This window comes from Triticum dicoccoides, chromosome 2A (assembly GCF_002162155.2).
Source record: "Triticum dicoccoides isolate Atlit2015 ecotype Zavitan chromosome 2A, WEW_v2.0, whole genome shotgun sequence".
Classification (NCBI taxonomy): Eukaryota; Viridiplantae; Streptophyta; class Magnoliopsida; order Poales; family Poaceae; genus Triticum; species Triticum dicoccoides.
The window spans coordinates 288,955,322-289,027,410 of record NC_041382.1 but is presented as its reverse complement, the minus strand read 5'-3'; the positions used below and the strand labels follow the sequence as shown (position 1 = coordinate 289,027,410).

The following is a 72,089-nucleotide window of genomic DNA, read 5'->3' as shown; positions in this document are numbered from 1 at the left end:
TGATGAGCCGCCGCCTCCGTCGCCCAGCTCGCCGGCCGCCGCGCCCGTCGTACCGTGCCTCGCCGCCCCTGCTGCGGGAGCCCGCCGCCGAGGAGCGCCGTGCCCGCGCCGCGCCGGCCCCGCTCCTCCCCGTCTCCGGCAAGCCCCGGCCGGTCCTCCCTCCTGCTCTGGCGAGAAGCTCCGGGGAGAGCCAGGCCACCTCGGTTCGCGCGCCGCCCCGATCCAGATCTGAAAATTTCAGGGTTGACCTAATTTTCTCTAAGTCCCTAAATTTTCAGTCCACATGCTCCTGTTCGAGGCCCCGTAACTTTGCATCCGTAGCTCCGATTCATGCATATAGCATATCAAAATGTTCATCTCAGAGAGTACATCATTTCATTCCATTGCATCATTTTCATTTGAGCTCATCTTGATGCCCGAAATACTGTTAAAGAAGGCTACTTGAGTTAATTGTCAGATCTGCTACTCCGTTTAGCACTTTTGTCATTTTTGCCATGATTAATGTGTGCATGATATGCCCGTGAGTTCTTCATGTGTTTTGTTAAGGGTTTTGTCATCTATGCAGAGGTGCAACCCATGTATTTTTAGGATGTGTGTGGTGACTTGTGCAAGCTTGCGAAGACGTGCACTTGCTAATTCTGTTTTCAGGGACTTAGTGATTTCACTAAGTCCTGGGATTGTTTATCTCATGATGCCATATGTTCTTGTTGTTTCCTAGTGATCCGTGCCTCTTTTGAGGATGATCAGTAAGGGAGTTTTGTTAATATTGTAGTGCTCTATCCATCCATGTCATTGTTTGCAATTATGGAGCACCCTATCTTGAGTCAATCGAGCTCTACTTTTGCTTTGTTGCGAATCTGGGCAGATCGTCAACTTGTTTGCGATTTTTGCCGATGTTATTGTAGTTGATCCGTGCATGCTATGCCATTGTTCTTGCCATGTCTAGCTTGTATTTTTTGCCTTCTTAAGGGATGTATGCTTGTCTTGCCATGACTTGCACCGTGGTGAGTGCATCGAGCTCGTAAACATGCCTTCGTGAGTTATGTTTCAGCATGTCCCAGTTTTCACCAAGTCTGAAAACTGATTATGTTTTTGCTATGTTCGTGTGCTTGTTAGTATATTTTGTGATCCCTTTTGGCTCAAGGTCACTAAGGGACTTTTGTTAAGCTTGTTGAGTAGCTCCATGCCATGTCTTTCCTTGTCATGTTCAGGTCCTGTAGCATGTTGTTTTGTTGCTCCGAAGAGGGCTATATGATCTGAAATTCCACACAAGTGTTAATTTCACTAAGTCTGAGATCGGTTTTACCATTTGCGTTTTTGCCATGCTTGTTTGAACCTCCTCATGGATGAACTGGCCATAGCTCAGTGCTAGACTTTTGTTAAGCATCTTGTGTGCATCCCTGCCATGTATTTTATTGTCATGTTTGGGTGTTGTAGCATGTTCATCTCATTGCATTTAGATGCCTACTTGCTGTAAATCGCAGACCGGTGTTATTTTTGAATCGCTTGCCATTTCCAAACCGTAACTCCGATTCCGGCGTTCTTTGTATCGTTTTCAAGCGATTTCATCTCATCTTTCCAGTTGCACCCTTAGAATTCCAAGTTGAGGCCAGGTTTGCATTTCCTGTCATATTTTGCATTTTGCATCCCGCATCGCATCCCGCATAGCATATCATCGTTGCATCGTCTTGTTTGATCCTTGCACGTGGTTGATTGTATCCTTGTTGCTTGTTTGTCTTGTTTGGGTAGAGCCGGGAGACGAGTTCGCTAACGAGGAGCCCGTTGAGTTTGCTTTTGATGATCCAGTCAACTCTGACAACTGTGCAGGCAAGATGATTATACCCTCGAAATCACTACTATTTTTGCTATGTAGTTTGCTCGCTCTTTTGCTATGCCAATGCTACGATGCCTACCACTTGCTTGAAAGCCTCCCAAATTGCCATGTCAAACCTCTAACCCACCATTGTCCTAGCAAATCGTTGATTGGCTATGTTACCGCTTTGCTCAGCCCCTCTTATAGCGTTGCTAGTTGCAGGTGAAGATTGGAGGCCGTTCCTTGTTGGAACATCTTTTATTTACTTGTTGGGATATCACTATATTGCCATGTTATCTTAATGCATCTATATACTTGGTAAAGGGTGGAAGGCTCGGCCTCTCGCCTAGTGTTTTGTTCCACTCTTGCTGCCCTAGTTTCCGACGTATCGGTGTTATGTTCCCAGATTTTGCGTTCCTTACGCGGTTGGGTTATAATGGGAACCCCTTGGTATTTCGCCTTGATTAAAGCTTTTCCAGCAATGCCCAACTTTGGTTTTACCATTTGCCACCTAGCCTTTTCTTTCCCTTGGGTTCTGCAGACTCAAGGGTCATCATTATTTTAACCCCCCCGGGCCAGTGCTCCTCTGAGTGTTGGTCCAAACCGTCAGCCGCCGGTGGCTACTAGGGGCAACTCTGGGCTGGCCTACCGGAAGTTTGGACAATCTGAGTGTGCCCTGAGAAAGAGATATGTGCAGCTCCTATCGGGATTTGTCGGCACATTCGGGAGGTGTTGCTGGTCTTGTTTTAACCTGTCGAAGTGTCTTGAATTACCGAGATACCGAGTCTGATCGGAACGTCTTGGGAGTAGGTTTATTCCTTCGTTAACCGTGAGAGCTTGTCATGGGCTAAGTTGGGACTCCCCTGCTGGGATTGAACTTTCGAAAGCCGTGCCCGCGGTTATGGGCAGATGGGAATTTGTTAATGTCCGGTTGTAGATAACTTGAACCTTAATTAATTAAAATGAATCAACAGAGTGTGTGACCGTGATGGCCTCTTCTCGGCGGAGTCCGGGAAGTGGACACGGTGTTGGAGTAATGTTTGCGCAGGTTGTTCTCTAGCTTCTCGCTCGTGCTTTGCCTCCTCTTCTCGCTCTCTTTTGCGAATAAGTTAGCCACCACACTTGTTAGTCGCGTGCTGCAGCTCCACTCATATTTTACCTTGCCATACCTATAAGCTTAAATAGTCTTGATCGCGAGGGTGCGAGATTGCTGAGTCCCTGTGGCTCACAGATTACTATTACACCAGATGCAGGGCCTGATGATTCTGCTCCAAGAGACGCGTACGAGCTCAAGTGGGAGTTCGATGAAGACTCTCAACGATACTACGTTTCCTTTCCCGATGATCAGTAGTGGTGCCCAGTTGGGGGTGATTGGGACCGTATCGCATGTTGGGTTCTCTTTTATTTTGGCGCCGTAGTCGGGCCATGAGTGTTTGGACGATGTAATGTTATTTATGCACTTGATTGACGTGGCGAGTGTAAGCCAACTATGGTATCTCCCTTTTTATTATCATATTACATGGGATGTTGTGAAGATTGCCTAACTTGCGACATATGCCTTCAATGCGATTATGCCTCTAAGTCGTGCCTCGACATGTGGGAGATATAGTCGCATCGAGGGTGTTACAAGGGGGGCACCCCATAGACACACAAATTGATCATTGATATTTAGCCGTGTGTGGTTCCCCCCTCCACCATAATCCACCTCAGTAATATCGTAGTGATGCTTAGGCGAAGCCTGTTCCGGTAGCAACATCATCACCGTCATCACGACATCGTGCTGACGAAGCTCTCCCTCGAAGCTCTACTGGATCGTGAGTTGCGGGACGTCACCGAGCCGAGCCTGTGCAGATCGCGGAGGTGTCGTATCTTCAGTACTAGATCGATCGATCGTGAAGACGTATAACTACATCAACTGCGTTGTCATAACGCTTCCACTTACTATCTACGAGGGTACGTAGACGATACTCTCCCCTCTTGTTTCTATGTATCACCATGATCGTGCGTGTGCATAGGATTTTTTTTAAATTACTGCATTCCCCAACATAAACTCATTATTCGCATGGTTGCAAGCTATTCATGATGGTGTATTAACGAGAGGGCCCAGAGATATCTCTCTGTCATATCGAGAGACAAATTCTAGTCTTGATCCATGCAACCCAACAAACACTTTCCGAGATACCTATAGAGCACCTTTATGATCACTTAGTTACGAAGTGACGTTTAATAACACACAAAGTAATCTTCTGGTATTCGGGAGTGGCACGATCTCATGGTTATGTAACAGATACTTGACATGAAGAAGTTGTAGCAAATAAACAAAGTGATACGATCTGCTGCTAAGCTTACGGTTGGGTCTATCAATCACATCATTCTCCTAATGATGTGATCCCATTATTAAATAACAATTCATGTCGATGGTTAGGAAAGCTTAACCATCTTTAACCAATGAGCTAGTCTAGTAGAGGCTTACTAGGGACACGGTATTTATTTGTGTATCCACACATGTATCTGAGTTTCTGGTCAATACTATTAAGCATGGATAATAAACATTTATCATGAACAAGTAAATATGATAATAACTTCTTTATTATTGCCGGGCATATTTTGAACAGTTAGAATATTAGGCAAGTTCATGATTAATTCCAGTAAATAATTCATGACTGGAATAGAGACTAGCAAGCAACAATCTAGCAAATTAGATGAACATCAAAACAAGCACACCAGCATCGCACACAAAGTAGCAACTACAAAGAAAGACATGAACATATCATGAAGGACATACTGTTCGTTAGTTGCTGCAGGAGCGAAAGTGTTGCTGACGATGTTGGCGCGATATGTTGTTAACGGCGATGAGTAGCACCACCCAACTTGGACGAAAAATGACCCATGATGACGAAGTTGAGAAGTCGCGCAGAGTGTTTTCCAAAAAACCTAATTCGTCCTTTTCCGGTGCAGGATCGCAAGTATGAACGATTCCGGAGACCTGCTCTCCCGCACGTTGATGAACGCCGGCGTTTGGCATAGAGTAGACTACGGTGATGGCGCAAGTTGCAAGATGAGGCAAACCCCTAGGTGTATTCGGTGTGTCTTTGGTCGAGGACGGTAAGTTGTATATATAGGAGAACCAGAGACGATATCGTGTCCCGATGACGATCTCAAACAAATTTGATTGTTAAGTCAAACTTATCGGACAAGAAAACAGTAAACTTGTTCATCAAGACACCAAAAAATAAAACGACAAAAGGAAGTAGCGCCCCTGCGAGGCAACAAACCAGATTTCGGCGGACCATTCACGCGCATGTCATACGTTTGCGCTGCCTTGGGCCCGGCCTAAACTTAGAGCCATATTTTATTCATGGGCTACTATTTGAGATTTCAAGAAAAATTATGAGCCTAGTCCATTTATTTCTAACCCGTAGTACTACTGTTCACTGTCATACCCGTTTCTACTGGTGAAATCGTTCCGTGGATAAAAAGTTCCTGCTGACATCGTCTACGGCTGTAAGTGTCACGTGTCAGCTTGCACAGCTCCCATATCGATATGTTTCGGCGATATTTCTGGCGATTGAATGTTGCCATGTTGTTTACACTATTGCACATAAATTGCCATGTTGTTTACACTATTGCACACAAATTGCCATGTTGTTACACTAAAGTTGCCATGGTATGTATCAACTACTTTTTGTTTTACGTTTAAAGTAATTTTGACATGTTATAAAAAGGAAATTAAAAAACTAAATTTGCCATGGAGAATTACTAAAATTTGCCATTATCCATGAAATAATTTTGACATGCTTCATAACTAAAAAGAAATCCATCATCAATTACTTTAAAAATGCATAGTCAATGACTCAAATTTGCCATGAACCAGAAACTAAAATTGCCATGGTGAATTGCTTAAATTTTTCATACTACAATTTGCCATGGTTCATACAAAAAATAATTTCCATGGTCAAAATACAAAAAATATCATGATCTATAAACTAAAAATTGTCATGATGAATTACTAAAAATTGCCATGATTCATGAATTAAACTTGTTGTGATTAATTACTAAAAATTGCCATGGTCAATTAATAAAATTTGCCGTGAAAAGCAGTTGAAATACAATGGTAGCTTCAAATCTAGAAGATTTTTTTTAGATGAAACATATTATGACAAATTTAGTGTAAACACTATGACAACTTCAGTGTAACATCATGGCAACTTTTGGCTCCAAAAGAATGTCGTCGAAACATATCAATGTCGAATGTCGAATCTAGTTTTGAAGATCTCGTCGAGACAAATTTAATGATGAAAACGGATTTTTAGTTGGATTTTTATTTAAGAGATAAAATAATTTTATGTCTGAAAAACCAAAAGAAAGTCTGATGATATCATCTGTTTGATGTGGCAAAATGGATGGTAATAAGACGTTTGGATCATGTTACTTCGTGTCATACGTGTGGCACTTATCATTTGGGTGTTTTTTTATTTTGCAAAAAAGGCCAATGTTTTTTTGGAGATGGTGTTTTCTGCATTTCTGTGTTGCTTTATGATGGTTGATCGTCAGGCAGCAACCCCCGCACATCTCCTCCCTCCTCCACCAGCTCCCCATCCTCAACGAGCTCGCACCACCCGCTGCTACCCAGCATGGCCGCCGCCGCCGCCGCCGTCCGCTTCCACACGGCCGCCGCGCGACGCGCCGCCCCTCGCCGACCGGCGCGCTTCGCCGTGCGCGCGGATGCCGCGCAGGCGGCGACGGCGCTGACGCAGGATGACCTCAAGAGGCTTGCGGCGGTGCGTGCGGTGGAGCAGGTGCAGAGTGGTATGGTTCTGGGGCTCGGGACAGGCTCCACGGCCGCCTTTGCCGTCGCCGAGATCGGTGCGCTTCTTGCCAACGGGAAGCTCTCCGGCATCGTCGGTGTGCCCACTTCCAAGCGCACCTTTGAGCAGGCCATGTCCCTGGGAATCCCTCTTTCCACGCTCGACGACCACCCCGTGATCGACCTCGCCATTGACGGCGCTGACGAGGTCCTCCCTCTTTTCTCATTGCTTCTTTACCACTATGCATAAAAGTGTAATTTCCATTGTTTGTAGGCATATTTGGAAGATGGGAAAAAAACACCTCTTGCTAGAATTTCTGTCATACTCCACTTGGAGCATGAAAGATGTTTTTAGTTGATGGACGATATTTGGAAGATGATAAAACACCTTTTGCTAAAATTTCCATCTTTCTTGCTTTCCGAGCATGAAAGATGGCTCTGTCTTACTACTGTACTTCATGGACAATAGTTCAGACTTCCTGTCTGTATCATTTTAGTTCTGACATTTAACATGTTACTACGAAGGAGCAACCATTTATCTTGTATGTATGCCGTTATCATGCAGGACTGTCAGCACTCTGAAAGTGTATGCCTTCCTGTCACTGCTTCGGTCGAATGCCATGATGTTGCGGAGCTAAAATGAATGGTCAATCACAACAACTGCATGTTCACTTATTTGTCCTTTGATTTTTTTATTAGGAGGGGTTGCCGTAGCGAGGTTCAGATTCTCCTCTTCATTGTTTTCTAAGAACCATCGGTGATTAACCTTGTTCCTTTTTTTTACTACTATAAACAGGTTGATCCAGATCTTAACCTTGTGAAAGGGCGGGGTGGAGCCCTTCTCCGGGAGAAGATGGTCGAAGCTGCATCAGGAAAGTTTGTTGTTGTCGTTGATGAGACGAAACTAGTTACTGGCCTAGGAGGGAGCGGTCTTGCCATGCCTGTGGAAGTTGTGCAGTTCTGCTGGAAGTACAATCAAGTAAGACTGCAGGGTCTGTTCAATGAAGAAGGTTGCGAGGCAAAGCTGAGATTGAATGAGGATGACAAGCCCTATGTTACTGACAACTCGAACTACATCGTAGATTTATACTTCAAGACGCCAATCAAGGATGCGTTGGGCGCGGGCAAGGAGATTGCAACTTTGGAAGGAGTTGTTGAGCATGGGTTGTTCTTGAACATGGCAAGCTCAGTGATCATTGCTGGATCAGACGGTGTCAGTGTCAAAACAAAGTGAGTTTTTTGGGTCGGCTATTGTTGACGTGTTGAATTTACGGTTTTTCACTGAATAATCTATCTGTGTAAAAGGAGGAAATAATGTTCTTCTCAAAATATATTTTTTCCATGTTTCGATGGCTCGGTTTATTTTGGGCTTGAAAGAGTCACATTGCAGAAAAAACACCACTTCAATTGATTGAAGCCCTGGTGATCGTGACAAGTCAATGACATTAATCTTTTTGGGCGACAATCATCTTCTAGAACAACACTTTGAATAAATTTGGGAGCCTGCATGTATATCAGACAATTCAGAATACAGCTCACCACAAGCTTATTCATTACCTAACATGCTACATACTCAAGGAAGCAAAAAAAAAAATATTGTACGGCTTAGACTTACCTGTTAAAAGTTTTTTTTTCTGCGAACCAACCTGTGGTTGAGATGGTTAGGTGGACAGTGATATCCCCAACCCACCAGGGTTCAAATCCTGGTGCTCGCATTATTCCTGGATTTATTTCAAGATTTTCGGTGATGCACTTTCAGTGGGAGGAGACGTTCCCGTCGACGACGAGGCGCCTACGGTGAGTTCGTAAATCTCAAGATGATATGCCGGCTCAGTCTCTCGAAGGTGCTCATAGGGATAGGGTGTGCGTGTGTGTGTTCATAGGGATGAGTGTATGCGCGTGTATATGAGCGCTTGTGTCTGTACTGGTGCTAAAAAAAAGCTCTTTTTCTTTCAAAAATGCCTAATAGAGCTCGAGCTACCTGGCGCTCTTTATCTGGGGCGTTAGCCTTCAGCTGGATCCGTGTCAGCAGCGTATTTGTCTCACGTATTCCACGTGGCATCATTTTATCCCGCTCCGTATTCCATTGTTATCAACATGGCTATCCCAGCTCGCATGCATATGAACACGTCCAGCACCCATCCCACTTCCTGTTCGCGTGCGCCCAGTCAATGCACATGCCTTGTCAAATGGTAAACGTTTCGGGCCGAAGCGCTCCACCGGTTCGCTCCCGCTGGCTTCCTTTTTTCACGCGCGAAACAGGCTGGCAACCCATGCTTGGTGGACCCAAACGTTTTCTTTTTTTATTTTTTTTCTTTTTCTCTCCTTCTTCCTTCCGCTTTCTGTCTGATCTCATCCCATCTCCCGCAGTACGAGCTTGCCGACGTCAGCGGCGCGACCCCCTGCTGCTTTCATGAGCGCCACCTATCTGTCATTGCAAGCATCTCCTCTTCCAAACAAAACCCAAAAGTTTTTGCTCCTCCATCAATGCTGCAATCGGCGACCTAAAAGCTACAATCAACGACGACAAAAGCTTCAACCAAAAGACGCTGGCGCGCCACCGGAGAGCAGCGGCCGCGTCCTGCGACGGAGCAAGCCACAACTGGAGCTGCGACAGGGGCTCACAGGAAGTTGCAACCGGCGACCAAGTTTGCTGGAACCGGCGGGGAGTTTTGCTGGAACCACCCCCAAAAATGCTACCACCAGAGTTCGTCCTGCTGGAACATCGATATTTTTGCTACAAGCGTAGCCTGTTTTTGCTACCACCAGTGACTTTTTTGCTACATGCATGCACTGCGGTGTTGGCCGATGGCGGCGATGCATTTCTTTTGCTGCAACCGAAATGCTACCATCGCTTTTTGTTTTTGCTGGAACCGACGCCCACATTTGCTACCATCAGCTTTTGGTTTTTGTGCTGAAAAACATATCGTTTGCTGCAAATCCATCTCCTGGTCACTACTTCCGTCAGTCGTTGTGGTAGCAAAAAAGCTCGCCGGTAGAAACTTTTTGTCTTGTCGGATGCAACAAATGAGGCGGACGCCAGCGTCGCCACAGAAAACACTTCAGCCGATGCACCAAAACTACATGCTGGTTCCAGCTTTTTATTTGTCGGTTGTAGCTAAACAAGAAACTGGTGTTGCAATCGGCGGCGACGGTCGTCGATGATTTCACTCGTAAGTGGGAAATGCTTCAACCAGCATAGGAAAAGCTTCATCCTGCGGTGGAAAAAGCTTCAACAGGCATGAGGGAAAAGTTTCAAACAATGGAAAAAAACTTCAAGCATGAAAAAGCTTCAACTTGGTGGTGCAAAAGCTTCAAGCGACGGCGGAAAAAGCTTCAAGCGGCATGGGGGGAAAGATTCAACCTGCGAAAAAGCTACAACCATAGTGTGTGGGAGATGCAACCGTGAACTATTTTTGCTGGAACCAGTGACCACGGCAAGCAAGAGGTGACCATGGCGAGCACGACGGTCACCGCGGTGAGCGGGAAACCATGGGGGTGGTGAGCTGGGACTTTGGTCAGGAGGTGCTGAAACCCGTGTCTGTGTTCTAGAACTGTTACTACGGCGAGCTGCGAGGTTGGATCGGTGTTTTTATGCTGGAACCGTGGCTGCCTGGCGAGGATGGCAAGCAGCGGCTAGCTTGGGAAAGAAGTGAAAGGAAGCGGCAGCAAGCAAGTGGCGGCGCGCCGGCGCGGGGTCGTTGGGGTGGATACTGCGGGCGCTGACGGGGCGGGGAAAGAAGTGGAAGGCGAGAGACGGGGGAAGGAGAGGATGCGGAAGCCAGATCAGATGGCTGTGCTTCGCTGCATCGGGTGGCTACGGTGCGACCGGCCCAACTATTGGGCCGGCGTGCCGGCGCCTAATACTGCCCTTGTCAAATCCTACAATCAGCCACTCCGAACCTAGCATTCAGTGACTGGCAGTTGATAGCAATCGAGTACTCCCTGAAAATGCACGTATTTGATCCGTTTTCTTTGAAAATATTTCATAAAACAATCCTTTTTCTCGATGCCCTGATTTTTCACCTCCGAAGCTTGTTGTCTTATTTTTGCTCCGACCGTCTTAATATAAACTAAAAAAATGTAACATGAAATCTATTTCATCATGAAAAACATCCCATTGTAACACTCCACCTCTGCCACTCCGACACACCTTCGTGGATGATATAGAAAATGGGGTGAATTGAAGGCCCAGTTTTTATTAGTTAATATTCACAATTGTGGTTTGTCCTTTTTGCTATTCTAGATATGTGCTTTGAATTCGGGTCTAAACTTATAAAACCGCACTGCATATGTATTGTACTTATATGGTTTGCCTCAAAAAAAAAACCTACAAGTCTCAAAAAAGAACTTACATGGTAAAACCAACATGTATTTTTTCTGATATATCTTAATGCTCGGGCGCACTGGATACTTTACATTTATTGGGTACCCCCAACCATTTGCAAAACGGGCGTACATAGTTTAAAATATCTTATGTATGCACATTGAAAAATTCCTAAAACATTTTTTTGTAGTAACAAGAATCTATGTACCACAAATTTTCAAATGCAAATTTGAAGCATAATATGAGAAACACAAAATGTCAAATTCATTGTCGTTACATGGAATGGGCCCGATTGAAGTCCCAGATTGCATTAGTTACTATTTCAGATCATGATTTGTGTTTTGTATTATTTTAAGAGAAGTATTTTGAATTTCAGTCTACAATTTCATACCTTGGGCTGATGCTAGTAATGAAAATTTCCATCTCTCATTTATTGTCTCACCGGCCTACACCTTTGGCCACATGGGCCAAAAGCAAATTCTCCCACGAGGCACATCAGCCCATGGCACCAGTCCCCTGCATGGTACCTCTATATTTCCACATGGAACTGACACTGTATTAGACTGGAAATCCACGTCATACACATCCCAATGGGCAAATGCTTGGTTGGGATTCCGAGCTCCAGGTAGCTCATCCTCCAAAACACCCCTCTCATTTTCTTCTTCTTATTTTCGAGAGGAAGACTTGGCTGCATATCCATCTGATCTTTCAAGACAACAGGGGCAACACGAAAACAGTCTTCCAAGGTAGAAATACAAAAACAAGAACAACCGAATTGAAACTTTATCAAGATACCAGCAAAATCTTCAGATAACTTATAGTATTAAAGCATATCCAAAACTATTCTTTTCTCAAAATGTCAATAGAGTTTTGGAGTTGTATTCACAAGACCATTTCAGGTCAGAAATTTGAATTAGTCATCCACAGGAGGGTGGGGTGGGTGGGGGTAGTGAAACTGTACGGCCTGAACCTAATAAAGATGGAAAATTAGTGTGGGCTTATGTTTTCCTTTGGAGGCCTCTCCTTATAACCCCGTTTGTTTTCCTTAGGAGACGCCTTCCCGGGCCCAAAAGGCTTTAGCAAGACCCCCAGCTCCTGAAATCTCTCATGTTGGAGTAACTAGGAACTAAACTCAAGCAAGCCCTTGAGAGCCTTAGCTCTCTGCCTGTATGGCGTTGTGTCGAACCTCTTATGCCTCCAATCACATGACTTTCAAGTGAATTATTGTCGGCACTGAGCAATTTCGGATCATGAGTGTTCGTGTGGCTTTCGCTGTCGCTCCGGAGCACCTAGAAAGTGCATTTGTCCTTGGTGATCGATTGGTCGGTGATAGATGGTGGCAAGAGATTCATGATGGGAAGCAATAGATCTTTAGAGGATGCCAGTGGGTATTCAGCAATTATGTCGATTGGAGGTGCCTTAGCTGAAATATCTGGAGACTTCAATCTGGCACGAATGTCGGCGACTCGCCTCTTCTCATGAGCATTGAACATGCATGGGGAAAGTGATGCTTGCCGCATAGCTTGTCTTGTCTGGTCCACTGAAGCCCTTGATGTGGGAGGTTGCTGGTATCAAAACAAGAAAAGGTTAATGCATAATATTTGATCAAAGCACACACAATGTGTCACACATCCACTACATATAATGCTTCACACATGAACTTCCTACGAAAGGAAGTCTTCAAACTTTGGATGAGATGTTGGATTTTCAGCAAGGGGCGATAAAATGGCACTTCCTTTTGTGGGACTAAAGCTTGGTGAAATATTTGTGATGAAGAATTGATTAGAGCAACTCTAGTAGACCCTTTGAATCGTCGACCCGTATCGCGTGTTTACAGTTTGCGGAAAATGCATTTTGCGGGCTTGCCCGGGATGCGACCGAACAGAACCCGCATAGCGGAACTGTAAAACAGAATATTCGGTTCCGCTACGCGGGTTCTATTCGGCCGCAGCCCGCGTGAGCCCGCAAAACGCGTGGTTTCCAGAATTAACACATATCTCACATATGACAGTAATATGAATTCAAATAATATAAAATGTGAATATTACGTATCCAAATTACAATGATTATTCAAGTCATCAAATAAAACTAACAATTTAATACAACAATTGTTCCGAATACAACAATGATACCGATCACACATGAATTAAATGAAATGAATGTAAAATTGGCTGATGCCTTTGCCAACTGTGCTCAATGCCTTTGGCCATGCCTCTATCAATGGTGCCCAATGAGATCCTCCTGGAGCTGATGATGGGTGTCTACATCTTAAATCTGTCGGTATGTCTAAAGGAATGCTCGTATGCGGTCAGGGTTGATCTCTAGCTGGCTTCACACGACTACCAACATTGTCGTAGAAGAACTCTAAATTCAAGTCCCTCTCATCTTCGATGATCATGTTGTGAAGAATCACACAACATGTCATGATGTTGCTCAGGGTTTTCTTGTCCCAAAAATGAGCAGGACCACGAACAATGGCAAATCTAGTTTGCAAAACCCCGAAGGCTCTTTCTATATCTTTTCGGATAGCCTCTTGCTCCTTTGCAAATTCAATACTAGTTTTGGGCTTTTTGATGCTCTTCACTAATATACAACAAGAGGGGTAAATACCATTTGCAAGATAGTACCTGTCGGGGATATACCCCACGGTATGACCCGACCAGATCTATGACCCGGCCGGACTTGGCGACTCACTGGTGACCCGTCCGGATCTCTCCACTCACTGATGACCCGGCTGGGCCTGGTGACTCATTGGTAACCCGGCAGGCGGGTCAGAGGAGCGACAAGACCCGTTGGCCCAACGGGCGGTTCAAGGAAGGCCGACCCATATTATGGTAGGCCGGCTTAAGATGAAAGGCATAAGGAATATTCCCTTACAAAGGGAGCAAGACTAGAACTCCACTTGTAATAGAATAATCCTAATCCTACTAGGACTAGTCATGTAACCCGCCCCTTCAACATAAATAAGGAGGGGCGGGGCACCCCAAGAGGGAGAAATTCCACAAGTTAGACAAATTAGGGTTAGAAAAACAAGTCTATAGCTCTTGAGTTAGAGCACCCGTGTAATCGTGATCATCATCATCAATATCAATGAAGCAGGATGTAGGCTTTTACCACCACCGTGAGGGGCCGAACCTGGGTAAAACCTCGCGTCTCTCGTCCCACTCAACCCCTCTCAAGCTACCAACTAGATGCGTTGGCCTCACGACTAAGTCCTTTCAACGAGGACATCTGCCGTGACAATTCCACGACAGTTGGCGCCCACCATGTGGCCTGCGCACGGTGGTGTTGAGTTTTTGGAGGGATTTCATGTGACGCCCCCAATTTGACCGTACACTAATCATAAATGCAAACGTGTACGATCAAGATTAGAGACTCACGGGAATATATCACAACACAACTCTACAAATAAAATAAGTCATACGAGCATCATATTACAAGCCAGGGGCCTCAAGGGCTCGAATACAAGAGCTCGATCATAGACGAGTCAGCGGAAGAAATAATATCTGAGTAGAGACATAAGTTAAACAAGTTTGCCTTAAGAAGGCTAGCACAAACTGGGATCCAGATCGAAAGAGGTGCAGGCCTCCTGCCTGGGATGCTCCTAAACTACTCCTGGTCGTCGTCGGCGGCCTGCACGTAGTAGTAGGCACCTCCCGAGTAGTAGCAGTCATCATCGACAATGGCATCTGGCTCCTAGACTCCATCGTTTGGTCGCAGCAATCGGGTATATAAAGAGGGAAAAAGAGGGAGCAAAGCAACTGTGAGTACTCATCCAAAGTACTCGCAAGCAAGGAGGTACACTACATATGTATGCATTGGTATCAAATGAAACATGGGTAGCATATGTGGACCGAACTGCAGAAAGCCGGAATAAGAGGGGGATAGCTAGTCCTATCAAAGTCTATGCTTCTGGTAACCTCCATCTTGCAGCAGAAGAAGAGAGTAGATGGTAAGTTCACCAAGTAACATCGCATAGCATAATCCTACCTGGTGATCCTCCCCTCGCCGCCCTGTGAGAGAGTGATCACCGGTTGTATCTGGCACTTGGAAGGGTGTGTTTTATTAAGTATCCGGTTCTAGTTGTCATATGGTCAAGGTACAACTCCGGGTCATCCTTTTACCGAGGGACACAACTATTTGAATAGATCAACTTCCCTGCAGGGGTGCACCACATTTCCCAACATGCTTAACCCCCTTTGTCCACACACACTTTTCTAGGTCATGCCCGGCCTCGGAAGATCAGCACGTCGTAGCCCTATCTAGGCACAACAGAGGGGTCAACATGCCGTTCTAAATCCTATGGCGCAGGGGTCTGGGCCCATCGCCCATTGCACACCTGCACGTTGCATACGCGGCCAGCGAGCAGACCTAGCCTCCCTTATACAAGAGTAGGCGTTCCAGTCCAACCCGGCGTGCGCCGCTCAGTCACTGACGTCATGAAGGCTTCGCTTGATACCATGACGTCGAGTGCCCATAACTGTTCCCGCGTAGTTGGTTAGTGCGTATAGGCCAGTGGTCAGACTCAGATCAAATACCAAGATCTTGTTAAGCGTGTTGTGTTGAAATAACCGCGGACATCGACCAGGGCTAGGCCCACCTCTCTCCTAGGTGCTCTCAACCTACCATGTCGCTCCGCCACAAGGATCCACTCAGAGGTCGTCGGGACAAACGTCCTTTTGGACCCAATCCGTGAATCACTCGCGGGTACTCTACGAGCCGACCCGACTTTAGTCACCACAAGTATCATATATAATATATAATTATATACCCGAGATCACCTCCGGAGTGATCACGGCCCGATAGTATAGCATGGCAGACAGACAAGAATGAAGGGCCACTGATTGTAAACTAGCATCCTATACTAAGTATTTAGGATTGTAGGTAAGGTTCAATAACTGTAGCAACAATCACATGCTATGCATCAGGATAGGGTTAACGGAAATCAGTAACATACTACACTACTCTAATGCAAGAAGTAGAGATAAGAATAGGCGATATTTGGTGATCAAGGGGGGGGAGCTTGCCTGGTTGATCTGGCAAGAAAGAGGGGTCGTCAACAGCGTAGTCGATCGGGGCACCAGCAGTGGTGTCAGTCTCATAGTCTACCGGAGAGAAGAAGGGGAAGAAACAATGAATACAATGCAAACAGATGCATAACGATGCATGACATGACAATGAGCGGTGCTAGGTGTTCCCTAACGCTGTAGGAGGTGATATCGGCGAAGGGGGGAAACATCGGGGAAAGTACTCCCGGTGTTTTACATTTTCAGACAGATGATTCAGAGGGGAAATGTTACATGTTTGCTATGCTAGGGATGCATGGCGGACGAACGGGCTGCGTATCCGGATACGTCTCATTGTTCTGAGCAACTTTCATGAACAAAGTTTTTCCATCTGAGCTATGGTTTATTTTATATTGATTTTAAAAGATTTAAATTATTTTTAGCATTTATTTAATTATTTTAATTCAACATTATCCAGAATGGTGTTTGCTGACGTCATCATGACGTCAACAGTCAACAGGGTTCATACGTCAAACTGACGTGTGGGTCCCGTTCGTCATTACTAGACTAACTAATCACGATTAATTAGCTTAATTAGTTGTTTAGTTTAATTAATCAAAATTAATTGAGTTGATTATTATTATTATTATTATTTAATTCCTTTTTTAAACGTTCTCAGGGGCTTGGCCCACCAGCCATTGTCACAGGGGGCGGGGTCCAGCTGTCATGGGTCCATGTGGCCTTAGCGGGCAAAGGGGAAGCGGGCGCTCGGCGCGGTTGCGGGCGCCCTGACGGGCACGTGCCCGAGAGGACGGACCCGGGCGGCGTCACGACTGCCGGGTGCAGCGGGTGGCCGGCGGAGGCCGCGGGCCACGCACGGCCAGCGAAGCCAGAGCTGGGCGGAGCTGGGGCGCGATGGTGAGCGAGGCCACGCGGGGCGAGCTGGGCGTGCGGTGAGGCTAGAGGTGGTGGCGCAGGGGCGTGCGCGAGGGGCTGCGGGATGAGGACGGTGGGCGAGGCCTGGCGAGGTCAAGCGGGATAGCAGGGGGGCGCGAGCGCTCACGCCCGACAAAGGCCGTCGGGAGCAGCGGGCGATGCGGGCATGGTCGGGCGGAGGCCGGCGGGGGGCGCAGTAGGGCGTGGGAAGGTGCGGGAGCCGTGGTGAGCGCGAGCGCGGGAAAGCGTGCGCGTGCGTGCGAGGTGGGACACAGGATGGTGGTCGGGCGCGGCGATGCGGAGCAGCAGCAAACCGATGCGGGAGCGAGGCGAGCAACGTTGCCGTGTGGTGTGGCGTGGCCAAGGAAGACGGGCGCGCGGCGCGGTCGTTGCGGGGGGCGAGGCAGGGAGCGGGAGCAGCATGAGCGGCGAGTGTGCGAGTGTGGACGCGGCGGCGGATCCGCCAGGGAAGAACAGGGGAATGGAAGGGGGGCTCACATAGCCCTGTAGTTGAGCGAGGTGTGCTCGGGGAGGAGGACGACGAGGCGACGATGACGGTGGGCGGCTCCGGCGAAGCAGTGGAGGGACGAGGCGGCGACGGTGCGGCGTCGGGGCTCGGGGTGCCGCGGGGTCGAGCCCCCGATCCAGCTCGTGTCAAGGGGGCGGGCACTGTGCGGGAGGAGTCGGAGAGGCTGGCGGTGGCGACGGGCGGCGTGGCTGGGGCCGCGCCGGGATGGGCGCCTGCGGCGGAGGCATGGGACCGGGCTCCTCCCCGATCCAGGCGAGTGGGAAGGGAGACACGAGGGAAAGAGTGGGGGTCGTGGGGGAGAGGATCTGGGGGAGAGGGGGATAGGGTTCCGTCGGGTGTGGTGTATAGGCCAGGGGAGCGGGGGGAGGGGAGGAGTGGGCCGGGCTGTGGGGTGGCATGGTAGCCCTGTTGGGCCGAAGGGCCCAGGGGAGGGGGGTCTCTCTTCGTTCTTTTTTTTGTTTTGTTTTTGTTTTACTTTTCCTTTTTACCGTTTTATTTTATTTTCTATTTATTTTAGTTTTGTAAAATATATAATTTGTTTCTAAAATAGTTACTACTTATGCTAATGCCACAATAACTTGGGCTCCCAAATAAATTAGTTTAATATTTTATATATTACAAAAAGTATTTGATTATTGGTTATAGCTACTAATTTGATTAGTTTAGTGCATTTAAACATTTTATGAAAACTTGTTTTCTCCACCAATATATCTTGTGAATTATTTGTGGGAATAAGAACATTTTAGTTTTGACTTTTTGAAAACTTTTGTTGTTTGCCATATTTTTAAATTTGAATTTGAATCGGTTTTTAAACTAACACGAGATTAGCAACAAAAATTGAGGTGACATGGCATCATTAGCAGAGGTTCACTGTAGCTTAAATATCCGGGCGTCACTTTTCATCTAGGGATCAATGGGCTCGCAAATTTTGTCAGTTTAGGAAGATCCGGCAGGTTCATTGTTTGGTGGTCGAGAGCATGATTAACTTTGGAGCTGGCAGTACAAGGTTTGAGATCACAAGAAGCTAGGGTTCCATGCGTGTTGCCGCACGCGGCCTGTTTGTCCACCCGTTTGAGGAGGGTTGATTTCCATCAAAACAGCCAGTATTACGATCCAGCGGGACGGAGACCGACTCCGCTATTTTATTGCCGTTTTGGTACAAGAGCTGGTGCATGTGAAATTTGGATGCACAGCAGTTGACATAGGTGGATTCACTTCAAATCACGAGGCTGCTGCCTTGCTGCTGTTACCATGCGCTACATCCAAATATCAGATCAGAACCAGTACTAGGTACTGGTGGCCGGTTTAGTACTCACGTAGAGGCATTGAAAAAATTTGATATACCAGTTAATTAGGAACAAACCTATCTTGCTGAGCCGCCCGGCCGCTCCTCCTTCTGCTACGCCGCTCCGCCTTGCTGCTATTGAACCGCCCTGACCGAGGGCAACCCGCGAACCGCCGCCTGGACCCCACCTCGGGTGTCTCCTTCTTCCGTAAGCTGCAATATCAAATCGCCATTCCAGACGAACCGCCTCCGCGCGCGCCGGCTTACCGCCAGCACCCGCTCCCTTGTCATCTTCTTGTAAAACGATATGTTTTGGGAAACTGCACGACACCCTAAACGGTTGTGGCTATCTCATATATATAGAAGTACCAAGAGGTACAATACATGATGTATACAGATAACTACGCATATACAGTCTAACACCCTTCCTCAATCTTAACTATGGCCTGAAGTACAAAGCAAGTTAAGATTGCGCCTACAACCTACAAACTGCGGCTGTGGAAGAGGCTTCGTGAAGATGTCAGCAAGTTGATCCTTGGAAGAGATGAACTTGATACGAAGTAGCTTCTGTGCAACACGTTCCCGAACAAAGTGATAATCAACTTCGATGTGTTTCGTCCGAGCATGAAATACAGGATTAGATGAAAGGTATGTGGCTCCTATGTTATCACACCAAAGGACTGGAGGCTGAGCTGTAGAGACTCTCAATTCTCGTAATAAGGACTGTACCCATATGAGCTCCGCTGTGGCATCGCCAACCGCCTTGTACTCGGCTTCAGTACTGCTGCGAGACACTGTAGCTTGCTTGCGAGCATTCCAGGCGATCAAGTTAGGTCCAAAGAAGACCGCATATCCCCCCGTGGATCGCCTATCATCAGGACTACCAGCCCAATCCGCATCTGAGAAGGCCGAAAGCTCACAAGCTGGTGCAGGCTGAAGGAGCAACCCATACGAGGCAGTGAGACGGACATAGCGAAGAATACGCTTCACTGCTGACCAATGAGACGTCGTGGGTGCATGAAGATACTGACACACACGGTTAACTGCATAGGAGACATCCGGCCTGGTGATAGTGAGGTATTGCAGACCTCCAACGAGACTGCGGTACTCAGTAGCATCAGTAGAAGAGAGAGGGTCTCCATCAAAGGCAGACAACCGATCAGTCGCAGACATCGGAGTGGCAATAGGTTTACACTTCAACATACCCGCGCGCCGCAGCAAGTCCAGAGAATACTTCTTCTGAGTAAGAGTCAACCCATCAGATGATCGCGAGACCTCCAGAACAAGGAAATAGTGCAGAGCACCTAAGTCCTTGACAGCAAAATCATCATTGAGCGCAGTCACAAGACGATCAGCAGCAACATCGGAGGAACTGATCAATATGATATCATCAACATAGACCAGAAGATACATCGTAACCTCAGGACACTGAAGGAGAAACAAAGAGGTGTCAGCTATGGAGGGAACAAACCCAAGAGCCCGAAGAACTGAGCCAAGACGCGTATGCCATGCACGAGGAGCCTGTTTTAGTCCGTACAACGCCTTGACAAGACGACAGAGATGCTGAGGACGTGCAGGGTCAACGAAACCTGGGGGCTGGTGCATATAGACCTCCTCCTCAAGAACACCATGGAGGAAGGCATTCTGCACATCAAGCTGACGAAGAAACCATCCTCGAGTAACAGCCAGAGAGAGCAGCAAATGAATAGTTGTAGGTTTGATAACTGGACTGAATGTGTCTTCATAATCAAGACCATATCTTTGTTTAAAACCCTTTGCTACTAACCGCGCCTTGTAGCGTTCAATGGAACCGTCAGCATGTCTCTTAACCTTGAAGACCCACTTGGAGTCAATGATATTAACACCAGAAACAGGGGGAACAAGTTGCGAGGCATGATTTTTTAATAACGCCTGAAACTCATGTTCCATCGCAGCTCGCCAGTGAGGAATCCCGAGAGCAGCCTCAAAATGATGTGGCTCAGCTATAGGGTCAGCAGTAGCATGAGCAACACAAGCGGCAAGCCACGCAATAGTTCCGTCTGTGCGCTCCTTTGGGCGAAAAACTCCATTCTGACTGCGTGTGCAGGGGCGGAGCGTAACAGCTGCAGGCAGAGCTGATGAGACCTGGCTCAACTCAGTCGACAGAGGCGACGTCGAGCCTGCAGAAGCTGGCGACACGGAGCCAGACGAAGAGTTGCCAAGCGGCGTCGGGCTGGGCGGAAACGGCTCACTGGGAGCCGGGACAGCCGCCGCCGAGCCGAGCGAAGCGGTCGCTCGTGGGGAGACCACCGGGCCAGGCGAGCCAGGCGGAACGGTCGCGCGCGTGGGGACCATCGGGCCGGGCGAGCCAGGCGTAGTGGTCTCGCGCGTGGGGACCATCGGGCCAGGCGGACTGGCCACCCGTGGTGCTGGCGGGGGCGCAGCATGTGCGGCCATACCAGGCAGGCCCACCCGTGGTGCGGCGGGCGCAGCATGCCCGCCCGTACCAGGCGGGGCAAGGGCGTCGGGCGGGGCAGGGTCGGGTTGATGGGTTTGACCCGATATGCATGGCCCATGCACACGATCAACATCTCCTCCGTGATCGTCATCCGACACCTGATCAGTAAGGAGCTCGAGCCGGGCACCACGTCCAATACCTGCAGCATGGTTAGGAAGTAGCATAGGAGCATGTACAACATCTACAAATTGATCAGGCGAAGGTGTGGTGGAGTGCATAGGTGGTGTCGGAGTAGTAGAGTTGTCCGGAAGTGCATGGAAAGGAAATACACTCTCATCGAACACGACATCACGAGATATGTAAACTCGATTGGTGGGAACATGAAGGCACTTGTACCCTTTGTGGAGAGAACTATACCCGAGAAAACACACAGTTTTGACCGAAACTCTATCTTGTGTTTGTTGTATGGACGAAGGTGAGGCCAGCAAGCACATCCAAAGACTTTTAGAAAAGTGTAATCTGGGAGTTCATTGAGCAGGAGTTCAAGAGGAGTTTTCATTTTCAGAAGTCGTGTGGGAAGCCTATTTATCAAGAAACAAGCTGTTGAAAAAGCATCACTCCAAAACCGAAACGGAATGGAGGCATGAGCCAGTAGGGTAAGGCCAGTCTCTACGAGATGACGATGCTTACGTTCAGCGGTACCATTCTGCTGATGTGTATGAGGACAAGACACACGGTGTGAGATCCCAAGCTTATTAAAGAATGAATTGAGGTTGTGATATTCACCCCCCCAGTCAGACTGAACATGAATAATCTTATGCTTAAGGAGACGCTCAACATGTGCTTGAAACTGGATAAAAACATCAAACACATCAGACTTGCGTTTAATAAGATAAAGCCAGGTAAACCGACTATAAGCATCAATAAAACTAACATAGTAATTGTGGCCACTAACAGACGTTTGAGCATGACCCCACACATCAGAAAAAATAAGCTCAAGAGGGTGCTTGACAACACGACTCGACTCTGAAAACGGAAGTTGGTGACTCTTGCCTTGCTGACAGGCATCACAGATAGTTTCAACAATTTTATTAGACACAACTGGAAGCTCATAACGATGCAGAACATGACGAACTATCGGAGCAGCAGGATGACCAAGGCGCGCATGCCAGTGTGTAGGCGACACACGAACACCACTGAAGGCTTGGAGAGGACTCGGTGTAGGAAGTAGGCGCGGCGTATCAAGCGCGTATAGACCATGGCGCAGATGACCGCTAAGTAGAACATCCCTCGTGTCCCGATCCTTGATAAAGAAACGAAACAGATGAAATTCAGCAAGGACATTATTATCATGTGTAAGTTGAGGAACAAACAACAAACTACGTGTAGCAGAAGGAACTCTAAGAACATTGGAAAGATGCAATTTTCTCGAGTTGTGTGCAAGAAGTGAGGCCTGACCAACATGTGAGATGCGCATACCTGCTCCACTGGCGGTGTGAACCTGATCATGACCTCGGTATGTCTCCTGAGTGGAGAGTTTCCCCATCTCGCTCGTCAGGTGGTTGGTAGCACCCGTGTCCATGTACCATGTCGGATCAATTGAGTAGGACGGGGTGAGCCCGTGCTCATGACATGTCACTGCAGCAGCGGCCTGCTTCTCATTCCCTTTGCCGTTGTTGCCAAGGCCAAGGAAGTCCTTCTTGTAGTAGCGATGACAGCGAGAGGCGATGTGACGCTCAAGGCCACAAGTTGGCAGGCCTGCAGAGTGCCACAACATGGGCAGCTGGCGACCGGGCGGGCACCGCCAGTGATGGATGGCGGCTGAGCAGACCGCGGAGCCTGCTGAGACGAGGATGCCTGCTTGCCACCAGGCGGGAATGGCTTCTGCGATTTACCGTGGGTCGCGGCGTTGGCAGAGGCGAAGCTCAGGGAGGCACGGCGCGCCTTGATGCGCTCTTCGCGACCGAGGAGGCGCGCATAGAGCTCACGAGGCTGAAGGGGAGCGTCGCGACCGTGAACATTCTCAATGAGATTATCATAGTCGTCGTCAAGTCCGTTAAGAACATGAGTGGTGAAGTCCTCGGGAAGAAGCGGCTGCCCGATCGAGGCCAGTGTGTCAGCGAAACCGGTCATCTTGTTGAAGTAGTCCGTGATGCTGAGGTCACGGAGCTTAGTCTCGCCCAACTCGGTGTGTATAGAATGAGCACGCGCCAGAGACTGAGAGGCGAAACTGGTGTGTAGCGCCGCCCATGCATCGCGAGACGTGGCGGCGAAAATAACCAGCGACGAGACGCTCGGAGTGAGCGAAGACTGGATGGCGGAGAGGATGGCCTGATCCTGAGCCACCCACGTGTGATACGCGGGATGATATGGCGGCGGGCACGGGAGGGATCCATCCACATATCCCTCCAAGTAGCAGCTTCGAAGGAGAGGTAACACCTGAGCACGCCACGACAAATAATTGTCCGGCGAAAGTTTTCAGCGGGAGTAGATGTGAGAAGTAGAAGGGTGACGACGCCATGGCATGATCCGTGTGAACGGACGGATGTGACGCGGGCACGGCACCATCGTACATCTGCGACGAGTAGGCGCCAGGCGGAGCAGCAGTATGCGCACCGTACGGAGGTGCGGCAGGCCCCCCGTAGGGCATGGTAGACACAGCTCCATAGGACAGCGGTGGCGCGGGGCGCCGTATACTGTTGCGGAGGCAGCGTTCCGGAGGAAAACGCGGGCCACGCGGATGACGGCGGCGGCGCTGCACCATAGTACCCTGGAGTGGCGCTGCACCATGGGGCGCTGCAGGAGCACTTGATCGGGGAGCCAGCGACGGAGGTGCGCCCTGGAGTGGCGCTGCAGGGGCACCCGATCGGGGCTGCATGCCCTGGATCGGTATAGCCGGAGGAGCCCCGTACATGGGCGGGACACCATACGCAGGTGCCGATGGGGCGCTGTACTGCGGGACAGCGTACGCAGCTAGATTAGCGGGCACAGGACCGCCGTAGGCCGACGGAACGTCGGGATTGATCGAACCACCGTAGAAGGTCAATGGAGGTAGATCGCCCATCACCTCAGATCCAATCGGGGAGCCAGGAAGAACGGCTCCGGGGGACTGGGCCTGCCACACCGTCGTAAGCGGGCGAGAGGCGAGGAAGGGCGAGACAGAGGCCGGCGCTGCGGCGGCGGTAGCCCGAACGGCGGCGCCGGCGGCGTATGCAGCGGAAGACATCGTAACCTAAACTGATATCATGTAAAATGATATGTTTTGGGAAACTGCACGACACCCTAAACGGGTGTGGCTATCTCATATATATAGAAGTACCAAGAGGTACAATACATGATGTATACAGATAACTACGTATATACATTTTAACACTTCTGCCATACGTCGCGGCCGCCGTGAGTCGCTGCCCTCACTTCGCCTTAACCCGCCGTGGTTGACCCACCGTGGTCGATCCGTCGTTGCTCCGACCGAGTCAAACCGACCTGCTACCGCCTACTCCAAGCTGTCGTCGACTTGCCTCTTCTACGGCGAGTCACCACCAAACTGTGCCCGGCCTCATCGTTCACCACCATCACCTTGAGCCGCCTCTCCTTGTTGTGTCTCCGAAGCCTTTTTCAGTTCCAGGCAGGCCTCAAACTACTTGGCCGGTTGTCAACTAGTATAGCCTTGAGCTGATGGGCTTCGCCTTCGCCTTCCGCCGGCGCTGGCTTCCGTGGCTGTTTCAGCGCTGCCTCACACCACCACCTCAGGAGCTCCATCGTTGAGTCGCCTCGGCCGAGCAATCTTACGGCGGCATCACTCGCTCTATGAATCGCCGCGCACCTAATGGCCGGCCGGCCGTCTTCCTTGCTGGCATCACTTCTGAGCCACCGCTGTGGGTCGTCGCCTCCGAGCCTCAAGTTTCTAGCTCCCGCGGCCTCACTTGCCATCGGGACAAACCTCTAATTCTGGATACGCTAAACCGCCGCGTCGGATCAACTCCGCCCAGCGTAATCAGATCAAAACGACCACCATGGCCTCTTGTCTGAGTCACTGTCGTGCCTCGCTTCCCATCCGAGTCGCCATTGGGCCTTGCCTCCCCTGAATCGCCATCGCCTCCGCCTCGTTGCTTCGTTAGTATAAGTACGACTTGAAGGGGGACTCTGGGTTCATTTCTGTTTTCAATCCGAGCCACGGCCAGTCCGCCTCGTTCCTATGGCACAGAGCCGCCCCCGGCCTTGGCCACACACCGCCCTCACCGGAGTAGGTCTTTGAGCCACCATCCAGGGCCTTGAGCCGGTTTTCTGTAGAAACTTAAAACCCCGCCTCCGAGTGGCCTACGAATTCAGCGACCTCGTCTCTGCTTCTAAGTCGCCCAAGGCCTAACTGCAGTTCAAAGATCGAGTCACCCCGCAGCCGTGATCTTGACCCGTACTTTTTCTCGCCGGGTGTGTCCTCCCTGTAATGACCTTGAATTGCCTCCTCCTCACTGTTGCGGGTTGGTCTGAGCTAAACCGCCACCATGGATTTGCCTCGCGGCAGCCGTCAAGCCGCACCGTGAGCAACGTGCCGTCTCTACGACATCAAGTTGCCTCTGCTCGTGAGCCGCCGCCCGCACTCCTCCAACCTGCCTCGCTCTGCCTCGCTAGGGGACACCACACCCGCAACCATGCCAACCTGCCGGCGCCGTGACTACACCGCTCCAAGTCACCGCCGGCCTGCGGGTCGCCTCTCACGGGTGTCTGCCTCAGGCGTGGCTCATAAGTGAGGTGAGCTGGAGAGGTAGAGGTCGTTGCAAGACCCCAGCCGGATGACTCCAACTCGCCGCTATGCGCCGGCCCAGCCGGATGACTCCATTGTGAGCCGCCAGTCCAGTGTGAGCCGCCAGTGGCCACATCAAGCCGCTGGTGCCCAGTTCTATAACCACGGACAAATCCTCGCCGAGCTTGTTTTCGTGGCCTGTGCGCCCTCGCCCATGTTTGCTAGCTAGTGCTAGTTTGTGCTTGCGCATATATGGTACAGATAGAGCAGAGCGGAGGCTGGGAGTAGCACATACGCCTGCAAGTTTTCTGATACTTTGTTAGAACATGGAAAGTGCTAGATGAAGCACGTATGTCGGCCGTTTTGGAGCTTTGTCATAGTAGCCTCAAAGTGTTGGTTGCTCCCGTATGCTTCTCTGACAGAGGAAAAATATAAGATGAGGCCAAAGGAAACAAAGTGGGCCAGTACTGCTGATTGATCAAACAACACAACCTGCCGCATCAGTCAAAGGGCAAGAACGTGGGCATCAATTAGTGCTATTTAGTACTCCAAATTCAGATGAGCTGTGTCCGTGTTCGTCTGACAAAACATCCCGTCTGTTTTAATAGCACATATTAATTTTTATGTGAACAATTACTCTGGTCTATGGTATTGTTTCGCAGGACAATTGTTCATTATAGATGAGGCGTTATGCTGCAAGTATGAAGCATGCACTAGCAACGTTCTGCAGTGACATTTTCGTCCGAGCCACACTACCCGATGAACAGACGTGCACAAGTCGCCGCTCCTATGACCTGGTCTACATCAACTTGCCCGTCCGTGCGGTTTACTGCGCCTACGATTACCTACCCGTCCGCATCGAATTATAATGCCACAGCTAACTCGCCCGGCTTACCGCGCTTGCGATTGACTTGCTCATCCGCACGGCTTACCGTGATTGTGATTGAAGGCTGACTCATCTGTCTGCTACCGCGACCGATTGGCCCGTGATTACTTTTAGCTTTGCCGTGGTGATCACCAACTCCGCGGTGGATATTTCCTGTCCTAACATATCAGGTGAAATCCATTCAGTATATTTTATATATTACATATTGCTTTCTTTAAAAAGAGCAATTACTCTGGCTTGCAATTTCTCCAATGCATGACAAGTTGTCTACTGCAAAAGGGATTATTATAACACTGAGCTATTGAATGACTTATACCGGTTTATATCACGGTCAAAAATGGAGAATCTCAAGACAACTCCTCGAGTAGCTTAAGACTCGGGGGCTATGATGACATGAATTAGCAAATATCGTGAGATTTAAGACCCCGGGTCATTGGAGGGAAGATAACCCGATCCCAGAGGCTACTGCCATATCGGTAAAAATTTAAAGGCCGTCAGAAAATTTCCGGCCCACAATGATGCTTCAGTTTACAATCTGTCTCAAGGTAAACCTGTCTCCCACAAAGCTTTGAAGCTATAAATATCCGGTTTGAAATTCCGGTTTAAAAAGAATTCATCTCTCGCAAGTTCGTGTTTTCAGAAAAAAATTACAGGGACCAAAGAGATTTTGATGCACAACACAACTCAAACATAGGCACCCGGCGAGCACAGCTCAGGAATATATCACTTGGGGGCTTCTGGCTTATTGAGCTAAACTATGATTACCCTTTGATCCGGCTCATAGCCACATTTATAGGTCATTTGAGGCTTCCTGTTCAAACATAGGTCATATTCGAACCAAAGAGAACATAGCTGTCTGTACCCTCTTGATCGGCGCAATGCCAAACTCACTAGGGGGCTTCTTGATCGTATTCGAATCATAGCTTAACCCCTTTCGGGTCCGACTTGGATCGTATTCGAATTAGGGTCGTTAAAAACCTCTCAAGGTCATTTGGGGGCTTCCTGTTCAAACATAGGTCATATTCGAACCAAAGAGAACATAGCTGTCGGTACCCTCTTGATCGGCGCAACGCCAAAGCCACTGGGGGCTACATGATCGTATTCGAATCCTAGCTTAACCCCTTTGGTCCAGTTTACTGATCATATTCGAATCAGAAGCCTAAAATTCTTCTTTCTATTTTGCTTAAGTTTTTTGAAAACAGTCTTTTGGGTTTGTCTTGAGACTTTTTGTTCATATCTGAAGCATATATGTGGTTTTGATTAACCTGGCTTGACTTTGGATGATAAGTCGCCATATATGACAATCATAAACATTTGGAAGTTTTGGCTTCTAAAAATTGGGTTATCGCCCTTACTACATAGGTATCCTAAACCGGCAGTACGATTCAATATCACAGGAACCGGTTTTCCAAACCAGATTATATTATTCAAATCTTTAATAGCCAACATGGCTGGATTTTTATTATGGTTATCAATAGCCAATATTATGATGGAGGTCTTCATAGTCGCTTTAGCAAAATGGTTATTATTTTATTAATGGACATGATTTATTTTTACAATGGAGGGAATAGTCCCGAGTCGCTGCAGGCTTACCACCCGGTACTTGGGGGCTACATTATTCAAATTGAGATTACATCAAATATGCAAGTCCCATGTCACTGCCAGCATGCACCATGGCACTTGGGGGCTAATGTAAAGTCATTTTTTATCAACTTATTGAAGACCCGACTCATCCCATTGTAATGAGCCGGCCCTTGGGGGCTACCAATTGCTCATGTCAAAAATTCAAGGTACACAAGCCTTAGTTCATTGTATTGAAAGATCCACTACTCAGTTGGTAGAGTACAAAGCTCTTAACCTTATGGACGTGGGTTCAAGCCCTATGGTGGAGATTACATCATATGATGTTATTATCAATGAATTATATATAAAGTCCCAGCTCAATATTATCTTACTGAGCCGGCCCTTGGGGGCTACACATTGCTGTTCAAGTTTACATGATCATATTTATAAAGTCCCTGCTCATTACGGCATAATGACCCGGCCCTTGAGGGCTACACTGATTGAAGTTTTTGTGAGCATAAGACAATTACAAGTCCTAGGTTGATGCAAGCATGACAACCCAACACTTGGGGGCTACATATGTGGAATATTCAATTTTGAGTAGTGACTGAAGATGAGTAACATGGATTTCTTCAAAGTAGTAATATTTATATTGAAGCAAGTCTTAAGTCATCACTTTGTCCTGCTCAAGACTTGGGAGCTATAGGTAACACGGATATAAGGGACAACTATTTTTGAAATCTCTGTTTTGAGCAAACCAGATTGACCCGGCGTCACCAATCATTATGACCTAGTGTCTGCAACAATCATAGCCCGACATCATCAATAATCATGAATCAGCGTTGGCAACAATCATGAACCGACGTTGGCAACAATCATGACCCGGAATTATTAGTTTTTATAACCCGGCAATGGTGGTAATCATAAACCGGCATGTTCTACATCTTCAAGCCGGCTGAAAATCAGATGATTATTTCAAGACCAATATTTTTGTTATTATTGGGAGCTGAATCAAATATTCTTCACAATATATTTCTGTGAGAAGCCAATGCCAGCAAATTGATTATGAAGCTGGTCTATTGACCCGGATTTTCTAGAAGGAGGAAATAACAAGGACTTAAGGGTGATCAAGTACCAGCTTACAAGAACTGTTAACCCGGAGCACAACCTGTCAAAATTGTTCTTGTGTTTATTTTGTAGGATAAGTTTACCATGGATAAATCCAAGCTAAACTGGGGGCTAATGTAGGCGATATACCCCGCGGTATGACCCGGCCGGATGTATGACCTGGCCGGACTTGGCGACTCACTGGTGACCCGTCCGGATCCCTCCACTCACTGATGACCCAGCTGGGCCTGGTGACTCATTGGTAACCCGGCAGGAGGGTCAGAGGAGCGGCAAGACCCGGTGGCCCAACGTGTGGTTCAAGGAAGGCCGTCTCGTATTATGGTAGGCCGGCTTAAGATGAAAGGTATAAGGAATATTCCCTTACAAAGGAAGCAAGACTAGGACACCACTTGTAATAGAATAATCCTAATCCTACTAGGACTAGTCATGTAACCCTCCCCTTCAACATATATAAGGAGGGGCAGGGCACCCCAAGAGGGAGAAGTTCCACAAGTTAGACAGATTAGGGTTAGAAAAACAAGTCTATAGCTCTCAAGTTAGAGCACCCGTGTAATCGTGATCATCATCATCAATATCAATGAAGCAGGATGTAGGCTTTTACCTCCACCGTGAGGGGCCGAACCTGGGTAAAACCTCGCGTCTCTCGTCCCACTCAACCCCTCTCAAGATACCAACTAGATACGTTGGCCTCACGACTAAGTCCTTTCAACGAGGACATCTGCCGTGACAATTCCATAACATTACCCTTTGTGTACTCGTGCCCATGCACCGTGAAATGCTAGCAGGAGCATCACCACTAACAAGTCTAGCAAACAAATGAGACCGTGGCAACACATTGATATCATTGAGAGTACCTGGCATACCAAAAGAACAATGCCAAATCCATAAATCCTCAGATGCTATGAACTCTAGCACAATTGTTACCTTACGAGACTTGCCACAAAATTTCCCATGCCATGCCTTCGGGCAGTGTTTCCAAGTCCAATGCATGCAATCAATGCTTCGTAAGATGCCAGGACAACCTCGCTTCTCATTTGTTGCCATCAACTGTATTGTGTCTTACTTGGTGGGTGGACGAAGATACACATGACCAAAGACGCGGATCATCACTTTGGAAAACCTACGCACTAACTCAATTGTAGTATCTCCGCCAATGCGAAGATACTCATTGGCATAGTCAGTCGGGATACCGTATGTAATCACACGCATAACTGCGGAGATTTTTTGGTAGGCGCTAAAACCCAACAAGCCCGCGGCATTTCTCCTTTGAGTAAAAAACTGACAATTGGGCTCGCAAGCTTGCACAATTTTTATGACGAGTGATCAACGCATTTGGTACCTTCTCCGGAAGAGATGCGGCGGATAGGTTGGATTGTCCGCGAAGTAGTCTTGCATCAACATCATATTCCCAAGAGACCGGTTGAGAGAGATGCAAAGATGATCGACAGTCAAACCTCGTTGTCTTTTATGGTTTTGATCCTCCACCTCCTTCACGGCTAGGACCACCATGACCATCTGCTGACGATGGCGCTCGAGCATCGATTCCACGTCTCAGTCGTCGGACAAGGAAGAATCCTCGAGCAAAAATTGCTCGCATGGGCTCAAATCCATCTATAAAAATGCAATCTAAGCTCGCATCAACGAGATTTCTACGACCAAGCTAAAAATAGGAAGGAAAAGGACTCACCGGGGCGGCGGGGCCAGCGGCGGTTCGACGAAACAGGGGCTAGCTTCTGGGGTGGGAGGCGGCTCAAGGCGATCGATTCGGGGCGGCGGAGGCGTCGCAGTGGCTCGACTCGTGTCGGATCTGGGGCGAGCGGCGCGATTCCGCTGGCCAAAATGGTCGAAATCACAGGCAGCGGGCGACTGCAGGAGGGGATGTGGGGAGAGCGCGTACTGAAATGTCCCTCTCACCAACCACTTTCACGGGATACAGAGCACCTACGGGGCAGGGGAGGAGGGGCTGTGCTTTCGCGGCTCGGAGGGTGGATTTTACCGCGCCACTCAAATTTTTTTACGGGTCAGATGCTTTAAGGTTTATGTTCAGGTCACTTTTTTTGGATAAAACCATAAACTAATGGTTATTTTGTGGGTCGGGGCGATTTAAGGGGTCTGCTAGAGTTGATCTTACGTGATTGGTGATATCAACTGGCTAGTGTTTGCAATGAAATATGAACGATAGCTGGATGTTAACTAACGATGTTTGTGTGTGTACTTAGGTTCTACCCCCTTGTTTTTTTAAAGACCCGGTTTGTCCGGCTTCATTGATTTAGGAGAAAGGAATGGGAAATACAGTGTGGTTCAAGTGATTATCGGCACAAAAGTTGTGCAAAAAGGAGAGTAAAAACATCAAACAAAGGGCTCAAGAGCCGCACTGGGCCTGTTATCTCGCAGTATCAACACCGAATGGGGGCTCTAGGCATGCCCTTCCGGCGACTCTCCACTGGGCGTAATCCAGCATGATAGCTTGCTATACATAGTCCATGCATGTCAGCTTCCCTATATCAGCATGGTTCTGAAGCCTTTCCTTGCTCCAGCTGGTGTGCGATGAATCATCTCTTGGCAGTGCTGCATGGAAGTGTGTGGAGGGGAGGACTAATTTATTACTACAAGTTGCAACTCCGACAACTCATTTTTAGCCTTTCTTTCTCTAAAAATCAAGTTCGGTCCATCCATGACGTTTGACAAGGGGCCCATCAAGCATACTGACTCGTTCTTGAGAGTGGTTAGTTTCACTTCGCGCTAAATTCCTCTATAACTAACTTTACAACTACTTGCATTGCTTTCCTCTCCATGTTTCTTTTTATTCCTGTTATGATATACATGTATTATTTTCAGGGAAATCAATCATGTGTATGTTTTTATTCTCTAATACAAAGATACACAGGTCTCCTTTGTTTTTAATGGTTTTTACTGCGTATAAGATTCTAACCTTTTGTATGGCCAAATACTACATACCTCCTCTTTATGAGCTGTTCTAGCATGGAATGTTCTTGCAAGTTCTAGCCATCTCCTAGGAGTCGAGGACGCCCTTCGTGGAGTAGGTGCTGGTGACCTTGTTTTTGTTTTCAAAAAGGGGGTTCGCCCCAGCCTCTGCATAAGAACAATGCATACAACCCTGATTATTACTAAGCAAAAGGTCCAACACAAGTCTCCAAGTCTCAAAACAAAAAAAGCTCATGAAGAGCAAAGTAGTAATAGAAAAGCCGCAACCGGCTGGCATAAAAAGATAGGAACACTAAATGCCTATCCTATTACATGACCGCCATCCAAACCGGTTGAAAATATCCCGTGCTACCATCTCCCATCGGGTAGATCCAGTAACCAAACGCTCCCTGGCCTCCGTCGGAGTGAGTAGCGACCACATACGAATCAACGCAGTGGCTCAGAAGATATCCTGCAAAAAATGAATATTTGTTGTTCTGTTAAAGACCAAATCATTTCTGCAGTTCCAAACTGCCCATAATAAAGCACATACTCCTACATGAATGTGTCTCGCTGTGTCGAAATCAATCTCATCAAGCCACGTTCCAAATAACGTGGTGATAGAATTCGGAGGAGTAATGTTAAACGCTATGTGAACCGTCTGCCACATAATTTTTGCAGAGGGCAATCAAGAAAGAGATGTTTGATTGATTCATGTTGGTCGCAAAAGCTACATCTTGTAGAACCTGTCCAATTGCGTTTCGCCAAATTGTCCTTAGTTAAGATAACTTCTTTATGTACAAACCACATAAACACTTTGATTTTCAAAGATACTTTGACTATCCAAACATGTTTCGTTCGGGGAATCGTGCTAGAGTTGATAACATCCAAGTACATGGATTTAATCGAAAACTCTCCATTCTTAGTGAGTTTCCAGCACAACTGACCGGGTTGTTGAATATTGAGCGGAGTAGACTGCAGTACTGTTCCAATGTAAGCGTATCACTCCAGGCTACGAGATTCTTGGAGGATACATGGCTAGGGGAGATGCCCCTTTCATTTCAGCTCATCACTCTGCCAGAAGAAGCATGATCGATAAAAGTCTAATCTCTTCCGAACTCCAACAGGAACCTAAAAAAGGAGAGGAGAAACATGGGCATACTCATGAGGACCGAACTAATAAGGATTAGTCGGCCTCCGTATGACATCAGCTTGCCTTTCCAGCAGCTCAGTTTCTTCTCAAATCGATCCTCAATGCACATCCATTCTCTGTTAGTCAGCTTACGATGGTGAATTGGTATACCTAGATACGTGAAAGGTAAAGCTCCCAATTCACACCCGAACAATTGTTTGTATGCATCTTGGTCATCATTAGCTCTTCGAAAACAAAACAACTTGCTCTTGTGGAAGATAATTTTTAAACCGGCCAATTGTTCGAATAAGCATAACACCAGCTTCATGTTTCACGCTTTTGCCAAGTCATGCTCCATGAAGATGATAGTATCATCAGTGTACTGTAGGATGGATACACCTCCGTCAACTAAGTGCGGGACGAGGCCACCTACCTGGCCCGCCTCCTTAGCCCTTCCTATCAAGATTGTCAATATATCGACCATTATGTTGAATAGAATAGGTGACATCGGATATCCTTGCCTCAGTCCATTATGTGTTTGGAAGTAGTGACCTACATCATCATTCACTTTAATCCCAACACTCCCTCTTTGCGTGAAAGAGTCTACCTTAAAGTTTATATAACTAATTACTATAAGCAGTTGTTTGGGCCTCTGGAGGATAACTTATCATGTATCGCTTCTTTGACAACTTCCTTCATGACCTGGACTGATAACTTACCCATCTGTTGATGAAGCAATTCTGGACAATCTTTTGCTATTTTGGTAGACTGAGGACCTCCATGGATCGCAGTGGCATTGTCAAATTCCACAATCTAGATTATTTAAATGAATGGCTGTTAGTGTATTGGGGTTTGCAATTGTCTTCATCATCAGAACATGCGGTCTTATGTGCTTCATGTCTGGTAAGAAGTATAGTTGGGAACATACTGCATGTATGACTTGATTTCGATTGGATTTTCAAGCCATAGGGTTGAAGTTGCGGATGGTTTAGCAGATCTGCCGCCTGAAAATCACAATCAGTATGAGGCAGTGAGATGCGTAAATGAGTGCAGAAACAAGAGTTTATTCATTAAAGTAAAAAATACGATGTATGAAAATGACTCACACTCGGTCTATGATCTAGACTTCTGCTCGCAACATGCTTTTGATCAGTCCCCTACAGCATGATATAAATATACGATAAAAGTTTCAGATGTCATGAATAGCTCACAAGAATTTCATACAAGTTAATGCATTACAAGTGCATACAAGGCACCCAAATGAAATGACTGAGCACTGCTTCCCCACCCGCGACGCTCTCAGGGGGGGCGGCTTGGGTGAAACCTAACGCAGCCTTCGCCGCTCCCACCTTCATCCCCCTCGCCACCGTCGGGCGACCCGTCGGGCAGAGCCCATGCGGCAGCCAGCGGCGGCAGGCCTCTCTCTCTGGTCGCGCGCGGAGGCCGGCCCTGGACGGCAAGGCGTGCGTCGCGGAGCTGCGCAGCGGGGAGAATTTGGCTCTCCGGCCTCTTCTGCGGCGCGGTGGCGCTGGGGCGACGGCCCCAGGAAGCGGCGGCCCCCTCCTCTCTGTCTTCCTTGTCGTGGGGAGCGGCGGCTGGCCATTTTGGCGATGGATCTGGGCTCCTTTTCTCGGATCTGGTGGGTGCACATCATCGACGAGATGCGGCGGTGCTGGCCATCCTGGCCGCGTGGGTGGCAGGGAGGATGCGCGTGGTGGAGGCCTAACGGCTCTCGATGGCGGCGGGTGGAGTTGCTGATCCCATCCTGCCTGGCCGAAGACAGACTACTCGGCCGGGCTTGTCTGGCGAGGTTCTATGGTGTGCCCTGGCTAGCGTGGTGCTGGCTAGGCCGCCTGGTCTCCTCGTGCTAGTGGCCTCTATATGGTGTAGGTGGTTCCGTCGATGGTGGGTCTGGCACTACTCGCTCCCGTCGCCGGTCCGTTCGTGGATGGTGGCAGGCCGGTGATGCAGGTCTGTTGCAGCGTGCCGTGGTGGTGGCCCCGTGGCGCCTTGCAGCAGTGGCTGGTCGTGCAGGTGCGTGCGCTGCGGCTCCGACGGTTGGAGCTCGCCAGGCGGCGCAGGTTGGGCCGTGGCTTGGTGTGGTTGCGGCTCTGGCCATGGGTGGCTCCACAGTAGCTTGGCAGGTCGGCAGCGGCAGCGGCGGGCATATTTTGGCATCAGCTCGTCCGTTGGCGGCTTGTGTCAGCCTTCGATATGTCTCCTCGTTGTTCGGGTGCTATTTCCGTTGAAGGGACGGCCCGTCGCTCGGTGCTGGCCGATGGCCATGGCCGCACGGGCGGCGTGGTTGTCGGGGAGTGGCGTTCGGTGACGGTGAGTGTTGGCCATGGTGAAAACCTGCTCTATCTTCGGACAGACCGGCGGCGGCGTAGCTCGTTCCCTTCTTGAAGGTGTCGTCGCAGCTCTCTTTGCCCGTCGCGTGGCTCCAGGGGAAACCCTGATCATCAGATCGGGCGGTGTCGGCACTCTGGTGTCGTAACCTTCCTAAAGGGATTGTCTTGGAGTCCACGGTTCGTCATATGTGGCTTCATATCTTCGAGGTGGCATATTCATTGTTGGAGCCCCGGTTGCTCTTGTAGTGCTAGGGGTCGAGTTGCTATGCTCAACGTCTATATATCATTTCTTGGGTGTGTGTGTTGTGGTGGAGTGCATTTGTATCGGGTTGTTGTTGATCTTTGCTTTATATATAAAGCGGGGCGAAAGCCTTTTTCGGTAAGGCACCCAAATATATATTCGTTGGAAGAGCGACAACAGACTTATTTGTTTTGTTTATCAATGTCTACATATCCTCTTAGGGAAAACATCATCTGGTGAAACGTCATCGTGGTACAACTTACAAGAAGGAACTGTAACTCTCTTTTTTTCTACCGGAAAGAAAGAAGGAACTGTAACTTAAAGGTCATGTCAACATTGCTACTTACAAATGCTTTGAATGAATGCTTCAACGCAGGCATCTCATAGATGCAGCATCCTGAAATTTGCAGATGTTTAGCTAAGAGAACAATGAGACATGAGCATGACATACAACTGAATAACATACTTTCCTAGCGACCATATGTCGGACTAGGGGCCATATGGAATATCAGCAAGAAGTTCAATGCACATGTAACTGGGAGTTCCTACAACCTTGAGAAGAGAGAAAATATGTCAAATATCATTTATGCCACCGTTCATGTACCACTACTCTAGGAATTTCAACTGCACAAAAATGGCATCGCTTCGTTGGGCGCATACTCAAAAGTGCCACCAGATATCATTACTATGAGCTCAAATCTCGTTTGCCATGTTATAATGACCAAAATACCTATGGAGCAACATGTCAGCTCTCCCTCTATCTCACTACAATTATTCGCTTGCTTACTCTTGACAAGTTGGGCCCACACTTATCACTGTGAGATAGAGAGAACTGGCATGTGGGTTTAGGGGTATTTTTTCATATAACATAGTCAATGGGTTTGACCTGACAATAATGATGTCTAGTGACATTTTTTAGCAAACATCTAATGGAACAATGTCAATTTTTAAGATATCTAATGGCATTTTCGAGTAAGTATCTTATCGAACGTTGGCATTTTTGAGCAGTTGTAACTTCTAATGGCAAAACTAAGTTGTGGGATACAACTAGTGGCGATAAAAACTCATCAAAGAACACCTACCTAGAGGTTGAGAAAGAACAACTTACCGATGAAGCTAAATCATCATAAGTCAATACTTTAGCCAGCCCAAAATCACATGTTTCAGTCAGACACCATAAATATGCGGAGGAGAAGATATTGCCGTTAGTAATTCCAAGTATTTTTGACGTACTAATTTTATTTGAACATAAATGATGAGGACATGGCTACCTTGGATATGACTAAAAATATTGCATACATGTATATTTGTGAGGTGTATGGGATATTTGTACAATCCACATATGAAGATAAGGGAAAAAGAGAAGTTTAGGTGTTGTTCAAAAAGTCCTCTGATGTCACTTTTGGGCCAAGAAAAGATAGAGTCCAAGTCTATTACGTTCTGAATTCAGATTCAGACTACATAGATATACATGACTCAAAACACCAAGAACGCTTTAATACGGACTCTGAATTGGGTGATTGTTTTTTTTGTTGGAAAGTAGATTTCGTGATCTTTCCTACCCAATTGGATTCACCTTCAAATACGTCTGGAGCGTTGATATATTGATGAAACAATCTGACGCTGCAGCAGAATCCGAGTCAAACTACAAGTGCAAAAGTTTTGCATCACCTCCACTTCGGCCCATGAGCCTTATGACCTAGGGTTATTTTTAGGCTGCCTTGGGACGTCCTCCCACCTCCTTGGCTACCACCCATTGCTCACATATTAGTAGATCCATCTAGTAGCTTTTTCCTTGGGATATTTTTGCTTAAAAGTTAGCCATTGCAACTTCGTGTACTTCGTTTGTGTCCAATGACTAGAACAAGACCGGTTCTGGATCCCCACCTTTATCAATACTTCATCTGTATTCGCAATATTCAAATTGCATTATCATATTATTGCTTCTTCTTTGATTGCATGCAGGAATAGACCTTCATGGTCAGGCTGATCGTGCTTCTAGCATCGTCAGTAACCTCAGGAGTTGGTTTAGCGATTGCTAAGGCGCAACATCATTTCATGTTTGTAGTCGGATCGTCAAAGTCGGCTCCACAAAATCGATAGTTATCATATCACCGAAAGATCGAGCCCCTCGCCTCGATCAAGTGGTATCAGTTTTTTGGGTTGCTCGGTGAGAATTTCTAGTTTTCCATAGATTAGATCTATTTTCTTACCCATTGTCCAAGAAAAAGCCCCCCCCCCCAAAGTTAGATCTATTTATCCTTTGTCCAAGCCAGCATGAGCCTTTGCAATTTTCTTTTCATTGTCTGCATTATTGAATTACCAGTTGCATCATCGTGTCGAGTTGCTGGTCTTAGTGTCTAGTTCGTTTAGAGTTTCTAGTTCTGTTCACATTAGTCACGCCACTGCTGCATCGTTATTCCTTCCACTGTCCACCATCCCATCCATCAATTTCCACCTCGTGCTACCCACTATTCATTGTCATAATCATAGTTGAGGCCGTTCACATCTTCGCTTGATTCAATCTACATCTTAGCTAGTTTATTTTGGAAAGTGGGAGAGAGAAAAAAATTAAAAAAGTCATAGGAAAAAATGACAGAAATGAAAAGAAAAAAAGAGAAGAAAAAAACAAAATTCGGATCTATCTACACTCAATCTCGTACCTAAATTCGGATTCGAATCTGTTTTCCACACTGTATAGTAAAACATGCATATCTTCCTCATACGAAGTCCGTTTTGACTCCGCGAGTACTCAATTAAAGCTAGCAACGAGCCGCATCTAATTAGTTGTAGAAGCTAGTTCAATATTTGGCACCTCAATTGGCTTCTAAATAGGTCTTTGTGCCCTCCGAAGTTCGCGAACACATCTTGTTCCAATTTTTTAGGCCAGTTTTAGAATTTGTTGACTCCTCATATCAACTCAGAATTGAGTGATTCTTTTTGTGTTTGAAAGCTTGAGTCAATGCCATTCTTGAGAAAAATTATCAGAAAATTGGCACAAACTTTTCCAGAGGAAAGTTGGAGAGAGAGAGAGATTTGTTGGCATATCTTGCTTCGCAGGTGTTTCTCATCATTATCTTTACTCCCATTGTGATCTTCACTTATATCTTGCTGTCCGGAGCTACTTCGTATCCTTTATTAATGCTAGTTGTGCTATGCCGTGACCTCATTAGTGTTCTAGGCTCACGTCTCTACTCTGCTCTAGCGTAGGGCCAGCACAGTAACGTCATTGAGCGTTTATTCAGCATTGCATCTCTGAATTGATTATTGCTAATCTTTTGCTACCAAATATTTAAGCCTTTAGCTCCACATATTTCTATGCTATGTACACATACGTTCCCCTGGCAATCGCTTTACTCAATCTTCGAAGTTATTCGACATCGCTGGTTGCTGGTGACCACCTGCTGCACGGTAAGAACTTGTAAGATATTGATATTGCTTTACTATGAGCGTTTTACCACCATATTCTAGTAGTGCATAGGAACTTTATTCTCGAATTTTGTTTCTTGTTTCTACTAATCATGACAGGTTTCGGAGATACAAGTTCTTCGAGGAGGGATACATCTTCACCATCATGAGAGGTGGGACAACACACACAAGCACATGGCCAGGTTATCTCTTTACCGTCATTTGAGGGTAGATTTAACCCTGCTATTTATCTTGATGGGAATCGTTGCATGGAAAAAAATCTATGCACATGCAATGATTTATCCATGGAGATGCATAGATACGAGGGGTAGAGTGTGTCTAGTAGACCGTAAGCGGAAGTGTTTCACAATGCAGTTGATGTAGTCGAACTTCTTCGCGCTTCAACCGATCAAGTACCGAACGCATGGTACCTCCGCGTTTTACACACATTTCAACCGATCAAGTACCGAACGCATGCCTTCTTGATACAGCAAGACATCAAGGTAGTAGACGAGTTCCGTCAGCATGATGGCATGGTGACGGTGATGGTGAAGTGATCTCCGTAGGGCTTCCCCTAAGAACTATGAAAATATGACCGGGGGTGTAAACGGTGAAGGGGGGTGCCGCACACGGCTAGACAATTGTCTGTTGTGTGCTAGGCGCCCCCTCCCACATATATATAGGTGGGAAGGAGGGAGGAGCAGCCATAGGAGGAGCCCAAGTAGGAGGAATCCAACTTGGAGTCCCTCCCAAGCCGTGCCCCCTTTCCATATATAACCAAGGGGGAAGGAAAAGAGGGGGGGGGAGGGAAGGAAGTGGGAATCCTAATCCAAACTTTCCTTTCCCTTCCCTCTTTCCTTCTCCTCCTAGGCCGGCCTGCTATGGGGGGTGCACCAGCCCCCTGGTGCGTTCCCTCTCTTGGCCCATAAGGCCCATATCTTTTGCCGGGGGTGCCCGGAACACCTTCCGGTGACCCAATAAGAACCCGGTACCCCCTGAAATACTTCCGGTGTCCGAATACCATAATCCTATATATCAATATTTACCTCTTGACCATTTCAAGACTCCTCGTCATGTCCACGATCTCATCCGGGACTCCGAACAACATTCGTTCACCAATCATATAACTCATATAATACTATATCATCAACGAGCGTTAAACGTGTGGACCCTACGGCTTTGAGGACTATGTAGACATGACCGAGACACCTCCCCGTTCAATAACCAATAGCAGAACCTGGATGCCCATGTTGGCTCCTACATATTCTACAAAGATCCACTACAAGAAATATATCAACTAGTGACCTTCTGTCAGTGACCCTGGAAGAATTGGTCATAGATCTACGACCATTTGAGATCAATTGGTCAAAAGCTGTTCGAGGGGCTCCAAACCCTCAACTATATCGACCATTTTGGTCAGAAAGGTCGTAATTTCCTTATATGGCATGGTCATAAAGCATACATCACTGGTCTGCTGCCTTATTTCTAGCTGATCACGACCAATATAGATGGTCATAACCTTGTAAATTGTGGTGGATTGCTGTGACTAGGCACCACCTCATTAGTTTTGCCTATCACTACTACAGAAAAGGGCTATACCTAATATGGACATTAATGGCGCACCATCTATGTGGTGCGCCACTGCTATATAGCAGTGGCGCACCAGATACAGGTACGTCATTATTGACATATTACGAATGGCGCACCTAGTGTGTGGTGCGCCATTACTAGTTTTGAAAAAAAATTGTTAGCGGTGGCGCACCAGGGGATAGTGCACCATTACTAGTTGACATAGTAATGTCGCACCTTCACAAAGTGCGCCATTACTATGTGTATGACTGGGTCAAACCTTGGTCAAACTTAGTAATGGCGCACTTTGCATAGATGTGCCATTACTATGTCAAACTTAGTAATGGCGCACCTACACAAAGTGCGCCGTTACTAACTTTGACCAAGGTTTGACCAACTCACACACATAGTAATGGTGCACTTTGTGAAGGTGCACCATTACTATCTTTCTTTGCACCCCCCCCTGTGGACCGCCTATTCAGTTTTAGAAAAAATAAAACAAAATGATGGAAATGTCAAAAAATAAAAGAAAATAAGTTTCCCATGTGATATGTGGTCTAGTTGTTGGGAAAATTTACAAATATGAATTTCGACTTTATTTGCAAAATCTCTCTGGAAGTTAGTAAAATGGGCATAACTTTTGCATACGAACTCGGATGAAAAAGTTTTTTATATGAAAAATCATCTACTCGAAAAGTTACATTTGAATTCAACGGGTTCCCCCAGTTTAAGATTTTCAGAATCCTGAAAACCCTAACAGAACGAAAGATACGACGCTTTTAAGATCTAGAGGGGGGAATAAAAAAATCAAACTTAGTAATGGCGCACCATTTGCTAGGTGCGCCACTAGTAACAGAAAAAAATTGGTTTCGAATTTTTTTGGAAACAAATGTTCAACATATGATACATAATATGACCGGGAAGTTTGAAACATTTTTTCAAAATTCATCACACTCATGAACATGAACAAAGTCATAGACATCAACAAGGTTTAATAAGATTGATATGATAGATATATCAACAAGTACCTGTTAAGTGAGTTGGTGCTGGGGTTGGATAGAACTGTGAAGTTAAGCATGCTCGGGCTGGAGTAGTGTGAGGATGGGTGACCTTTTGAGAAGTTTGACCACGGAGTGTGATTTGACTTGAGATTAAGCATATTGACCTGAGATTAAGAAAAAAATGAAAAAAATTGATTTTTTTTGAAAAAATATTTTCTAAAAAATTTGAATTTTTTTGTTAGTAATGGCGCACCATGGCGCCCCGTTGGACATAGTAATGGCACACTACCTAGAGGTCCCTACAGCTGATGAAGAACCACCACCGGCCAATGGTGTACCGTATCCCATGTTTGGTGATGGCCTCACGGCGGAGCAGCTCTATTAGCAACAACTCCAGAACTGGCTGCTTTAGAATGGGATTGGTAATGATCAGGCTCCTCACCTTGCTCCTCAGCAAGAGGGTCCTCAAGCTGCTCAATGGGACCCATGGCCGCAGCCCCTTCTCCACAAATGCCAGCTGCCCTGGTTAACTTCCAAGCGTGGCTTGCTGCTCAGGGTCTCCGTGTGCAAGATGACATTTTACCCAAAGAAAATGTCACTAACAGCCTGAATTTGGTCTGGTATGACACTAACTCCTCTGCAAGCACTCATGGCTCCTCTCTTGGATCCAACAATCAAGTTAGCACTCTCTTTGTGGCTCCCCCTGTGATCCACAATATCATCAATGTGGATGTTGCTATTTCAGCTACAACTCTGAATGTCAGTATTTCTGTTGAAGGAAATGAGCCTGCTATAGTGTTGACTTCAGACTTGATCCCGAGGAATGTCTTCACTACTTATCTCTCCCGGTACATCCTGTTTATGGTTGCTGCTTTTTGCCCCTGGAGCGCTGGATATGGGATGCCTCCATTGGAGTTTCAGACAACTTCTCCTCCTACCTTTCTTCAGGTGGTAGACCAGGAGACCACCCACCTTCTGTGCTTCTCTGCGCGTGTCCTGCATGACGCACCAGCTTCTAGCTCGATGCAAATCAATGTATTGGCACTTGACGAGGAGGTTCCTGGTACGCTGCCCTCTGAACACCTTCACGCTCCTCCAACTGAAGCTGCCGATGATAGTGCAATGGTCAACCTGACGCAAGATAGTGCTGCTCCATCTGATGCTCTGCTCAACTTGGCGCCAACTACTTCTTTAACTGAAGGCCCCTCTTTTGTCTCTCATGGCCCATTGGAGGTGGACTCTGACTTGGGCTTAGCCCAAGTCCCGTCTGATGAGCCTGGCCCTTCTATAGCCCGCCACGTCGCTCGAAATAAAAGGTTCCTGTGGTCACCACTAAAGTCAGGCGCAGCACTAGATCGATGCGTTTCGATGTATTCAGGGTGCCACAAGTCTCTGATGTGCGCCCTACTGTATCCAAAGCGAAGCCCAGGGTGATACCTTCTGCTGCTCCTATCTCCAGTACTGTGATCATGGATCAGGACCCTCCACCAACACCTCTCCGCACCATGCAGTACATTGGCATCATTCACTGCACCGTCCCACCCCAGGAACTCACCAAAGCTGCTCTGCTTGCACCGGACGACATGGCTACCATCCATAATAGCCCGACGGAGAGCTCCTCTTCTTCGGCTTAAGTTAGCTGCCCCTAATGCTGCTTTTGCGTAGCTGGAACATGCTATGTTGGAATGTGCGCGTGTTAAATTCAGAGAAAAAACTACTAGCGTTGTCAAACGCGATCTCTGTTAGTGGTTGTGCCATCGTGTGTTTGCAGGAAACCAAAAAACCTGTTATCGATCTAGCGTTTGTTAAAACTTCCTGTCCTAAACGTTTCGACAGATTTGCTTATATTCCTTCTCGTGGGGCTTCGGGTGGTTTACTTACATTGTGGAACATCTCCATCTTCTCTGGGACTGTGGTCGTCCAGGAAGATTTTGCTTTGGGAATTCAATTCACCAGCACGATTTCAGCCCAAGCGTGGACACTCTTCAACATCTATGGCCCCCGCACAAGGCCTGCTCGGGACGATTTTACTCAATGTCCTTATGCCAGAGATATCCAGGCAAATGAAGATTGTTTATTCCTTGGGGATTTTAATTATATTAGAGGGCCAGAAAATCGCAACAAGCCAGGGGGTCATGCCAATGATATGTCCATGTTCAATGACATTATTCACAAACATAATCTAGTGGAATTACCTATTAAATGCAGATTGTACATGTGGAGTAACATGCAACAAGATCCACCTCTCGAGCAACTAGATTGGGTTTTTACCTCTACGCATTGGACACATGCTTACCCCAATACAATGGTCAAACCTCTTTGCAAGCCCACCTCGGATCACACACCCTGTGTTGTAACCATTGAGACAAAAATCCCTCGGGGCAAACTATTCAGGTTTGAATCATATTGGCTTTCGCACTCTGGTTTCATGGAGGTGGTTAAAAGAGTTTGGGACAAACCTATTGCTATGAACAATGCGGCGACCCTTCTCTGTCGTAAATTCAAACATCTACGGCAGGAGCTAAAAGCTTGGAGTAAAAGCATTTCATGGCTTTTGGTGGCCATTCAGAATACAAATAAAACCATTGCAGACCTAGATGAGCTAGAAAATCAGCGGGCTCTCACACTTCCCGAGAACAACTTCCACAAGATTATCAAAAATCATCTCCTTCGGCTATTGGATTATCAGAAACAGTATTGGAGGAAACGTTGCACCATTAGGTGGGTTAAGTTTGGTGAGGAAAACACAAAGTTTTTCCAAGCTGTGGCCACTGACAGATATCGCAAAAACAACATTGCTAACCTGCAAACACCTGATGGCATAGTGGTGGAAGATCACAACGGCAAAGAAGCCCTCCTTTTCCATGCTTATTCGAACATATTAGGTACCTCTAGCCCCACTCAAATGCAATTTGATCTACCGTCTCTAATCAGGCCCCATGCAAACCTTGATCACCTCACTCTTCCCTTCACGCATGAGGAAATTAACTTGGTCATTAAAGAAATGCCAGGGGATAGGGCCCCTGGTCCAGATGGTTTTAGTGGTATCTTCCTTAAAGCGTGCTGGCCAATCATCAAGGAAGACTTCTACTCGCTGTGTGATCAATTCCATGAAGGAACACTTAATCTCCAGAGCATTAATGATGGATTGATTACTTTAATTCTGAAGAATGTGTCTCCATCCACAGTTAATGATTACAGGCCAATCACACTACTAAACTGCTGCCTTAAACTCATTACTAAGCTCCTGGCCAACCGTATGTAGAAGGTCATTCTGGAAATTGTCCACCGTAACCAATATGGATTCATCCGTGGAAGATCTATACAAGATTGCCTTGCATGGACATTTCAGTACATCCACCAATGCCAAGCTTCCAAACGACCGATCATTCTGCTAAAGCTCGATTTCGCCAAAGCTTTCGACACCATCGAGCATGACCCCATGATCAACATTATGAAACATATGGGCTTTAATGAGAAATGGTTGTCCTGGATAAATTCAATATTTTCTTCGAGCAGATCCTCAATCCCCCTAAAGGTGCTCCGGGCAGACAATTTCATTGCAGGCGTGGTGTCAGACAGGGCGATCCGCTGTCTCCACTCATTTTTGTGCTGGCAGCCGACCTCCTTCAATCTGCCATTAATGAAGCATATAGGGAGGGTAGAATCCAGATTCCCTTCCCATCTACCGGACAAATGGACTACCCCATTGTCCAATATGCCGACGATACAATTCTTCTCATGCCTGCTTGCCCTCATCGAGCCTCGATTATTAAAGACATCCTCACCAAATATGCAGAGTCCATTGGCCTCAAAATCAACTTCCACAAGTCAACACTAATTCCCGTAAACTTGGACACGGCTCTGGCCACACAACTTGCTGTTATCTTCGAATGTACAATCGGTACCATGCCTTTTACCTATCTTGGCCTGCCTCTGGGCACGTCTCGGCCTACCATTCATGACTTTATGCCCCTAGTCAGCAAGTTTGAAAGAAGTTTGTCCTCAACGCTCTCCCTTATGTCCCATGCTGGCAAACTGACGCTCCTCAACTCCACAGTTACCTCGCTTCTTATCTATGCAATGTGCACGTTACATCTCCCACCCAAACTCATTGAACTTTTGGACAATGTTAGGCGCAGATGCCTATGGATTAGGAAAACTGAACAAGGAGATAAATGTAACTCTCTTGCTGCCTGGGACATGGTTTGTAAACCTAAAAATAAAGGAGGATTTGGAGTTCTCAATCTTCGAATACAGAATGAAGCATTGCTTTTGAAATTCCTACATAAATTCTACAACAAGATGGACATCCCTTGGGTGCAACTCACATGGGATTCGTACTACGGCCAAAAAATTCCACATGCTTGTGAGCCGGTTGGTTCATTCTGGTGGAAGGATGTACTCAAGCTCACTCCTAAGTTTAGAGGCATTTCTCAAGTCAACATTGTGTGTGGCACCACGTCCCTGTTTTGGAAAGATTTGTGGGTGGGGCAACTTATTCAAGACTCCCATCCTCGTGCTTTCTCTCACTCATTGGACGAAGATGTTTCTGTCAAGGACTTCTTGGGGATCATGTCGCTGGAGGAAACATTTCACCTACCCTTGACCCCTCAAGCGCTTGCGGAGGTCAGAGACATGCAAATAATTGCAGCTGAACTACAGCCCTCCACGACGGCCTCGGACATTTGGCACTACACATGGGGCAAAACCATATGTAAATCAACTGATTACTATAGATTTTTCTTCAAGGACATCCAGGTTCACCAGGTATTCTGCTGGGTTTGGAAATCAAAATGCACGATGAAGTTGAAGGTTTTTGCCTGGCTGCTCTTCCATGACAGGCTTAATACGAGGAACATTTTGAAAAGTAGGCACTATAACATAGGACATCCAGGTTCACCAGGTATTCTGCTGGGTTTGGAAATCAAAATGTACGATGAAGTTGAAGGTTTTTGCCTGGCTGCTCTTCCATGACAGGATTAATACGGGGAACATGTTGAAAAGAAGGCACACTTGCCTCTTATGTGGAAGGAATATCGAGGAAATGGTGGAACACATGATCTTCACCTGTTCTTTTAGTAAGCTTTGCTGGAATAGGCTTGGGATTAACTTGGAACCTTTCCATGATCGATTGCAAGCTGTTGAGGCTCAAAGAAACGGTCATCCCACTACTATGTTATTAGAGAAATTCATTGTGGCATCCTGGATCATTTGGAAGGAGAGAAATAACAAACATTTTAGAGCAATGACACCATCCATCAACTCCTGGCTGGACAGATTCAAAAAAGACTTCAAGCTTCTTCAACATAGAGTCAAAGAGGGCCGTAGGCCCTTTCTAGTGAACTTTGTACACTCCCTATAGTTATTGATCTCTATCTCTTTTTAGCTCTCTTATCACAAAGTTGACAAGTTGTACCCTAACTCCTCCCCCCATATAAATACCCATTGTATAGTTTGATCACTATTTTAATATATTAATACAGTAGGAGCCTTTCCTACTGTTCACGGTCAAAACAAACAAAGATTTTGGCGTTGGTTTCATAGGATTTGGTCGAACGGTTAAAAAGTTGCGAGGGTTTGAAGATCAGGAGCTAATCTACAATAAAAGTAATCGCGGATAGGTCACTGGCAGAAAAAATACTATGGCACGAACGTACTTAACAGAGACAAACGGGCGAATGCATTCGTTAAAACGAACGAACAAACGTTCACAAACGAAACTAAACCGAGAAAAACCGAATCGATCTAAATAAAAAAACCAATCTAGGGTTTCTAAGAAAAACCGGCGGTTTTTACCTAAAACCCAAAAAAACGGGCGGCGAATCCATGAGGTCCGGCGTGGCTCCGGCAGCTTTCCGACAAGGTGGGGCGGCTGCGCGGGTGGCGGCAGTGTGGTGTGGGTGGTGCAGCGCGGCGGCGGGCTGCGCGGGGCGGCTCGGCAGGTGGCGCGTGGCGAGGGGCGGCGAGGCAGGTGGCGGTTGCGGCGGCGAGGTGCGGCGCAGGCAGCGGGGCGGCTCGGGGTCCAAGGGGGGGCCCGGGTGGTATTTAAAGGGAGGGGAAGAGGTGGTGGTGGGGTCCGACTTGGGGAGGGGGTCGGCGGTGTCGGGCGGGGCTCGGACTCCCTCCGAGTCCGGCGGCGACACATGGGCGAGCGGGGGAAGGCGGCGGCGAAGCTGGGCCGGGTGGGCCCTTGGCCCAGTTCGGTCTTGGGACTTTTTTTCTAAAGCAAACCGCCGAAAAGGAAAAGATATCCTAAATAAATATTAAAAGTTCTAAAAATGCCAAAAACAATTTTCACCGTCTAAGTAAAATATTTAGAATGAAGTGAACATTTTCTTGGCCTAAAAATACAATTTTGAAAAAATGCATATTTTTTCTAATTCAAATAAAATAGCAATAAAATCCAAATAAAATTATTTATTTGATTTTAACATTTTTCCTCCAATATTTCTTTGATTTTGGAGAAGTCATATTATCTCCTCTCATATATTTTAATACGAAATATTTCGGAGAGAAAAATAATTAAATATAAATGACCCTCTTTTCAATATTTGAGAAAAAAAAATCATATATGAAAATAATAAAATCCCGAACTCTCTCCGTGGGTCCTTGAGTTGCTTAGGATTGTTAGGTTCAAAAACCAAAATGGAAATAAAATATGATATAGATATGATGACCTATGTATAACATTCCAAATTGAAAATTTGGGATGTTACAGTTTCACATGTTTTCCCATGTTGGAATTTCTTATCCAAGCCTATCTTGTTAATTCAACTCTCTCTATCACTTCTCTAGAGTGTTTAAGATATCTCAGAAGATTCACGTTTCCATTCTTAATTAGTTCAAGCTATTTCGAGGTTGTTACCTTATTCAAGCCATTTAAATCAACCGGTGCAATCTCTCTTTCAAAAAATCATTTCCAGTGGTGTTTCTTGAGTGACCACTAACCCACAGGTCTTTTCCCTGATCTTGCCGGACTCTTCTAATTTTTCTGGACTTATTCTCAAATTCTTTTCAAAGTTTTACATAAGAATGAATTTTCATCAGCCAGGCATCTTCGTTTGTTTCCTAATTCTTCCAGACAATTCGTTCTCTTTTAGTTTGTTTCAGATGCTTATGGTGGTTCGTCAAAGATTCCTCTTCCTTTGTCATTGTATTAATTCATTCGTTCTTCCCAAAATCCTATCGATGAGCCATTCAAGAATTTCCCAAGTTTGCGTTGTATCTCTCCTCAATCCTTGCAAGAAGAATAAGTAGCATGGCTATCCGTGGCTTGTCATTAAGTTAAGTTGATGAAGGGTAAGCATGACATAATTTTAATGGTTTTTCCTCGAGATGATTTAATTCTTTCTACTGGAGTTTGTTCATGATATCAATTTCAAATCATTGCAAGGTTTCATCTTATTCTTTTCAACTTTCCTTTCATTTGATCATTCTCTTATTACCAGTGTTCTCACTAACGCTCAACATGGTGGTTCATTAAGGATTTAATTCATTCTCAAAGTATTCATTAAGATTCTTTTGGAGGAGCCCAAGTATTCTTCTTCTTGTATTTTGATAATTCTCCATTGTCTTTGGAAGTGCTGCTTCACATCTTTTTATTCCTCTCAAGCAATCAATTGTTTCCGTTAGTGGCTGAAGTTCAACTCAAGTTTTTAGATGTTTTCCATAAGCCCACAGAATCATATCTTTTGTTGTTAATTTTGCAACAACTCCATTCAAGACCTCTTCGTACGGATGCATTCAAATTCATTTGTCATAGAAGGTGTTGGTTCTTCTTTGTTATTCATTCCAAGTATCAAGCTTCAGTTCATTCATTCCAGAGGCATCATGTTGTTGCTCTCTTGTCCAAATTCTTTCTGTCTCGTCTGGTTTTGTTCTGTTTTCAACCGGCATGCTGTCCGAATTTGTTCTTTTCGTGTGCCTTGTCTATCTTGTTTCAATTAGAGTGCTTGCATGTTCTTTCTTGTCTATTTGTAACCCCTTTCATATGTCTTCACAATCGCTATGGTTCTCATGGTGTTCCTTGTTTATGTTTTCTACCGGAGTGCTCTCAACTTCGTCCATCTCTATTGTATTATTTCTTTCAAGTTGTTCAAACTCTCAAGGTTCTCCGAATGGTCTGAAAGTTGGCGTGCGGTCTTTTTATATTGTAGGTAGATCACCTGCCAAATTTAGTTGAGTTCGGAGGTCATTTGATGCCCCAACCATTAAACTTGTGTTGCATCATTGCCGGTTAAAACTGTCACCGACTCACCGGGCCAGACTAATTCCCTCTCATCTTAGCCCAATCCTCTTGGCATAGCCCACTAATCCCCCACTTTCTTAGGAGTTGTCCGATTGCGATCGGAGGGCTCAAGTCACCCCCCAAAACCTTCTCCTCTTGCCCCTGCCTATTTAAGCAGCAACCCTCCTTCCATTTCTAGACAAAACCCTAGCCCCTAGCCTCCCCCAAGCAGCACTGCTGGCATCCCCATCATTTTCGCGCCGACCACCCATCTGCCGCCATTTGGCGCGCCTACAGTGACCGTGTCGCCACTTGAGCTGCCAGCTTGCCCCACCCAGCCTCCAGCTGCGCAGCCCACTAAGCCCATCTGGGTCCCATGCGAGCCTGCGCCGTCCGTGCACCGCCATCTCCCTACCCGAGCTCCTACTCCGAGTCGATTTCGCCCGAGGGCCTCTCCCAGTCTCGTGTCACCCATGCCGATGACCACCACCGGCGTCAGCCACCGCCGGCAACCCCTAGGTCATGTTGCTGCACCCCCACCTCCTCCATTTTCCTCTCAACTCTTCCCCTTGTGACATATCCCTCTACCTCTCTATTTTGTCAGGATGCAGCGCAGTTGTGCCATGGATATCGGAGCTCCTCCATCCATGCCTCGATGCCCTCATTCTCCGGCAGCCGGCTCCGCCGGTGAGCACCTCTAGTTACACTGCAAAAAACACACATCCGTGACATTATGGCCCAAACAATTTTTTTCTGTCATGGTTATGACACTTCTGTGATGATAATTGTGAAAAAACGCGTATCACCATAAATGTGGTGGGCTCCTACTTGTATGACAAAAAATCATGATAGAAAATGGACTTTTCGTACTGGGCGGGCCGGGGACGCACCTGCATGACATTCTTTGGGCCGTCCATGACATAAAAAATCATGGTAGAAGTGAGGGCAAGGTAATTCTCGCGGAGTTCCTGGTTAGGGTGGGTGGTCGAGGCTGAGCGATGCAATGTGGTTTGCACGTTTCTCTCTCGTAAGCGTGCGCGTGGTGTGAGTCGTGTTGCTATAACTGAACCAGAGCGAGAGGCATTCGCCTACTGAACTCGAGTGATCGCACTGAAGCCGACGGATCAACCCCTTCACTGCTAACTGAACCCGACCGAATCCTTTTGCTAACTGAACCAGATCTATCGCTGTTACTGCTTACTGAAGCCTATCGAACCCCAGTATGAGACGTAGCTAGCTAGTTGGGTTCCTCTAGATGAGCAGTGCCCGTTGTTGTCGTGCGCGCGATACGTATAACGAGTTGACACGTGGTGAGTCCAGTCGGTTGGCTGGCTATGGATGAACAATTCCCAGTGGGGGTTGGATGAACAGGAACCCGGCCATGAGTAGGCACTTGCTGCTGGATGAACAGGACCCCGTGATACGTGTCCAATGTATCTATAATTTTTGTTTGTTCCATGCTGTTATATTATCATTCCTGGATGTTTTACAATCATTTTATAGCAACTTTATATCATTTTTTGGGACTAGCCTATTGACATAGTGCCCAATGCAAAAATCAATACCAAACAAAGTCCAAATGTGGTGAAACTTTTTAGAGATTTTTTATGGACCCGAAGACATCTGTTGGGACAAAGAAGTACCACAGGGGGGATCCGAGGGGAGCACAACCCACATGTGTGCGCCTGGGGGCCCAGGCACGCCCTGGTGGGTTGTGGCCACCTCGGCGGCCTCCTGCACTACCTCTTTGCTCTATTAATACCTTGAAAATCCAAAAACCCTAGGGGAGTCGACAAAACACAATTCCAGCCACTTCAAGTTCCAAAACCACAGATCCAATCTAGACACCATCACAAAGGGGTTCATCATCCCCATTTGTGCCTCTACGATGATGCGTGAGTTGTTCATTGTAGACCTACAGTTCCGCAGGCAGTAGCTAGATGGCTTGCTCTCTCTCTCTCTCTCTCTCTCTCTCTCTTGATTCTAAATATAATGGTCTCTTGGAGATCTATTTGATTTAACTATTTTGGCGGCGTGTTTGTTGGGATCCGATGAACTTTGATTTTACGATCAGATATAATTTATCCATGAAAGTTATTTGAGTTTTGATCTCTTATATGCATGATTACTTATAGCCTCGTATTTCTTGTTCGAATCTTTGGTTTAGTTAGGCCAACTAGATTGATTTTTCTTGCCATGGGAAGAGGTGATTTGTGATTGGTTCAGTTGTGCGGTGTTCTTTCCCAGTGACAAAAGGGGCAGCAAGACATGTGTTGATCATTTCCATTAAGGATAACAAGATGGGGTCTATTCCTACATGAATAGATCTTGTCTACATCATGTCATAGTTCTTATTGCATTAGTCTATTTTTCCATGAACTTAATACACTAGATGCATGCTGGATAGCAGTCGATGTGTGGAGTAATAGTAGTAGATGCAGCCAGGAGTCGGTCTACTAATCTTGGACGTGATGCCTATATAGTGATCATTGCCTGGATATCGTCATAATTATTTGAAGTTCTATCAGTTGCCCAACAGTAATTTGTTTACTCGTTGTATGTTATTTTCTCGAGAGAAACCACTAGAGAAATCTACGGCCCCTGGTTCTATTCTTTATCACATTTGCTTTCTTATTTATTATTTACCACTTTTATTTTCAGATCTATTATTCCAAAACCCAAAAATACATTGCTGCATTTTTTGTTATTTACTTTATTTTGCGTTTTCTCAAAATCTATTTATCCAATCTACTACAAACAAATCTATCTTTTACCCGGGAGGGATTGACAACCCCTCTTATCCGTCGGGTTGCAAGTATTTGTTCTTTGTGTGCAGGTACCGTTTACAAAGTGTTGCTTGGTTCTCCTACTGGTTCGATAACCTTCATCTTATCACTGAAGGAGATACCTATCATAGCTGTGCTGCATCATCCCTTCTCCCTCGGGGAAAATACTGACGCAGACACAAGCCATCAAGAAAGGATTTCTGGTGCCATTGTCGGGTAGACATCATCAACATCTACCAGGTTCCTAATCACAAATCTCATCTCCTTGCAATTCATATTATTTGCCATTTACCTCTCGTTTCTATCTCCCCCACTTCACAAAAAGTTGTCATTTTATTCGCCCCATTTTTGTTTGCCGTTTTCTCGTCAGATCTATTTTTTGTGTGCAACCTTGCTTGCCTACCTTGTCATTGTGGCTATCATGACTACTACTCCTTTGTCACCAGATTTTGAAGTTTTATACTTCAAGCAAAAAAAACAAGGAGAAAATTTTGCATCATAGACAACTTTTGGACTTTGCCGCTAAAGGGAATTTTGTTGAACTTGATGCTAATAGTAATTATGAGATCCTAGAGGGGATTTTGGGAATCCCACCAACCAAAAAGGGGATTTCTTTTGCTCAAGAAGGGGTTAAATTTTAGACAAGTTGAGTGACTGGCATAAATATATTGTCGAGTTGCAAAATATAATGTACCTCTCAAACATAGTAGTGCAAACCTCAATCACATGAATACTTTGATTACTCTTTGCAATAAACAGTTGGATATTTTAGAGCTCAAGATGGTTTCTTTTCCCAAGAATTTAAGGAAGTGTCAAGATCCTCTCGGGTTTGAGAAAGCCCTTGAAAAAGTTTCCACAACCCGCAAATGAGAATACTTAGATCTATGCTTTATGCCTAGCTAGGGGCGTAAAACGACAACGCTTGTTGGGAGGCAACCCAATGAATAAATTTTACTTTTTCCTTTTTCTTTCTGCAATTGAGTGTTTGCACAATTATGCTTCTGTTATGATTGTCTTTTTATGTTTAATTTAGTGTTTGGGCCAAGCAAAGCCTTTGGGATCATGTTGGGTGATAGTTGATTTGATCTTGTTGGAAAACAGATACTTTTTCGTCGAGTAAAATAACTTTGAAAAATCACAGAGGCGACAATAAATTCTGAATGTTTTACACAGTATTGATATACAAATGGCCTATGTTGTCCTAATTTTTTAGAACTTTTTGAGTTACCGAAGTATACGAAGTTTTCAGATTGCTACAGACTGTTCTATTTTTGACATATTCTGTTATTTTGTGTTGTGTGCTTATTTTGACGAATCTATGGACTTTATCAAGGGGTATAAGGCATAGCAAAGTTGGAATAGAGTAGATATAATGCAAAAAATAAAATATGAATGGATTTGCAACAATACTTAGAGTAGTGATTTTCTTTCTTATACTAACGGATCTCACAAAGGTTTTGTTGAGTTTTGTGTGATTGAAGTATTGAAGTTTTGAGTGAGATCACGATGGATGAAGGAAGAAGGAGTGAGAAGAGCCTAAGCTTGGGGATGCCCCTGAGTGGCATCCCCTCTTTCTTCTAACGACCATCAATATTTTACTTGGAGCTATATGTTTATTCGTCACATATCATGAGTTTTGCTTGGAGCATCTTGTATTATATGAGTCTTGGCTTGTTTTCCTTTTTATTTTGTGTCATCTATCTTTGTTGGACACACCTATTTGAGAGAGCCAAAATTATGCTATGATTTGTTAGAATTGCTCTTTCTGCTTCACTTAAATTTTTTGAGCTATGGAATTGCTCTAGTGCTTCACTTATATCTTTTTGAGCACGGTTTGCTTTAATATTTTTTGAAGAAATTTTCTCATTTTTGACTTAGATTTATTTGTGAGTTAGTAAATTTTTGAAGAAATTCTCTCATGCTTCACTTATATTATTTTGAGAGATGAAAATTTTTATGCTCATGTTCTTCACTTAAATTTGTTTGAGCTATCAAAAGCAACATATGAAACTAGTCCCTAAGTGATAGATATTCAAGATGGATATAATAACAACTTTCATGAATACCATCGGACAAAATAAAATTGATTCTTTGTAATAGTTTTGTGATATGATGATAGTGATACGTGAGTCATGTTGGTAAGTAATTATGCTTTAGTAAGAATATTGGTTTTAAGGTTTGTGATTCTTATGCAAGCACAAAAGTCAATAGTTATGAAATGACATTACATCCTACTTGTGGTGCATTATTCGGTGTTAATTATCCTTAATGCTTGTTTATATGATTTTTCGTTTCTTGGTTGGATGTCTCTCGGCTAGCCTCCCCTTGTACTAAGTGGGATTACTACTTGTGCATCCAAAATCCTTAAACCCAGTTTTGCCATATGAGTCCACCATACCTACCTATATGCGGTATTCTTTTGCCATTCTAATTAAATTTGTATGTGCCATCTCTAATTTTCAAAATAATTTCCTTTTTGTGTGCTCGTACCGCTCATGAAACGGTAGTGGGTGGCTGATATTTTTCCATGCTAGATGTGTTATTCTCAAGATGAGTGTTTATTCACTTGCTATTGCATGAGAGTACGACAAAGGTATTAGGGATGCCAGTCCCGAAGTAAAAAATGAATTTACTTTATGTTGTCAAATAAGAAATTCCTTGGAAAGTGTTGGTATGGACGACACCCGTGGATACAGCTAGCCATGGAATGTGAAAGTATGGTGGAAAAAGGAATAAACTTTATTTTATGTTTGGGAATCGCCTCTGATATATCTAGCATGGAAAGTATTGGTAACTACTCGATCATTTTTGTTGACAGGAAAAGCATGCCACCCAAAATGTTTTATCTCTATCCTTCTCTCTTTGAGCTCTGGAACCTCTACAAATCCCTACTTCCCTCTGCGAAGGGCCTTTCTATTTACTTTATGCAATTTTTATTTGAGTCTCCATCTTCTCTTACAAAGTACCTATTAAGGCGCACTATGATCGTACTTGAGCATTAGGTGTAGCTAATATGCGAGTGTGTTTCATGAATGGATCAATGATGGAGCACGATGGGCTAGAGATAACTTGTTTTAGTGTTAATATTTGGAAAGCCAGGTTGCTTATTGATATGCTTGAGTATTGAAATCTTCATGTCAAAACTAGACTATTGCATCAAATCATTTAAAAGTCCAAATGTCCATGCTACAAAAGAAAAGAATATGCGATGAACATGTTAGGAAGCATTCCACATCAAAAATTCTATTTTTATCATTTACCTACTTGAGGATGAGTAGGAATTAAGCTTGGGATGCTGATATGTCTCCAACGTATTTGTAATTTTTGCTTGTTCCATGCTGTTATATTATCATTCTTGGATGTTTTAAATTCATTTTACAAAAACTTTATATAATTTTTGGGACAAACGTATTGACATAGTGCCCAGTGCCAGTTGCTGTTTTTTGCTTCACAGAAAGTCAATACCAAATGGAGCCCAAACGCAGCGAAACTTTTTGGAGATTTTTTTGGACCATAAGACACCTGTTGGGCCAGAAGGCACGCCCTGGTGGGTTGTGCCCACCTCGGCCGCCTCCCACACCACCTCTTTTCTCTACAAAAACCTCGAAAATCCAAAACCCTAGGGGAGTCGACAAAACACAATTCCAGCTGCCGCAAGTTCCAGAACCACCAGATCTAGTTGATACGTCTCCAACATATATATAATTTTTTATTGTCCCATGCTGTTATATTAACAATCTTGGATGTTTTATATTCATTTTATAGTCATTTCATATCATTTTTTTGTACTAACCTATTGACATAGTGCCAAGTGGCAGTTGCTGTTTTTTTTCATGTTTTTTACATGGCAGAAAATCAATACCAAACGGGATTCGAAATGCAACGGAACTTTAAGGAGATTTTTTATGGACCAGAAGACACATAATGGGCCCTAGCTGCGCCTGGGGGGTGCTCCGAGGAGAGAAAAACCCACAAGGGCACGCCAGGAGACCTAGGCGCGCCCTGGTGGGTTGTGCCAACCTTGGATGCCCCCCCGGACCTCCTATTTGCTCTATAAATACCCCAATATTCCCAAAACCCTAGGGGAGTTGACAAAATATTCATCCAGCCACCGCAGAGTCCAGAACCACCAGATCCAATCTAGACACCATCTCGGATGGGGTTGATCACCTCCCTTGGTGCCTCTCCGATGATACGTGAGTAGTTCTTTGAAGACCTTTGGGTCCATAGTTAGTACCTAGATGGCTTCCTCTCTCTCTCTCTAAACTCTCAAATCTCAATACAATAGTCTCTTGGAGATCCATATGATGTAACTCTTTTGCGGTGTGTTTGTTTGGAGCAATGAACTTTGTGTTTATGATCAGATCTATCTTTTTATATCCATGGAAGTATTTGAGTTTCTTTTATCTCTTTTATGCATGATCTCTTATAGACTCGTATTTCTTCTTCGATATTTTGGTTTTGTTTGGCCAACTTGATCTATTTATCTTGCAATGGAAAGAGGTGCTTTGTAGTGGGTTCGATCTTACCGTGCTTGATCCTAGTGACAGAAAGGGAACCGACACGTATGTATAATTGCTAGTAAGGATAAAACGATGGGGCCTATCTCTACATATATAGATCTTGTCTACATCATGTCATCATTCGTATTGCATTAATCCGTTTCTCCATGAACTTAATGCACTAGATGCATGCTCGATAGTGGCCGATGTGTGGAGTAATAGTAGCAGATGCAGGCAGGAGTCGGCCTACTAATCTTGGAAGTGATGCATGTGCAATGATCATTGCCTGGATATCCTTATGAGTATTTGAAGTTCTATCAATTTCCCAACAATAATTTGTTCATCCACTGTTTGCTATTTTTCTCGAGAGAAGCCACTAGTGAAACCTACGGGCCCCGAGTCTCTTTCTCATATTATTTGCCTTTGCGATCTATTTGCCTTTGCTTTTATTTTCAGATCTATTAAACTAAAAATACAAAAATACCTTGCTGCAATTTATTCTTATTTATTTTATTTGGCATTCGATCTATCAATCTACTACAATTTATCTCACATCCGTTTGCTTGTCTTGAGGCGCCGTACCCGGAAGGGATTGACAACCCCTTTAACACGTCGGTTGCGAGGATTTGTTATATGTGTGCAGGTGTTGTTTACCTTGTGTTGTTTGGTTCTCCTACTAGTTCAATAACTTTGGTTTCACATCTGAGGGAAATACCTCCCGTTCCTGTGCTGCATCATCCCTTCCTCTTTGGGGAAATGCCGACGCAGCTTCAAGCCGCATCACCAATCTAGACACCATCACGGAGGGGTTCATTATCCCCATTATTGCCTCTTCGATGATGCGTGAGTAGTTCATTGTAGACTGACGGGTCCGTAGACAGTAGCTAGATGGTTTCCTCTCTCTCTTTTGATTCTCAATACAATGGTCTCTTGGAGATCTATTTGATATAACTCTTTTTGCGGTGTATTTGCTGGGATTCGATGAACATTGAGTTTATGATCAGATCTATTTTATCCATGAAAGTTATTTGAGTTTTGATCTCTTATATGCATTATTACTTATAGCCTCGTATTTCTTCTTCGAATCGATCTTTGGTTTATTTAGGCCGACTAGATCGCCTTTTCTTGCCATGGTAAGAGGTGCTTTGTGATGGGTTTGGTCGTGCGGTGTTCTTTCCCAGTGACAGAACGGGCAGGGAGACACGTATTGTTCGCTGCCAATAAGGATAAGAAGATGGGGTCTATTCCTACATGAATAGATCTTGTCTACATCATGTCATCATTCTTATTGCATTACTCCGGTTTTCTATGAACTTAATACACTAGATGCATGTTGCATAGTGGTCGACATGTGGAGTGATAGTAGTAGGTGCAGGCAGGAGTCGGTCTACTAATCTTGGACGTAATGCCTATATAATGATCATTTCCTAGATATCGTCATAATTATTTGAAGTTCTATCAATTGCCCAACTATAATTTGTTTACCCGCCATATGCTATTTTCTCGAGAGAAGCCACTAGTGAAATCTAGGGCCCCCGGGTCTATTCTTTATCATATTTAGTTTCCGATCTATTATTGCCACTTTTATTTTCATATCTATTATTCTGAAAACCCAAAAGTACCTTGCTGCAATTTTTTTATTTACTTTATTTCGCGTTTTCGCGAAATCTATTTATCCAATCTACTACAAACCAATCTATCTTTTATGTGGGAGGGATTGACAACCCCTCTTATGCGTCGGGTTGCAAGTATTTGTTCTTTGTGTGCCAGTACTGTTTACATAGTGTTGTTTCGTTCTCCTAATGGTTCGATAACCTTGGTCTCATAACTGAGGGAAATACCTACCGTAGCTATGCTGGATTATCCCTTCCTCTTCAGGGAAAATACTAACGCAGACACAAGCCATCACTCGGTGGTAGTATGTGGTTGCCGTTGGATGAACAAGACCCCGAGGAGGCCGCCACAGACCCCAGCGGGTGGTGGGTGGATGAACAAGACCCCGTGGAGGTTAGTTGAGTAGTAGCTAGTGGAGGCTGGATGAATAGTAGCCCGTGGATGAATAGTGACTGGTGGAGGCTGGAGGAGGTCGACGGTGGATGAACAATAGCAGGTGGAGGCTGGAGGAAGTCGATGGTGGATGAATAGTAGCCCGTGGAGGCTACAACCAGGTAGTTACTGGTGGATGAATAGTAGCCCATGGAGTCCCGTTTTGCGGTACGCCACACCCCTCCCAGTGAACAGGACCCCATTTTGATCATAGGCGGTCGAAGAGAAGTCTGTTTCCTCCGTTTTGCGGTACGCCCGACCCCTCCTGATCAACAGGACCCCATTTTAATCGTAGGATCTCGAACAGAAGTTCGTTTCCTCTGTTTTGCGGTATGCCAGACCCCTCCTGATGAACATGATCCCGTTTCGACCATAGGCGGTCGAATATAAGGCCGTTTCCTTCGTACCGCGGTACGCCAGACCCCGTTTTAGCTATTCCGTCCAAGCCGGTTGGCTCCAGTTGAACATGACGCATTCCGACCCAGTCAGTTGCATCCCGATGAACATGACGCTGCTTCTTTGTTCCGACCCATCCGGTTGGCTTCTGATGAACAGGACGCTGTCACTGTTTGTGTTCGAGACCACGCCCTTATGTACGCACGTGACCGTCCTTTTTGCAGCGTGGCTGTTGTATGTGTACATGATTTAGATGGGACTTCCGGAACTACTACCGCTCCTTACTCGACCACCTTTCATCATGGCAGGAAGAACGACCATCGGTATGTACGTACATGTTTCCGACCACATAGAAAACAGTACATACGCTTCGACCTAGTGGGTCCCAGCTATCAGGGAGGATAAGAACACACTTCCTTGCTTTCTAAGATATAGCTGGTGGGTCCCAGCTATCGGGGGAGTAATCATTTTTTTCTTGTAATAAGAAGGCACTTCCTTGTGTGCAAAGATGTAGCTGGTGGGTCCAGCTGTCAGCCTCACCATGTACAATCCTCTTCCGATGGCTATCGTTCGTTGACCATGTTTACAAAGCCGCGCCTAGAGCACCAACGCAGTGGATGACGACGAGGCCTAGGAAGGGAACGAGCCTATGCTGTGGAAGACACGACAATGGTTTCCCACGTGGAAGGGAGTACGAGGGTTGACTTGTTCGACAACGGTGTGAGGCTGTCGTTGCTGCAAAATAACATGGGGTGTGGGTGAGTAAAGGGAAGGCCTGGTACTGGTGGGATTAGGGTGGGGCGGTGATGCCAGCAGAGTGGCACAACCGGCCACAGGAGGCAGGAGCAGGCGGTACAGCCAGAGCTGGTTTGGGTGGCTGGAGCAAGTAGATCAGAGGTTGAAGAAGCATCACGGCGGTTGGATTAACATTCATCAGTCACTGATGCTAGAATCATTTATTGACTAAGTTGACAAAGCGATGCGTACGCGTTAACTTAGTGGGCCCACAAGTCAGCCTCCAAATCGGGTGGGTCCCATCTAGTGGCGGGAGGAATCATTTTTCTTGCACGTAATAAGGAGGCACTTTCTTATGTGCGAAGATGTAGCTGGTGGTCTTAGATATCAGGGGGAGGAAACTTTTTTCCACGTAATAAGGAGGCACTTTCTTGCGTGCGGAGATGTAGCTGGTGGGTCCCGCCTGTCAGTGGGAGGAATCATTTTTTCGGGTTATAAGGAGGCACGTACTTGCGTGCGGCCATGGACCATGTGGGTCCCTACTGTCAGCCTTTCCACATATATCCCTCTTCCAATGGCTGCCATTTGTTTACTTAGTTGTGCATGCCGCGTCGAGAGCACCAACGCAGTTGTCGACTGCGAGGCATAGGAAGGGAACGACCCAGAGCCGGGGAATACTCGGAAGTGGTTGCCCACGCGGTGGGGAGTACGAGGGTTTACTGGTTCGGTTGTCGTCACTGGAAAAGAACAAGAGGTGTGGGTGAGTAGAGGAATGGCCTAGCCAGCGATGGGTGTAGGGTGGGGTGGTGAGGCCTGCGCGGCGTGTCAGTGCAACGAACATTCACCTTTGTTGCCCAGACTTATACACATGCATGATAGCACCCTATATCCAGCACCAACATATAAAAGCAAGACAAAACTAGAGGAACCGCTCTTCGTAAGATCCAGGAGCGGATCAAGAAGACCAAGTTAACATGTAAGACAACAAGGTACCACCTTGGGAAAGCCTCCCTTGCCGGGCAGGAGCGCCTGGTCAGGTCAAGGCCACCCCAAGGGCAAGTCCAAGATTGCCCCAGCAGGCTTGCCGGGACCGCCAAGGGCAACAAATCCCACCAAGGTTCCACCGCTCCACACAAAGCGACGCAAGTCACCTATCAATGCGGTGTCGAGCCTCTAAGATGATTAAGTGGCCTCTACTAAGCACATGGCGGTCCACTGGAAGACAAATTATCTCCACGTGACACCCATCCAGGAGGCGTGTCAAACAGATAAGCAGAAGATGACTAAGCGGCACGGCAGGCTTGCCGGGCTTCACCCTTCACATGACACCTAGCAGTGCATTTAATGCACTTTGTCCTAACTGCCAGAGTTAGGTATGATAGCACTTTTAGCTATCTAATCACTAATGACTGTTTTGCCACTATGGTTACCCCTTGTGCTATAAAAGGAGGTCCAAGGCAACATAGAAAGGGATTCAGACCCCCTCACACTTGTACGTGCGTAGTTGCTTCCCCTGAGGCTACCTTGCCGGGATCGAGCATTGCATGTTGTTGTTTCCCACCATCCAATCCACCAATGGTAGGAGTAGGGTTTACGCTTCACGGTGGCCCGAACCTAGGTAAAAATCTCCAGTGTCATAGTCGCCGTGCTGCCCCCATGGCTTTCTCTCTTTGTGTAATGTGATCTCCCCCACGCTGAACCACAAGGAGCCCATGGCCCCATAGGTGATCATGTCAACTTATGACATCTTTGGCATGGTAGGTAGGGGGGATCGCTTGTGCGAACCCGAGTTGTGAACCGTGCGTCAATCCTCATCATCATCAATTTCTTCATCTATGTCGCCCAAGAAGAAATCCAGCACAACAACACATCCTTCCACTTCGAAGGCCCCCTCACACGCAGCCACGGACGCCGTCGGTGCCACAGCAGCATTGGGTGAGGTGGGTGCTGGGGGTGGCACGACCAGCGCAGGCGGCGCTGTCATCGTGTCCCCCATGGTAGAAGCTGGGATAGGAAATGCCAGAGGCGGGCCCCATAAGCGACACCCAGACAAGCTTGACCCAAAAGCTACGGGGGGGAGGGGACAACCAGTCTCCACCTTCCCACCGCACCGATGGGCGTCGCCATCGCAGTGGCACCCGCTCACGTGTGAGCCGCAACCCTCTAGTGCCAGCCTCCGCGGGCGCAACCATTGGACGGATTCATGGCCCGGTGCAGGATAGGCAAGGCGAGCCGTTGGACAAGGCCGCTGGCTCCCAAGCGCGGCCTCCTCATCACCAAACCGCCTTGGCAACCGATCCACGACAGCAAGAACATGGCGACGCTCCTTCTAGAACCACCAGGAGTCGAGCGACGTCACGATCTGCCTCGTCAGCTATGTCGAACACGGCTACGAAAGCCTTGGCACGAGCCCAACTCCTACTGAGATTCCCACTGGCAGCTGATCAAATGGATGAGTGGAGGGCCACCATTGCTGATCAAGCCGCCGGGTGCAGGGATGAGAAGGTGTTCGCCAACTACTTCCCTTTGGCACTCAAGCCAAATGTGAGGTCATGGCTACTGATGCACTTACCAAAGAACTCCATTTCATCATGGGCTGATTTGTGCAACGAATTTGTTGACGCCTTCACGGGCGGCCATCAAGAGCCCAGACGGCCAAGTGATTTGCAAGTCCTTCCACAGAAGGATGGAGAGAGCTTGCGAAAGTACATGCAGAGGTTCAGCCGAGTGCAGCACAACATCCGAGAGATACATCTAGCAGCTGTGATTACTGCATTCCATTCGAACGTGCGCCACAGAAGGATACATTCCAAAATGAATGTCCAGCTGCCCAAGGCTGTCAATGAGTTGTACAGCTTAGCGGATAAGTGTGCTCGGGCTGAGGAAGGAAGGAGATTCTACGGGTAGGAGGATGGCGTCGATGTTGTTTCTGATGATGACGACGAGTCCACCAACCTGAAGAGGAGGATCGGGAAGCGCAACAAGAAGCGCAAGGAGAAGTCAATATTGGCTATTCAGGGCTCTAGCGATCTCGGCACTGGCAAGAAGGCCAAAACTGAAGCCCCTAGTAAGGAAGCTGCCATGTGCACTGATTGCCGGGAGGCTGTAGTAGCAAAGAAAGATGGAAAGTCCAACGGGTCGTACTACAAGATCCACCGCACTAAAGGGCATGACCTTCAAGAGTGCCATCAGGTTGAGCAGCTTGTTAAGAAATAGAAGGCTAAGTACGAGAAACCTGATAGAGAGAGACCAAGAAGGTGATGGTGGGAAGGGCCGTGGTGGCAGGGGAGGCCACCACGGCAAGGCCCCATAGCAGAAGGAAAAACCGCTAGAGGCCATGAGAAGAAAGAAGGAGACTATGACAGTGATGAAGGGGATGAGGAAGAAACCAGCGAGCTAGAATTCCAGAAAGCAGCTGAAGCCCTGTGTGTTGACGGGGGTCCATCTTTGCATTCCGCTCACCAGCACCTCAAGCAATGGGCACATGAAGTCAATGTCATGGAACCAACTGCGGATTCCTGGAGGCAACTCAAATGGTCCCGCATGCCTATCATCTTTGACGAAGAGGATCATCCAGACCACACTACTGTGATCGAGTGTTTGCTGTTGTTGGTTTAACGAATGATCTATAACCTCAAAGTCACAAAGATGCTAGTTGACGGTGGGGCGAGGTTGAATCTGATCTCCCCTAAGGTGATCAGGAAGCTACAAATCCCCGATGAGGAGCTCAAGTTTACCGGTACGTCCCAAGGAATCAACCCCAGTAGGAGCCGGCCTAAGGGAAAGATTACGCTACCGGTAACATTAGGCGGAGAATTGAACTACCGAACTGAGAGGGTTGTGTTTGACGTTGTTGAACTCCTTCTAAAAAATTCATGGCAGCGTCCCACTATGCCTACAACACTTTGAAGATGCCAGGGACGATGGGCATCATTTCCATCCCATTAGACAAGAAAGATGCACTCATACATGTGCACCAGATGTATCGAGATGTGGTAGCAGCTGAGGCTGCGGAAGCCACAACTCTTGCCAAGGAAATAAAGAAGGGAAAGAAGACTAGCAGAGATGCCGACAAGGCCTCCAGGAAGCGTGCCTCTTTGGAGTTTCTTGCACCTGTCGATGACCTGCCAAAGAGTTCCACTAGCAAGAAAACCATGGTTGATTCACCTGCGGTAAAGAAGGTTCTGGCGAGGCAGGATGTCATTGACGGTACATTCACCATCGGCGTTGCCCTTGATGATAAATAGGAAAGCATGCTCGTTGCCTTCCTATGGGCGAATGTCAATGTGTTTGCCTGGCAACCATCTAACATCACCGGTGTTCCCGGGGAGGTAATCGAGCACCACCTTGCTATTTTTCCTCATGCTCGGCCCGTCAAGCAGAAGGTCAGAAGCAAGCTTTGGAGCGGCAAAAGTTCATTGCCGAGAAAATCAACAAGCTGGAATCAGTTGGTTTGGTCAGGGGAGTGTTGCATCCAACGTGGTTAGCAAACCCAGTGGTAGTGCGCAAGGCGAATGGGAAATGGAGGCTTTGCATAGACTTTAAAGACCTGAACAAGGCCTGCTTGAAGGACCTTTTCCCTTGCCGCGCATCAACCAGATTGTAAACTCCATTTCCAGGTGCGATCTGCTTTCCTTTTTGGATGCATATCCCGGATACCATCAGATATTCATGTCCATAAAAGATGAAGAGAAAACTGCGTTCATAACTCCATGTGGCACGTACTGCTTTGTATGTATGCCTTTTGGGTTAAAGAGCGCTGGTTCCACCTTTGCAAGAGCAGTACAGATTGGTTTTGAACCTCAGTTGCACAGGAATGTAGAGGGTTACATGGATGATATAGTGGTCAAGACCAAGGACAGATCAACACTCATTCAAGATTTGGAAGAGACCTTCGCAAACTTGCGGAAGATCAATTTGAAGCTAAACCCTGAGAAGTGTGTGTTTGGTGTTCCCTCCGGCAATCTCATTGCTTCTTTGTGTACCAGCAGGGGATAGAGGCCAACCCAGACAAGATCAGGGCAATCAAACAGATCTAGGCACCCAAGACTGTCAAAGATGTGAGGCGTTTGACTGGGTACGTTGCCGCGCTGAGCAGGTTCATTTCTAAGTCTGTCGAACGTGCCTTGCCATTTTTCAAAATCTTGAAGAAGGTAGGACCGATGAAGTAGACCCAAAAGCAGAAGCAGCGCTGTGACACCCGAAAACCTACCTGTCCTCTACTCCCACCTTAGTCGCTCCTAACCCCTAGGAGTCGTTGCTGCTATATTTAGCGGCAAGAAAACATGTGGTTAGTGCATCGCTGGTGGCAAAGCGAGAAGTGGATGACGAAGCAGCTGTAGCGACTATCCAAGTCACAGTAGGATCAGACACAGACCAAGGGAATGCAGAGCAAGTTAGTGAAGGCATTCGTAAAACCACGACAAAGAAGAAAGTGGTGCAACGACCAGTGTACTTTGTTAGATCTCTATTACAGGGGGCAAGGTCAAGGTACTCTAGACTATAAAAGATGATCTTCGGCCTTGTCATGGCCTCGAGGAAATTGCGCCACTACTTCCAAGCCCATGAGATCACAATTGTCCCTCGTTTTCCAGTGCAACACATACTAAAAAATCACAAAGCCACCGGCAGGATAGTTGAGTGAGCTCTATAGTTGTTCAGCTTTGGCCTGAAGTATGAAAGTACCTCAACCATTCAGAGCAAAGCATTGGCAGAGTTCATTGCAGAATGGACACCTACTCCACATGAAGAAGTGCCAGAGACAGTTATCCTTAGTAAGGAGGCACCTCAGGAGTGAATTGTGTATTTTGATGGTGCTTTCGCATTACAGGCCGCTGGAGCTGGCATGCTCCTTGTTGCGCCCACCAGAGAGCATCTCAAGTACATGGTTCAAATGCATTTTCCCTGGGAGAAGACCACCAAAAACACCACTGAGTATGAGGGGCTCCTTGCCGGACTCAGAATTGCGCTAGAATTGGGAATCAAGAAGTTAATCATCCATGGAGACTCGCAGCTCATGGTGAGACAAGTTAATAAGGATTACTAGAGCCCATTGATGGAGGTGTGCATAGAGGAGGTGAGAAAGATGGAAGAGCACTTTGATAGGTTGCAAGTAGAGCACGTGCCATGTGCAGAGAACAGCATTGTAGATCACTTATCAAAGTGCGCTACACAAAAGCACCCTGTGGAACCAGGGACCTTTGTCCTTCACCTAGCTCAACCATCAGTATCCCCTTCAGTGATGGCCAGAAAAAGGAGAAAGTTGTACTTCGGTAAGTATCTCCCGGTAGAGCTTCCCGAAGCCGGTGGTAGAGAGGCTTCCTGGAACAACTCAACTTTGGTTGGTGAGCAGCACCCTCCCACGGAACCGCAGGTTCCTGCGGTCGAGGTGAGCGCTCCCATGAACAAGGAACTTCCTTTAGACATTGTTGTCGAGCTGCAGGCTCCAACTTGGGCGCAACACATAGTCCATTTCCTTCAAATAGGAGAACTTTCCGAAGAGCAAGAAGAAGCTAAAAAAGTAGCCTAACTGTCTAGTATGTATCAGTTTGTTGATGACACTCTATATAGTAAGAGGCCGAATGGTGTGAAATTGAAGTGCATCTGCCAAGAAGTTGGATAGAAGCTATTAGCAAAGGTACATGGAGGTGTGTGTGGCTCCCACATTGGATCAAGAGCTCTGGTTGGAAAAGCCATCCAACACAGTTTTTACTATCCCACAACCTTCCGAGATGCGACTGAGCTAGTCACCAAATGTGAACCCTGCTTGTCCACTCCAAGAACATCCATCAACCAGCTCAAGATCTCTAAATGACCCCTTTATATTGGCCATTTTTGGTCTGGGGGATCGACATCTTGGGCCCCTTCCCCCATGCTACCGGGGGCTTTGAATTCTTGTATGTTGCCATCGACAAGTTTACAAAGTGGCCGAAAGTGGAAGCGGTGAGGAAGGTGACTGGACAGTCAGCTATCAAGTTTATGAAAGGATTGGTGTGCCGATTTGGAGTGCCCGCTAGGATAATCACTAACAATGGCACCCAATTCACGAGCCACGCCTTCATGCAGTACATTGAAGACCTTGGAAGCAAGGTCTCCTTTGATTCTGTTGCTCATCTCTAGAGCATTGGGCAAGCTGAGAGGATGAACGCTGGAGTGCTGCGTGGACTCAAGACAAGAACTTTTGATAGGCTGTAAAAGTGCGGCAGACACTGGATCGATGAGCTGCCGGTGGTTCTTTGGTCCCTCCGTACGACACCGAATCGAGCCACCGTCCAGACTCCCTTATCCCTAATGTATGGGGCAGAAGCAGTGCTCCCAACGGAACTCATATACGTGTCCCCTCGAGTACTTGCCTATGATGAAGTAGAGCAAGAGCAGCTCTGGCATGACAATGTCGTGCTCCTCGATGAAGATCATCTCCGGGCCGCTGTGCGTGTTGCACGCTACCAGCAAGCCTTGTGCCGCTATCATAGCCGCATGATTCATGCCCGGAGCCTTGAGGAAGGTAACCTTGTCCTTAGGCGTGTTCAATATGCCAAGGGTTCCAACAAGTTGATGTAGAAGTGGGAAGTCCCTTACCGGGTAGTACAAGTCACCAGACCTGGCGTAGTCTGTCTGGAGACCAAAGATGGCATTAAGGTGCAAAACTCGTGGAATATTGAGCATCCTCACAAGTTCTACCCGTAAGGCGCGGTTGCCGGGCTCAGCCCCGGCAACCACCTTTTGTAGAAGCCTTGACGATGCGCATGTAACCTTTTGAAAAAACCCAGGCGCATACCTTGAGCACAGATAATAAAATGAAGCGCTGCATCTAGAACTTGGATGCATGTTTACTTAAGTATGATTTTGCCATATTCATTAGCTCAAATGGATGAGGTCGTACGCTACCATTTTTCCCCTGAACTAACAACAGGGCTCCTACTGTGGATAAACTTCCCAAAGGAGATGAGTGAGAACAAGCTTGCATATCGTCCCCCAGTAACATAAGGCAGATAAGTTCTTTTTTGTCATTCGTAATGTACCCCTGTGAGAAAGACTTGTGCATAGAGAAACCTTGTCACCATCCAACAGTTGTGCTCCCATTCCTTTGATTCCAACATCAGTTTGATCAGGGTGGCCGCACCAACATTTGGGAACAAGGGTTGACTAAGGGCAAGTTCTCTTCCACACTCTTAGCCCGCCAAGCAGAGCCGTGCGGCAAACAATGGAAGAGGCCGACAAGGTGTGTTGCCAAAAAATCTTGTTTACTTGAGAGTATGAAGGAGTTGTTCCTTTGCGTGGTCATGACACATGCATGAGTGCCCAACAAGCATATCTTTTTTCATTAATGCGCAGAAAAACAAGTACAAACCTCACCGAGTACAAATATGGATGGAAAAGATTACATAATTAAGACCAAAGTTTGGCAAGTTCCTAGATCTTTTGAACTAAAAAAACATAAGTGCCCCATAATGCCTTTCTTGTCCCTCTCCTGCTAGGACCTACAGTGGGAGGTGAAGAGGGCAAAAGAAGTTCCTAGGAAAAAGCCTAGCCTGACCCCATCAGGACCCACGGGACGCGGCCTGACAAGATCGGGAGAGCACAGACGAAGGTGATGGACGGAGGGAGCGGCTAGGCGATGCCCTGGTCACCACCGCCAGGATCAGTGGGGCACGGCAGCAGGTACACTAGCAGGGAAGACGAAGCCGGAGTCCACGAGGAAGCTTGCCAGGGTCCAGCTAGAGGAGGCGGAGACATCCACACCCAACTGCCCAGCAAACCACTTTGTTGTGGGAGAAGACCCATGTGCAGATGGTGGTTTTGTCGGCGCCTAGTTGACGGTGACGGTGCGGCCGGTGCTTGATACGTCTCCAACGTATCTATAATCTTTGATTGCTCCATGCTATATTATCTACTGTTTTGGACTATATTGGGCTTTATTTTCCACTTCTATAATATGTTTGGGACTAACCTATTAACCGAAGGCCCAGCCCAGAATTGATGTTTTTTGCCTATTTCAGTGTTTCGAAGAAACGAATATCAAATGGAGTCCAAACGGAATAAAATCTTCGGGAACGTGATTTTCTCACCGAACATGATCCAGGAGACTTAGACCCTGCTCCAAGGAACAAAAGAGGCGGTCACGAGGGTGGGGGGCGTCCCCCACTAGGGCGCGACCCCCTGCCTCGTGGGCCCCTTGTTGCTCCTCCGGCGTACTTCTTCCTCCTATATATACACACGTACCCCCAAACGATCAGAACAGGAGCCAAAAACCTAATTCCACCGCCGCAACTTTCTGTATCCACGAGATCCCATCTTGGGGCCTGTTCCGGAGCTCCGCCGGAAGAGGGCTGTCATCACGGAGGGCTTCTACATCATCATAGCCTCTCCGATGAAGTGTGAGTAGTTTACCTCAGACCTTTGGGTCCATAGTTAGTAGCTAGATGGCTTCTTCTCTCTCTTTGAATCTCAATACAAAGTTCTCCCCCTCTCTTGTGGAGATCTATTCGATGTAATCTTCTTTTTACGGTGTGTTTGTTGAGACCGATGAATTGTGGGTTTATGATCAAGTCTATCTATGAATAGTATTTGAATCTTCTCTGAATTCTTTTATGTATGATTGGTTATCTTTGCAAGTCTCTTCCGATTATCCATTTGGTTTGGCCAACTAGATTGGTAGTTCTCGCCATGGGAGAAGTGCTTAGCATTGGGTTCGATCTTGCGGTGTACTTACCTAGTGACAGAAGGGACAGCAAGGCACATATTGCATCGTTGCCATCGAGGATAACAAGATGGGGTTTATTTCACATTGCATGAATTTAGCTCTCTACATCATGTCATCTTTCTTAAGGCGTTACTCTGTTTTTAACTTAATACTCTAGATGCATGCTGGATAGCGGTCGATGAGTGGAGTAATAGTAGTAGATGCAGAATCGTTTTGATCTACTTGTCACGGACGTGATGCCTATATACATGATCATGCCTAGATATTCTCATAACTATGCTCAATTCTGTCAATTGCTCAACAGTAATTTGTTCACCCACCATAGAATACTTATGCTCTTGAGAGAAGCCACTAGTGAAACCTATGGCCCCCGGGTCTATTCTCATCATATCAATCTCCATCACTTTAATTTTGCTTTGCTTTTTTACTTTGCCTTTACTTTTTACTTTGCATCTTTATACCAAAAATGTTATATCTATCAGATCTCACTCTCGTAAGTGACCGTGAAGGGATTGACAACCCCTAATCGCGTTGGTTGCAAGTAGCTATCGCTTTGTGCAGGTACGAGGGACTTGAGCGTGGCCTCCTACTGGATTGATACCTTGGTTCTCAAAAACTAAGGGAAATACTTACGCTACTTTGCTGCATCATCCCTTCCTCTTCGGGGAAAACCAACGCAAGCTCAAGACATAGCAAGAAGGATTTCTGGCGCCGTTGCCGGGGAGGTTCGCGCAAGTCAAGATTTGACTCCCGACAATGAGCCATTTCTGGCGCCATTGCTGGGGAGTCCACGCAAAAAGTCAACATACCAAGTACCCATCACAATCCCTATCTCTCGCATTACATTATTTGCCATTTGCCTCTCGTTTTCCTCTCCCCCCAATTCACCCTTCCCGTTTTATTCGCCCTCTCTCTCTCTCTCTATCCTCCCTCTCTATTTGCCTCTTTTTGCCCGTTTGCTTTTGTTTGCTCGTGTGTTAGATTGCTTGTTTGTCACGATGGCTCAAGATACTACCAAATTGTGTGACTTCATCAATACCAATAATAATGATTTCCTTAGCACTCCGATTGCTCCCCTTACTGATGCTGAATCTTGTGAAATTAATACTGCTTTGTTGAATCTTGTTATGAAAGATCAATTCGCTGTCCTTCCTAGTGAAGATGCCGCTACTCATCAGAATAGCTTCGTTGATTTATGTGATATGCATAAGAAAAACGATGTCAATAATGATGTCATTAAATTGAAGCTATTTTCCTCCCACTAAGATCATCTCTCTTAGAAAAGATATTATGAATTTTAAGCAACTTGATCATGAACATGTTGCACAAGCTTGGGAGAGAATGAAATTAATGATACGTAATTGCCCTACTCATGGTTTGAATTTGTGCATGATTATACAAAATTTTTGTGCCGGATTGAATTTTGCTTCTAGAAATATTTTAGATTCGGCTGCGGGAGGCACTTTTATGGAAAACACTTTAGGAGATGCTACTAAACTCCTAGATAATATTATGGTTAATTATTCTCAATGGCATCCTGAAAGATCTTCTAATAAAAAAATGCATGCGATAGAAGAAATTAATGTTTTGAGTGGAAAGATGGATG

The 72,089-nt window shown here is 46.4% G+C and overlaps 1 protein-coding gene and 1 pseudogene across 1 annotated transcript; one reads left to right on the top strand and one right to left on the bottom strand.

Moving 5' to 3' along the window:
• Window positions 1-6,383: 6,383 nt before the first annotated feature.
• On the top strand, window positions 6,384-7,970 carry LOC119354415 (probable ribose-5-phosphate isomerase 3, chloroplastic). The gene is made up of 2 exons (XM_037621147.1): window positions 6,384-6,828; window positions 7,417-7,970. The coding sequence occupies exons 1-2, from the start codon at window positions 6,448-6,450 to the stop codon at window positions 7,852-7,854; spliced, it is 819 nt and encodes a 272-aa protein (XP_037477044.1). The 5' UTR covers window positions 6,384-6,447; the 3' UTR covers window positions 7,855-7,970.
• Window positions 7,971-11,934: 3,964 nt separating this feature from the next.
• On the bottom strand, window positions 11,935-42,573 carry LOC119357834 (annotated as a pseudogene).
• Window positions 42,574-72,089: the final 29,516 nt, after the last annotated feature.

Excerpts from the sequence above, each read along its gene's own strand:
- LOC119354415 (XM_037621147.1), top strand. The coding sequence starts at position 6,448 with ATGGCCGCCGCCGCCGCCGCCGTCCGCTTCCACACGGCCGCCGCGCGA. Across the intron at positions 6,829-7,416 it reads CCATTGACGGCGCTGACGAG|GTTGATCCAGATCTTAACCT; the intron begins GTCCTCCCTCTT and ends TACTATAAACAG.